Source organism: Buteo buteo, chromosome 13 (genome assembly GCF_964188355.1).
Source record: "Buteo buteo chromosome 13, bButBut1.hap1.1, whole genome shotgun sequence".
Taxonomy (NCBI): domain Eukaryota; kingdom Metazoa; phylum Chordata; class Aves; order Accipitriformes; family Accipitridae; genus Buteo; species Buteo buteo.
Genome location: NC_134183.1, coordinates 5,200,016 through 5,271,744, shown reverse-complemented (window position 1 = coordinate 5,271,744; position 71,729 = coordinate 5,200,016). Strand labels below are relative to the sequence as shown.

The 71,729-nt window shown below is 45.9% G+C and overlaps 2 long non-coding RNA genes and 1 other non-coding gene across 3 annotated transcripts; 2 read left to right on the top strand and 1 right to left on the bottom strand.

Moving 5' to 3' along the window:
* Positions 1 to 12,019: 12,019 nt before the first annotated feature.
* LOC142038424 (uncharacterized) lies at positions 12,020 to 14,442 on the bottom strand. The gene is made up of 2 exons (XR_012652575.1): positions 13,431 to 14,442; positions 12,020 to 13,066 (listed from the first exon to the last, which is right to left on the bottom strand). It is a non-coding gene; the product is annotated as an uncharacterized LOC142038424 (long non-coding RNA).
* On the top strand, positions 13,634 to 13,705 carry TRNAT-CGU (transfer RNA threonine (anticodon CGU)). Its single transcript has one exon. It is a non-coding gene; the product is annotated as a tRNA-Thr (tRNA).
* Positions 14,443 to 24,755: 10,313 nt separating the features above from the next.
* On the top strand, positions 24,756 to 45,469 carry LOC142038701 (uncharacterized). Its single transcript, XR_012652678.1, has 2 exons — positions 24,756 to 25,071; positions 43,238 to 45,469. It is a non-coding gene; the product is annotated as an uncharacterized LOC142038701 (long non-coding RNA).
* The last annotated feature ends 26,260 nt before the right edge of the window (positions 45,470 to 71,729 follow it).

Sequence of the window (71,729 nt, the reverse complement as noted above, 5' to 3'; positions counted from 1 at the left end):
TTGCTGTCTGAATGCAGCAATGCTCCATTTACTTTGGTAGAACTGCATTAGTCTCCAGAGAGGATCTTGGCCTACAGTATTTAGGCTCCCTAAGCTGGTTAGTAGTTGAGGGCTTGGAAGCTAATATATAAACATACGTTGTGGCCTGCTACATCAGTCACTGTTCAGCAGTCTCTGCATCATAGTGCTGGTGACACATGATGAATCTAAGAACTAGAATTTACAAATAAACGAATACTTTTTTTCCTTCTTTAATGGCAGTGAACATACAGTGGTTTTCTCTTAAAACAAATACTGTACGGTGTGGTCTGAGGGATTTTTTCCAAGGAAGGAAGGAAGTAGCAGCTGATCAAACACTTGCTGAATCAGTGGCTTGGCTTACATTGATTTAAGTGAAAACTTGACTCAAAACTTTAACTGAGCAGTTCCTGGATTGGTTCTGGTGTTAGTAGCAACACTTGTATTCTTGTTATGTCATTTGCTACTCAAGAAACATTGTCAAGAAGGCATGACAAGTGATGTAACACAGCTGATTTTAAAGGACATAGCTCCACAGTTGCTGGCGCTTTGTTCCTTTGCAGCATCCTCGGGGTTTTCTCAGTATTTTTCAATTCAAGACATTGATCCAAGGAGCAGTTTGGTGTTGAAGCATGTGGAATGTGTGGGTTTCTTATTTAATGAAACTCTGCATGTACCTTTAGCGTTTGATAAGGATTGCAGTAGGTGTTTGGTCTTAATGGTGTAATCCTGCATAATGCACTGGGAGTTGCTCTGATGTGCAAGAGAGTCGTTTCTTTGTGGGATTCTTCCCCAGTATATGTTCTGTTGACATTTACACTCTTGGTCTTGTCCCCTGCTGCTGTGCCCACTGTCAGAGTGTCTGCGTGCCTTGGGGCAGCCACTTTGAGCAGATGGGAGGGACAAACACAATATTCTTGGCTTCAGTACGGCTTTAGCTACTGAGATGAGAATTTTAGCCCTGTCTTTATACCAGGCCAGTCCTGTCCACATCTTTTGTGTGGTCCTGAAAACAAGTTGTGTCCCATCTACATGACAAAATGTTATGGCTGATTCTCATGATATGCGAGCAAGTAGGGTGAATAAGCCTGATGTCCATCCAGGTAAGGGATCATTGGGACGTCCCCATTAAGTTTTGCCTTGATTCTGTATAGCTGTCCAATTGCATATGCTGCACTTACTCTGTTTGCAAGGCATGACACAGCCCTACTAGCTTAGCCTAGCAAGCATACCTTATACATAATGACAGCAGCCCATTAAGTTAGAAAATCTGCAACTAGGGTCCCTGTACCATAGTTTGCCACAGTGTGGAGCCAGCTGACAGCGCTACATTGTGTTCCATAAATATTTTTTTTTTTTTTTTTTAGCTTACTGGCCTAAGTCTCAAAGTTTTGTTTGACTGGGAGTAGTACATATTCAAACATACAATTAGAGAGAGATTGCGTTTTACTTAAGCTTTACACCTAATGAAAACATATATTAACAAACATGGACTTCTATTTAACAAACATATATATAATTTACACGTTTCTTTCCCAAATTAAGTAAAGGTGGCCCGTTCACCTATGTGAAAACCAGTAGTTATTTTCCACTTTAGCAAAATAGATGACAATTCTGATTAAAATATTTGATGTCCAATTAAAGATAAGTGACGCATCATGACTACCAGTTCCTCTTATCCGTCCCTACCTTTATCATTTACCAAGGATGATCCTTCTAATTACCCCAGGGGCTAACCCTAATCCTAGTCGTCGTAAGACAGTTTAGTTGTACCCTTGATGATGTAAGAAAAAGGATAGAAACAGACTTTATTGGGAAAGATAAACAGTACAACTACAATTACTACTATCTACTACAGTAAAATTATGACAATCATATATTAAGTTCTTACAATGGTTCTTGATTGACTCGTAAATATATGCATAATATCTACCAAGGTAAATAATGCTTTGTTTAATAAATAACAAGCAACCTTTTCTTGCTGGGAATTGGAGAGTCCCAATGTTTTTAACACTTTGTAATTGCCTTGATACCATTTTCCACATGCTCCCACGGGAAATCCCTTGAATTTAATATCCTTCGCATTTGTCAGTTCCTGAATTTGATCTTTGAGGTGTTGGTATTTCCTTACTTTCTATGCCGCCATGTCTGCCAGTGATGTTGATTTACTTTCATTTAGAATTGTGATGTCCACAACTAGCGTTTGATCCCCCTTAATGAATATGAGATCAGGTTTATGTAGCTAATTTTGTTTATCTTTTAGTATAGGCTCTTGGAATGTTATCCAAACTTTCTTTTTGGCTTCCCTTATTAGTATTTCACATAGTTGGTTATGTCTTTTTATTCTGGCATTTTGTACCATGGGACAGTATCCGATGGTATGTGCTGCACATGTTTCATTCTCAGCTTGGCAATGTCAAAAAGCCTTAACTTGTGACTCTTGTCTTCCCCTTGCTAGGAATTCCCTTGTGGGATACACGTTTGCTCTTAATTGTAGTGCAGTGATGAGTTTTCTGTGGGGAATGCCTCTATAATGTTCAGTCCAGCTGTTACTGATTTTATCCTCTTCAGAGTTGGTAATTCCATGGCCCTGGGACAGCAGCTTGGTCCAATTAATAAACTTTTGTTTTCTCCAGTTACACAGTTTAGGAAAGATAGGTTTTGGAGCTGGTAACTCCCATTCTGAAGATGGTTCATCATCGCCCAGTTCCTCTGATATTAACATAACCACCCTTGGGTCCCAAACAGATGGAATTTTATTCTTGTCTCCTCCAGCTATAACCCATAATTTTTCAAATTCTTTTTTGAGCCCCACTTGTTTTACAATTGTTCTTGTTGTTTCATCCAAAGACTCTGCAATTCTATGCAGTCTTCAGGCTTGTATACCAGGGATCAGACCAGAGAGTCTGGTAATACCTGAACCTCCATCACACGTGCTGGAATATAGGATGGCATCACAGGTACTTGCTGGTAGATGTAGCCATTTCTTGACCGCTGTTCAAATTGCAAGGTCAAGTGTTTCTAGGTACATTACATTGCTAAGTAGATCAATCGTGGGATAGTATATCCCTTCAAGATGTCTACCTTCTGAAGTGGTTTCAAAGAAGCTTCTCCTATCTGTTGTAACCAATCCTTTACCTTCTCCGGTAGTTCTGGTTTTGATATTCCAGTCCATGGGTAGTACATAGTCCCAAGTACTTTTCAGAAATACCAGGTTCAATCATATTAAGGAGGGTGCCATTAATTAGCCACAGAGGACAGTCATTGATTGTATATGAGTCCTGTGTAGGCTGAATATAAAAAACATGGCATTTCTCCCCCTGTGTCTTGAGGCCTGTCAAGTCACAGAAGACCTCTAAGATTTTAAAATTCTTCTGCATTCCGTCCCATGATCCACTCAACAGTACTAAGTCATCTGCAAAAGCCATGGTTGTTACATGTTTCGAGCAGTGTTGGAATCCATTTCCCTCTTCCTCTAACTTGCAGAGTAGGGGATCCGCAGATAAGTTAAATAACAATGGAGACATTGGGTCACCTTGTTTCACACCAATTTGAATCCCAGTAGGACCCAACTGCTCATTCCTCATATTAATACGAGTATTGATGTTTCGATACAGATTCATAATCAGGGTGATAATATGATTGTCCACACCCTTTTGTCTCAGAGCCGTAATGATGTGAGAATGGCTCATGGTGTTGAAGGCTTTGGCTAGGTCAATGAAGACTGCTCCTGGGGTTGATGTTCTTTCTTGGCATTCTTAATCAAAAGTTGTAATAGTTTTGAATTTTCTGCACACCCTGTTGATCTAATAAATCCTCTTTGTCGTGGATTAATGGGGCACGCCTTAGTCACTCTTACTGTCAGGATCCTTGAGAATAATCTCAAGATAATTGATCCGATGGTAATTGGTTGCCAAGTATTGATGTCCTTCTGGCACTCTGGCAAGGATGATTTTGATATTAACACAGTCTGACATTCTTTTACCACGGCTGGTACAGTGCCAGATACCAATCATAGACTGAATAGCTCCACCAGTTGGGTAAAGTGAGGGTCTACCTTGGTGATATCCCTCAAGCTTAGTCCATCTGGTCCTGGCGCTGTGTTCTTGTTCATTTCTGTGATAGTTTTAGAGATTCCTTTCACCGCGATCATGGCTTTGAATGCCAAGTTGTCCACCTGACCAATGGTTCTGAAAGCACCCAGGCCCTTGAATGTTACCGGCAATTCCCACCTCGACTTGAACACCTCTTGTACCTCATCTTGTGGGATACTGCACCTCATGGATTCCACATCATCCAGGATGATACCAGCAAGTTTCCCTCTATCCTGGTAAAACAGCTGCTGGAATTGTAGGAATTGCCCCTGCTTTACAGCTCTCTTCTTCATCCACTCCTTTGGTGGTTCCAAAGTACGAGCTTTCCGGGCCATTTGATGCTGTTGACCTTGGCTTGCTTTCAACTCGGTGGACTTCATGAACAGGCATAAATAGCAATCCTCAATCGCCTCATCAACTAGTGTTGAAGGAGCATCTTTCCCTTCAATCACCTCAAAGATTCCCTGAAGAATGGGCAGTTTTTCAGATGTTAACCATTCAGAGATTACCCTCCAATAATGAGACTTCAGTCCTCCATCCACCTGCGGTCCAGTGTTTGCAAGATGTTCCCCCTCTTTTCTAGCTGTTTCTTCCAATCTTGATCTTTTTCCCTTTTCACCAGGCTCTTATGAAGACCCCTTCTTTTATCACTTATCTGTTCGGTTGTTTTTGACGGAATATATTCTGCAATCAACTTAATGATGTTTTTACTTCCCTCATGCTGTTTATCCAACTTCCTCAATAACTCCACCTCGTCTTCCATCCCTCACTGCTGATGTACCCCTCTGGCAGTACCCACTTTAGGGCAAATGGCAGCAATCCACTCAACATTTCTCATAACTGGATGGGCCAAGCGCTTATGTTGCCCCAGGCCAATTTTTCATCTCAAATGTCCTCTTGCATTCCTCACATTTCCAACCCTTCACAGGGGCAGCTTCCACAACCCCCTTGCACTTCAGAAAATGGCAGGCAATACTAGGGTGTTTCACATTAGTTCTCCCATGCTGAGCACATTGGAACAAGATCTTTTTCTTCCCATGTGCTCTCTTTAGAAGTTCAATCAAACCCGATGTTTTTCCTATCCTGTTTCCACAGCATGGACAACATGGATTTTTGTCAGGGATCTTTACCACCGGTATACCCCCAATTGGCAAGTCACCATTGGGGCCCAGGCTAGGGTTCGATAGCAATAGTAGAAGTCCTAGCCATGGCTCCAGGAGGTAGGAGATCCCCCTCCTTTTCACTCTCTTTCTCCTGTAGAGATGGACCGATAACATTGCCCTTTAGGCTCAAGGAGACAGGTACCTCATATACCTCTGGTAACATGGCCAGATTGTCAGTCAAAGCAGAAGAAAGCTGGCACTCTAAACCAGTCATCTCTGAGTTGACAAACTCCAATCCCCTCAAATCAAACCTCGCCTCCAGCAGCTTCTCATGGTCTTTGATGGTACGAATGACCACATTGTCTCGCAAGTCCAAAGGACTTGTTTGTGTGGCCACTGATACGAATGCAATTTGCATTGGCCGACCCATTTTCCCAATTCAAGATTGAGGGTAAGTATAAGCCGGACAGCACCACCCTCAAGAGCCCTCAGACTGGGCCCAGCTACACCCCTGGGCACAGGTGTTGGGCAACAATAGAGAATCAGTGCCAGAAATCTGTTTCACCTTAGGAAAAGTACTATCCAGTGGTTGGTGGAGACAGTCAATAGGGAGGAAGGAGCCATAATTCCCACTCTGGGCAGAGATCATCTTGGTTACCCTGAAGTGCATCCAGTGGGACCACATGCAGGTGGACCTCTGCAGCTCTGCCCAGTTAGTAACTATGATCCCATCTTAAGACAGTCATAGTTACTCCCATAGTTTAGACACCTACCCCAAGAATCTGTATTTCTTTTTTATGTAGATGTTGTAAGTAGTGCAGCTGTGACATCTGAGCTGTCAGCTTTCACATCACCATTCTCAGCAGAGTGACATTCATCCTGGCAACCTTCCATAAAGCCTTTTGTGCCCTGGCAAAGGGCATGGAGGTGATTATTCTGGCAGACACACGTTCAATATGCAGATGGTAAGGGGTGCAGGAGGGCTGCACTTACTCTTCCACCCAGACAGTTGAAACAGTGATCTTCTTACACTACCCAACATCAGCCCCATTTTATTTAATACCTTACCCATAGCTAAATTATTCTGGCTTTGGAGAAAGGAAGTCAGAAGGGGAACCAAGAATTTTATATCATGTGAACACTTTAGTATGCTACAGGGCAGTAAATGTTGCACTGACTGTATGTTTAAATACTGAGATATTTTGAGAATTACTGTAAAATTGTTGTGGGAGCCATTTGGTTTGCTTTGTTGCACAGACTGTACTTATATTTTTTGCATGGTTACATATTTTAGTACTTGTGCCTTTTACTTCTCTGTTGATACATTTTATTTTCACATTTTATCTCCTATTCTGGGCACTTTTGATACACACTTTTTTCATTTGATCTTCATCTCTGGTTTTCATGTGATGTACATGTGTATATATAAAATAGATCAGATTTGTATTCATGTGCCTCTGAGATGTAAAAAATACTCATTTTGTACAGGTTTTTTTAGAAGCACTAGGTCATGGTCTAAATTATGTAGCAAAGGAAATCTAACATAATTAGCAGTTCTTCGTCTTCTTTTAGAAATGTTGTGTCAGATGGCTGGTCTCTTTTATAAGGCAATGTCACACACACACTCCCCAGATTTATTGTTCTAGTATCGTTATGAGACCAATTCTATCCACTTGTTGGTTTCGGTTAATTCAAAATAATAAAACACCTAACTAAATGTAACGGTCCTGACTTGACAAGTACAGTTTTTATTCACACTAAAGCCAATTTGCTTCTTTTTATACTTGAAATGGACACCAGACCAAAATCTCATTTGAACACGTTGCCCATTTCACGTTAACTTCAGTTCTGGGATTATTTTTGTGAGAGTGGGCAAGTGATTTACTTTGCCCATTGAAATGGAAAGAGAAATAGCATTACCAATCCATAGACTCTCCCTCTTAGAGAGGGTAAAATGTTTTAGATTACTTCTGTTCCCTCCCTGACTTCTGTGGCAGCTTTTCCTAAGGACAGACCCTGGACCTGCATGACTGGAGATTGTCCTCTTGCAGATGTGAGAAATTGGGTGTCTCGCTTTCCACATTTTGGCAACTATGGAATAAACTCCCTCCCTTGGTGTTTGTAGCACAGCACTCTCCTGCAGCATTTGGGAAGCTAAATAGATGTTGTGAGACTGGGCCATCTGTAATTCTGGCAGCCGGGGCCCGGTCCTAGAAGTGTTCTTCCCTCCCACCAACCTCTACTTGAGTTGGTGCTTTCATTTCTTGAGTGTTGACCCCCTCATCTGGTGAGATGCATGAATTGTTCCCTCTCTCACACCTTGTGGTTTATCAATACCCAATCACCAGGCCCTGGACACAGTGAGATAATAAATTGTAGTAAGTCACAAGAAAGAAATCATCAATATCCCCTAAATCGCCCAAAACACAAAGTTTTGATCTGTAAAATAATATGTTCCATTCTCATGGAGCAGAATTTTTTTAAACTGAATTTGGTACCCACTTGACAGATTATAAAGCTGCCTTAGAAGCAAGGAGGTGGTTTTATTTTTTACTTCAAAGGCTGCTTGGTATGAAAATGAGCAAAGTCCACTCGCTCCATTGTTACTAAAAAAAACTGAAAAAAAGCAGCCGACAAAAGTGGCATATGACTATTTTTAACCTCGTTCTGTAACTTACAACACAAAAGTGAAGTGATGTCAGTACTGTTGCAATGTGCCATTACGCTATTTTCTCTGTATTTTCTTGGAATACTTTCTGGGGACAATAAAGCTGTTCTTGCTAATGTGGATCCTTTCAGGTAGCTGTAATGTACAATCAGATATGTAAATAAATTATTTGCTTTCCCTGCATGACTAAAACGTTGTCTGTAGTGGGTGACTGATTCTGTGTCCCTCCTTACCCTGCATCCCCAGCACACGCAGTGTATACCCAAGTCTACTTCTGTACTTCATTTAAAGAAGGATCGTACAGTTCTGCTCTCGCCTGCCCACATGCCAACTTCATTAGCTTTGGCCGAGTTACACGGATGTCACTAGGGACTGAGTTTGTCTCAGTACGTGCCTTATCTGACAGCCACAACTATGTTAAATTTCCAAGAGCTTTGTGGAGCACATAATGCCAAAGCTTCAAGGGACCGACCCATTAATCTCTCCACCCATAGCGCTCCCCTTCTCAATTGATGGGAACTCCAGCTGAGAGCTGTTTGCAGGATTTGGAGCCAGTTTTTTAGTCTGACTTAAATATAATTATTTACTGACCCTTGTGGCTAACGAGCATGTGCTTCGACTACTTACCTGTGGAGCAGCGAGCTGCTGTGGGGAGGGCACAGCCTGAAACCGTGTCCTTAAGAGAGTCTGGTGCCGGTGCACAGTCTGACCACAGGGCACTGCAGAGAGGAGGTTCACAGTTAAAGGCGACGGTTTTCCCCCTGCTCACCCATGCCAGGGAGAGGCCTGAGGGAAAGCTCTGCCATGGGGTGACCTGGCACCAGCCTGCCCATTGCCAAGCCCCCAGGAGCAGCTGCGGCTCCCAGCTGGGCTTGGACAAGCCCTCCCGGGATGGGACAGCAAAGTTTGTCCGTGAGGGGTCAGGGCAGCGGCGGGAAACCTCAGGCAGCGGCTGGGAGCTGGGACCCATCACCAGTGCAGCGTGTGGAGGCAGTGGGGACAAAAGGAGACCCTCGGTCCTGTGTGGGTGCAGACCGTGACCCGCCATCCCCAGAGAAACAGGCCCTGTGTGAGGTGGGAAGGCAGAGGACACACCGGTGCCTGTGGGGCCCCCTCGACCAATGCTCTGAGGTAATTTTTTTTTTATCTCCTCCTCTTTGAGCTGCCAGACCTGCTGGCTTCTTCTCTGGTCTTCATTTTAACTGCTAGAGCAAAAAAATAACCTAGTAAGTGACTAGCTGCTTAGGTTTAAGGCTACTTTTTGCAAGAGTCTGTGTGGGGTGAGGGGAGGGTGCTGTGGGCACGGTCACCTCAGGGACAGCCGGCCCCGGGGCTGCTGTCTGTGGGCTCCATTACCAAAAAGATGGGTTCATTAGTTTGGGACAACGCTGCTGATAGCAGGGCAGCTACAGTCAGCCTGCAGAGGTGCTGGGTGCTTCTCACTGGGAAAAAATGGGGCCTTTCTGTGGTGTGTTGGGGAGACTCCCGGGGTGAAGCATCTCCTCAAGCAGCCCTGTGCAGCCCTCTGCCCCATCCTACCTGCCCGGCAGCCTGTCAGAGGGACACCATCAGAGTTAGCCTGGAAATGCCAGCAAAACCCACGCTGACATGGCTGCAGGGTGCAGATGGCTCACAGCTGTGCTTCCATGGCAGCGGGGGGTTAGTAGGTTTAAAGTTTACCTCCTGCAAAGCTACTGCTCCCACCCCCAGCCTGCTGCTTCATCAGGTGTCACTTGTGCCCTTGATGTAAAAAAAAAGTGACCGTTTTGCACCTGTGTGAATGACGGTGAAGGGTGTAAAGCCAGAGAACTGGCCCTGTGGTGTAGTATGTAAAATCTGAAGTGGAGTCTAACGTGGTAAGTTCTCTGCCTCCAGCTGGGCTCAAAGCGAGGGGGAAAGGGAGTTTTGAAAAGACTTCACTGATCAGTTCAAGCCTTGCAGGGGAAACATTTTCCTTTAAAAAGCATTTTGATGATCTTCAAGTGATCGTAGTGTGCAAACTGCTTTGTTTGGCTGACAGCAGTCTCTAAACCTGGTATGTGTCTTTTACAGTATCATCCCATATGGTTGCTGGGCAGCTTTTCTCCCAGTGGGTACAGATATTTGGGGAATCAGAGCAAAGACAGTGTATGAATAACCCATGGAGCAACTTACCTGCATGTTATCTTCTCAGGCTTCTCCATTCCCAGATTCCTCACAGCAAGGAGTTGTTGGATATTCAGATTTATAACAGCAGGCTCAAAGAAAACTCCCTGCTGTGTATGCTAAACCACTTCACCAGAGAGACATGGAGCAGTTTTGTTCCCAAATCTCAGCAGCTCAGGCTAACATGCTGTACTACTGACCTACTTCCAGATCAATTACTCACTGGTACGCAAGAAAGACACACTGGGAAAGTAAATCAGCTGTTACTGTGGGGATAGGAATACATCAACACTATGTATCACAAAGTCTGTAATAGTTTCTAACAAATGATGCTGTTCTTACTGGGCTGGGGAGGGCTAAGACCCTTGGGTCCTTTTGCAACCAGGAATTAAAGCTCAGAACTCCCTGGGAAGTGATTGTTATCTTGCTCTTATCTTTTGGGGGGAAGGGAGGAGGGAAAGAGGGTTTGAAGCCAGAGGTTAAATGAGGCAGTAGCAGAGTAGGAAATAGATTGCAGGAGTTCTGACTCCTGAAAACTTGGACGGTGGCAAGGAGAGCCGTTAGAAAGAGGAAATAAATCTCGTGAGCACTGAGTGAGTACACTGGCCAACTCCTGTAGTCAGGCAGCAGGCTCTGATCTTCTCATGTTGTCTTGGCAGACACATTTTGTTCAGCATAGCAGTCTCGAAGCTGTGACTTTGATGCTTTCCCTTGCTCTGTTTGCTGTTCTTGATGGCCCACGTTACAACGTTTTCCTGCATCTCTGATGGCAGACAGGGGTCTGGGATATGTCACCCCACTCTAAATATCTTTTGACCCATGTAATGCAGCAGGGACTCTCCTAGCTTGCATAACTTGGGGCAAGTTTTGTCCTTGGAGCCAGCTGCTTTTTGGACACAAAAAAGGGGTTAGAGCATATGACTAGTAAATTGCAGATTGTCCCAGATGTATAACCATAATTATTTGGGTTAATGGTGATTTTAAAACAACTTTGCAGTATAATGTGTAAGCATGTTTTCTGGCACAGCACTTAAACCCTTATTCCCTCACAACGAGATCTTTGTGCCTTAGCTTGCTAACAGACAAGCTAGTTAATGTTTTGATGCAATAGCACATAACATAAGGCTTACAAGTCACACTACAGACTGTTTCTGAAAAGAAAGACAGAAGACCTGGGCTGTGGCACCAAATGAGGTAGATGGCACTTAGCTGCTGAAAGGCTGTGCTCACTCTTTCCCTTTTCTACTGTAACACAAGCAAATTGCAGGTTGCGTTTTATGAAACACTGTCTCTCTTGGCCACTGTGTGGCTTTTCTTAATGTGCTCAGGCTCTTATTTAAAACCTGAAGGGTCACTGGGCAGGGTTGCTCTCAGCCCTTCAGTAATCCTCTGGTCTGCCTGAGCACTTGTCCTGTGTGACAGAGAAATAACCCTCAACCAAGCCTGTCCTTTAGCCTCTTGGATTGAAGCACGGACTAAGGAGCCGAGCTCTGCCCGTGCAAAGCAATGATTTGGGGGAGTTGCCATGAAGAAAAGCAGCAGCAGCAGAGGAGTTTGCTTTCATTTGTGGAAATACTGCGTAAGCAGCAGGGCTGGGTGGTAGGTGCAGTGGAGGTCCCCCCCCAGCAGAGAACGGACGGGCTCTTCGCTGCCAGAGCAGAGGAGGGAGGAGGTGCACTGCCAGGGCTGCCATATGCAGAGGGATGTGGTTAAACACCGGCCGCCTGAAATGCAAAGTCCAGGGCTGCGGAGTGTGCAGGACGTGGCTGAAAAACAGCCGTGAGTTCTGCAACCCCAACAGCTCCTGCCATCCTGCTGTTTTTGGCTAAGTTACTCCTGGCGTTGCTGGGGTGCTGGCTTCCCAAGCAGTTGTAGCATCAAAAACATTAGCCTTAGCATCAGAGACCTGCTTGGAAATATTTGGCACAGAATTTGTATTGAGATCGAAAAACAGGACTTACCCTTAGGAAAGCAACTGTTCCTCTTTGGAATGAGCTGTTCAGACCTCACATGTTTTATTTATTTGTGCAAGGAGCACATTGCAAATGCAGTATGCGTTCTTGTAACAAAGGTTGTGTAACTCGGATCTGATTAAACAGGCAGAGGTGCCTGGTTACAAATTCATAGGTATAAAGTAAAGGGAGGGATTATATTATGTCAGACTGGTAGTAGGTTCTAACTGTGCCTGGATTTTTTAATTTTCCTTTTGTTTGTTTGGTTTGGTTTGTGTTTTTCAGGAGGAATACGTAAGCCAAAAATTACCAGATTACTTTCAGCTACCCAGCAATGGTTGAAAACTAGAAACCAGAATGAAAAATTTCAATGCAAAGCTAAATAATGGTTCAAAACTACATGCTTCAAATTCTTCCCTCCTGACCTACAGCTAGCGGTGATAAAAATGAGAGCTGATTCATTTCTTGGGTTTTAACCAAGCATTAGCCATAGGACTAAATATTTGGTAGCTGGAAGCCCAAAAGAGGAAATATTAATAATGTAGTATTGTATTTATGATTTATGCTCTTATGATTTTACTATGTAAACAGAAGTTAATGGGATTGAAGTAAAATGTGAAAATTGAGTTTGAATATCAGGAAACACTTCCTGACACAAACCCATGTTAGATCGCCTGATATTGTCCCAAGGGAAGGGGTGGAAACAGTGTTCTTGCTTGGCACACAGAGAACGATGGGAGGCAGCCTACTGCGGCAATGGCAGGGCCGTGCCCGGAGAGCCCCAGCCAGGTCCTTGTGTCTCGCGTGGGGAGGTTGTGTCCCACGGCAGGACGGTCCTGCGAGCAGGGCTTGCTCCCACTGCTCTTGCTTTGGGGGGGGAAGCCTCCCTCCCCCCGAAACTGGGAGACGGGGCCAGCAGCGTCTCTCGTTATCAGGTGCCAGACACTGGAGAGCATCAGGGCTGCGTGCGTAAGCTGAGCGGTAGGGTTTTGTTCGTACGAAATAGCTCCCGTTTGTCTCTTGAGGCAACTCCCGGTGTTTCCGTAGCGATGCGCAGCTTCGCTCCGCCACGAGAAACATCAGGCGCTGCGAACGAGGAGAAAGAAAAACGAACGTTCACCAGCGATTTCACGATCTTCTCCGAGCGAGAGCGCTGCTGCCCTGGCCGGGGACGCCGGCGGGACCCGAGGGAAGGGTCAGCCGCGGGGAGCGCTGCCCGGGTGGCCGGAGCACGAACGGGACCCTGAGGCGTCTCGCTCCGGGGAGACGGGGCCAGGGGGACCGCCGAGCTCTGCAGGCCGGGAAGGGGCCCGGCCACCGCTCCCCGGGGGACGCGCTGCCCTCCACGACCCCCCCGAGCTCCGGTCCCACCGTCCCGGGCGGTTCCGCGGGGCCGTCGCCGCCCGCCCGCCCTCCCGCTCCCGGTGCCCCGCCCCGCGCCCGCACGTGCCTGCAGGAACGGCCGCCGACCGGGCGGGCCGGCCCTGCGCCCTCCCGCCGGGCTCCCGCCTACCGCCCCGCACGGCGAGGGGGCTCGGTCCCCGGTCCCGCCGGCGGCAGCTCCCCGGGCTGGGTCGGGCCGGGCCGGGCCTGGCGGAGGGCGGGCGCTTCGCTGGCTTCCACTGGCGGCGCGGGGGTGCTGCTAGCCCGTCAGGCGCGGTGGCCAAGTGGTAAGGCGTCGGTCTCGTAAACCGAAGATCGCGGGTTCGAACCCCGTCCGTGCCTGCCGAGGCAGCGCGGTTGCGCTGGCAGCCCCGCCGCGGGGGAGGCCGCGGACGCCGCCTCGTTTGCGGCTCATTTTATTTTATTTTTTTTTTTTTTTTTAATTATTCGCTTTCGGGTGTGGGAGATCCCGCTCCGGCGGCCTCGCTTGTCCTCCCAGGGAGCCCAGCGCGGCGGGGAGGCTGCGGATCCCGGGGAGCGGGGCAAGCAGCCACCAGCGGGTGGCCGCGATCTCCCGTGGATTCCCACCGCGCTCCCCGGTGGGGCGGCCGCGGCCGTGGCGGTGAGCCCACGGGGTGGCATCGGTGCGGTCCAGCGGGTTGGCAGGCTGCAAGACGGGGTCTGCAGCCCGGCGGTGGGGACGAAGGGTCCGGCGGGGGCAGAGCCCCGCGCCCCGGGGACCCCCCCGGCAGCCTCCGGCCCCGGCGGGGACGGGCTTCTCCCGTGGATCGCAGCGGTGCAAAGGGAGCACGGAAAACACTTGCTTGCATGGAGGGATTTCTCTGTGTTTGGCTTCAGGACGGCTTGTCTCGAACGCAATGAACCGTAGTTAAAATAAATGTGATTTGTTCGCCCTGCATCGCTGTGGGGGAAGTGTTGGGTGAGCTTGGAAGTGATGAATCCCTCTTGCTGTTACTTCCTCTAGAGGTGCTGGTTTTGATGTAATTCTCACGTATAGAGTCCTTCAATGGTAGAGGGAGGCTGAATCCTGGAATAAACAAATACAGCTATGAAAAGCTCAGCGCGGTTGTACCGTTTACGCCAGAACTGACCTTGGTTGCTTGGTTCTTAATACATAAAGCTGTGCAAAGCTTTACACGCGTGCACAGGCATTTCTTCTGGCTCTGTATAACACCACTTTGATTTTTGCTGCTTTCAGACAGCTTAAAATATGTAAAGAATAGAGTCATTTCATTGCAAAATCACAGTAGCCAGATACCTGGGAAGAGCTGAGGAGACCCTTGCAAAGAACTAGCTGCTTCCTTTGATGCTCAGAAAAAGCTGGATTTTGCTGTTTACTGTGCCACACTTAGCCTGGGACTGGCTGGGTAGGAGGCTGTTTGTCTTTCTCAACAGGTACTGAAAGTATGTGTGTGTGTGCATGTAAGGTGTTTGGGGAGGTTTGTACAAAGCAGTTGTACAGTACATTATTAACAAGCCACAAAAAAAGCCATAGTACATTTTGATATAAAAAGAGGAAATGCAGTTTAGAACTTATTTAGAAAAATGTAGACATGATTTTACTTGGAAAATGCAGTGCTGTCAAAATCCTGTCAGTTTTGTTGGAGGCTTTTGAGGATGAAAGTTCCAGCTTTGAAAGACCCTATTTTGACTTTTTTTTTTTTTTTTAAGTCTACAGTGTCTCACATTAGAATGTCAAACCAAAATGTTTCTAATGATTCAAAAGCCTTCTCGCAGCTTTTGAGAGAATTTCAGAATAGTGTGGGTTTTTTTCTGGTTGAAACCAATTGTGAAACCGAGGTCCTCCCTGAAACAGGCTTGCCATCCCATAAACCCAAGCAGCTGAGTCTTGCCCAAACGTGTGCCATGAACCCAGGACTAGGAACCAGGTATTTCAATAAAGCTCTGTCATTGCTCTTCTCTATGGCCATAAACACATCCAGGCAGCTTACCAGTTGCTTAACTTCAGTCTCTGCAGAACTGGAATATTCGCTTCTAACTCATGGATGTCTTGTGTGAAAGGTCCTTTGCAGGCTCTTTGCCCAGCTCCTCGAGGAGGGCCCCACAGGAAAGCTCTGTACCAGGACCACTGTTGTGCATCTTCACTCTTGGAACAAGCTCATCTGCCTGGATCCTTTCTGTTCAGTAACATGCAGTTCTGTGTGTGCCATCCTGCCCACATTGTTGTCTTCAAGGCTCCCCAGCTCTTCACAGACACACTGATCCCAGGGCACAGGTGTTTTTTTCTAGTCTTCAGGACCGTCTTTTTAGGGCTGTTGGTTTTGCTCAGCACAGCACAGTCCTGGTGTGCGATATAGGCCCCTGCTCACCCCCTAAGTATGACTGAAAAATGGTGTGTTGGTTGTAGTAGTCAAGAAAGTCCAGAGGAAGCCCAGGAGGTGTTCCTGTACTGCAAAGAATGGGTGGAGGCTTTGCTATAAATACCACATTTCAACAGGTAAAGCTTTTGGAGCAGTTTGTTGCCTCTGAGAAGTTCTGGTTGGCTTATTAGAGCGAATGGAGCTGCACCTCCGGGCTTACATGTAAAGTTTGCACCAGGGCAAGATACTGTGCTGAGCCTCTTGGAGACAAACTACTAACAGCCCTGGCTCAGGCAAGAGACAGTCTGCGAGTTACTTGAGATAACTGAGGGAATTCTTGCAGCAGGAGCTCAGGATGTGAAAGTCTGGCCCCATGTGTGTCTCTGTCACCTGGCGTGTACGCTGTGCTTGGCCTTTCTTGGGACTGCACAGTTTGTTAACAAAGCTGGAAGCCAACAGCTAGACCCCAACTGATGTAAATTAGCAGAGAGCCGCTCAAGCTAACAAGACTGTGTCAACTGACTCTGTGTGTGAGCAAAGTCCAGCCTAAAAATAAAATCCATATAAAATGTCTTGCTCATCACATCTAAGCAGGGTGGGTCCTGCTGCTCCCTCCCCTCCTGACTCACTGGTGGGGGCACCGCTGGGGCTTTTGGTTCTCCTCACTGCCCTCTCTTTGGTGTCTCTGCGTCTTCACTTCTTGTGGAAGCTCCCGGCACGGCAGGGTTGTGTTGAGGCAGGTCACGTGTCCTCTCGCCTCCCAAATTCCTGGCCCCCTCTTCTTACTCACTCAGGCAATACATTTGATTTTGGCTTTAATTTAATAGCTGAAGTCCTGAAGTGCCAATGAACTTTAATCAAGATGCTTATGATCTGATCATAGTTGTGCTGGAGATGGTTTTGGGTTGGGTTTTTTTTTTGCTGGGTGAGGGAGAGTTGTTTATTTTGGACACAAGTCCTGACCAAAACCATAAAAATTTTTAGATGTCCCATTTGAGTTGCTTTAAGATCTTTGATTTTATTCCAGAAAATACTGAGCAGCCTCCCTCTGAATATAAAGCCTCTATTAAATGAGGAGTTATTAAATGAGGATTAAAATCAGGCCCCTTTTAATTACCTAATAAAAACACATTACAATTAATGTACGTAAAAGATGTGTTACTGCTGAAAATCTTGGCCATATTTAGATACAGAATTTCCTGACATTTCTGGTTTGACAAACGAGTTATTCAGTATCCAGATATCTTCATGACCCCTTTAAAATAAGTGTAAAAATTAATCAATTATAACAGCAGTATTTCTGAATTGTGTACTATACGTATTTTTGAGAAGCTGACAGAAAATGCTTGCTTTTGAAAGGTAAGATGTGAATGGGGACTAAAAGCATAATGTTCTTTGTTCGGATTATAATAACATCTTCAGTGCTTTGTGACTCTCCGGAGTGTCTATCGCATCCTCCCTAGGGTCAAACTTCAGCAACTGAAAACCAGTGTGTTAGGAACACAGGAGGAGCTGTGTGTTTGGTTCAGAAATAGTAGTGAGATCATTCAAAAGCCTTGCTCAGACCTTGCTGTGCAGGGGGTTGTCCCAAAGGCTATTCAGATCCGCTTGTTCTGTTAATAATGTGCTGGATTGTCTTCCCACCTCTCTTGCTTTTTGCGTATCTCTCCATGGGATGGCTGATACTTTTTTTTTAAATAAAAAAGGAGAAAAAAAGCTCCCACAACCCAAGCCCTGAAACCTTGAACTTCGAAAGAAAAGACATGTGCTGAGTTGTGCAAATAGAGCGTGGCGTGCCAGGTGTGACCAGCCAGGCCATGGGCTGGCGAGAGCCCTCGCTTTCAGCGGCAGGGCTGGTGTCCCAGTGGCCAGGCCCTGCCTTTGTACGTGGTGAACGACAGGGCCAAGCTGGGAGATGCTCAGCGACTGCAATACAAAACTGCGATAACATCTCCTGCAGATTAGACAACTAAATGTACAAAGTACTTTATAAAGCTGCGACTGCTGGTGAGACCACCAACAAACAATTGGGGAGGAGGCAGTGATCTTAGATGAGGCAGGAGAACAGTATTTTCAGTATTGTCTGAATCCCAAATATATGGCTGTGTAAATTAACCCATGAGTAAATAAACCCCGAACGGTGGAAATCTTCACATGGCTACAGCAATGTGATTCCCATTTCCATTATGCCTGGAATTTAATGGACTGCTGAAGTTTGACCAAAAGGCATTTCTTGTGTCAAAATGAAAAATTACAGATCAAAAGGGTGACTTTGCAGACAAACATATCGATCTAAAGCCTGGGTGACACAGACTTCCTGGAAGAGAGCCCAGAAGCATGTCTGTGTTTAAAGTCAAATGGCTGTAGCCTTTTACCACTGATGAATAAAAAATGTTTTTGTCTGCATGCAGAAGGCTGAAACAGAAACAGAATTTACTCGATTTCTTCTGCCGGAGGAGCAGGTACGTGTTTGCAAATAGTAATCCATTGAATGCTGCAGTATTCAGTAATTTAAAAAATGACAGTGAGGTAAGAAATAAGAATTTTTTTCCTCCCTTGAAAACTCTGTGTATGGCAACTGTAGGAAAGGCAAAGTGAGTCTCTTCATTCTATGTTCAAGGGCAGTTGTGAAGTTCCTCCCTGAGGATCCCAGTTGTATTGTTGCTTTGGTACAGGAGTAGCCACTCTTACAGAGGTCCAGTCCTGAGGATGGTACTGTCATATATAATTAGATACTAATGAAAAGGTCCAGGTGTGCCTCCCTGGCCAGGATGAATGATGGGGTTGGCACAGCATGCTGCTGCTCTTCCTCTGAGATCAAGGTGTAACGTCATGAGCAACGGTAGCAGGACTTTGTGAATGAGGTCTGTGGGCACCCAGGAGAGGCAGTAGGAGTCCTTACTGCCATGCTGGCATAGTGCAGAGTGGTGCTTGGTGCCTTGGTGTCCCAAGGGAATGCGTGAAAAGAGAATTTAAATGAAAAAAGTGGTGCTGAATGGCAGTGACTGCTTCTGTGAAGCCCAGAAGATGCCAGCTGACACTCCAGGCAGTATGTCTGGAATGAACTTCAATTACGCAGGGAAGGGGGATGGATGGGAGATTTCTAATCTCATCTCCTCCACAGTCTGTTTAACCTCAGCAGCACGGGGGCTGCTGGTCACAGAAGCCCTGCTCCTCTCCCTCGTTGTCTCTCAGGTGCTTATTCATGTTCCTGACTGTAAACGGCATGAAAGAAACAGAGGTTCAGAGCCCAGGCCTGGGAGGTTTGTGCATGGGGGTTCTCCTCATGCATGTGAGTACCCTCTTGCATTTACCACTGAGTGAAGTTTACTGCAGTAAGCAAGCTGTTGCAGGATGAAGGCCAGTAACATGAGTATAGCTTTTATTATGACTTCAGTGTAAATTGGAAAAAAATTATATTAGTCCTCATATGAATGTCCTATTATGGAGAATTATTTCCTTTGTGTTCAGCACAATACAGCTCCACTGGCCCAGTGATTATGGTGACAAAGTCAGGCTTCAGAGTCCAGCCGGAGACATCATGTCAGCAGTGCAAAAAACATCAACAACAAACAGGACAAGAGCGAAAGGGCACAAACTGAAAGACAGGAGGTTCCGTCTGAACATCAGGAAAACACTTTTTCAAGTGAGGTGACCGAGCGCTGGAACAGGTTGCCCGCAGAGCTTGTGGTGTCTCCATCCTTGGAGATATTCAAAAGCCATCCGGACACAGTCCTCGGCAGCCTTCTTTAGGTGACCCTGCTTGAGCAGGGGGTGGACCAGATACCTCCAGAGGTCCATTCCAACCTCAACCATTCTATGAGTCTGTGAAACTCCTTTGCCTTTGAAGTTTGTACTGTTTGCTGCTGCCTGAAAGACATGGGGCCAAACCTACCCCTGTACTACCAGCAGTGGCTTCTTCAGCGTAATGCTCGCTGTGACTGTGGCTTGCCATCTCATTTGTGGCAGCAGTAATTCAAACTGTAGTGCTGAGTTGGTATAGTCATCTACGTTAAAGAATTTAAACTGCATATGAATTCAAGGCAATGACAGCCTAATATAGAATTTAATGTTTACTGTCTTCGAAGAAGCTATAATAAACTTAGACAGGAAGCTCAAACAAGAGATGGAGCAATCAGCTAGCATTGCAAATATGTTAGAGGGTTCTTGGGAGCCCAGCCTGAAACGTTTGTATGTTATTGCTGGGCACTGTGTCCATCAGTTGAACCCAGATGGTCATAAGAGTTTGATGGCGTTGTGCAGTTTGCACTGTCACAGCCTTATTGGGACTGTGAGAATTGTGCATCTGAATCAATGGAATCCTTGTCACTAATTTCACAGGAATTGTACCCAAGCTCAAACATGTATTTCATCATAGCAAGAGGAAAGCAGAAGGCACATGAGGTTTCACTGGCATGGCTGGGTTTAAAGCCTCATTTCTTGCTCCCAGTGTGTAGATGGGAGGAATAATACTGTGGTAGCATCTTTAATTTTAAGAAAGCATCTTGTATAGCCCTGTGAACACTGTCCCCTCTCAGCAGTCACTGCAAAGCCTTGGTGCCTGTGTAAGACCTGTGCAGTGAGAAATGAGCTCCCACTCTGAGCCCGAGCCCGCTCCCTGTGAGCCTCTGCTTGAGCTGAACTCCTGACTCCTGTCCTTTCATCACTCCGGGCCCAACTACAAGAGTACTTGTGAGCTACCAAATATAGAATGCGCGCAGCCTATTTCACAACTGGAACTTGCAAATGCTGGAGTGGATTTCATGGACTGAAGCCCCCCAGGGAAGGAGCATTACAGTAAATAATGTTAGTGCATTTGTTTAATCCCTGGGGATTGTGGAACGTAGGATTAAAGTGGGCTAAGGGGATTTCCCCATTGACAGCTGCTCCTCTGTGCACAAACACACACACACACACAATTTTTTTATACATAACTTGTTCAGCCCCAAGGAATTTAAACTGCTTATGGCACTGTGCATAACATGACCGTTGTTTCCACATCTGGTTACACATATCTGTCTCCTCCAGTAATTGTCTTTAATAGACACAATTGGGGATGAGGTAGTTGTGCTAAGAAGAGACATAGCTCTGTGTTTGAACAGGAAACCATTATTTCTGAGCTTAATCATAGCTCGTTAGTCCTGTGATTTTCTTCTCTCCCCCGTATACACACAAGCACACACGCTTTAAATATGAAGGCCCCATTTATGGTTGGGCATTCATCTTGTATTGACAATTTGCCAGAGGTTCTTTGGACGGGCAGAGCCTTGGCCAGTAAGCGGAGAACCTGACCGTGTCTGAGCAGTGACCGGAGGCTGGAGCTCACTGGCAATACGTGGGTGCTCAAAGCTGAACTGCCAGCTCACAGTAAAGATCTCAGAAGGACTGCAGTTTCTGTAAATCCTTAATGGGCTTGGCTGCTCAGTGTTCCTGCAGAGGTACATGGGGTCAGGCGAGCTCCTCGCAGCATGTCGTATTTGCACATTTCAGAACTTTTAATCATAAACTTGCTATGCCCATTGTTCTGATAAAAAAAAATATCTGACTCTGGGTCTCCGGCACGGATTCATATTTTCAGGTGAAGACAAGCGAATTTCATCCTCTGCCAGCAGTGGAGTTTCATTTATTTCTCTCACTACATTGTCTTCAAGTTTAACTTCTTTGACAATCCAGTCTCTTTGTCAACAAGGTCTGATGCTGAAATACCAAGCTGTTGGCTACAAGCCACGCTTGTTTACGTGCTGCTTTGTACTACATGCTGGGAAGTTAACAAATCAATGGATCTACTTGCAGAGAAAGGTATTGCATAAGCATAGGCAGGATCGAGAAAGCAAAAGTCAGATTAATGCGTGCATTCAACTAGACCAAACCGCATCCACAGGGTCTAAGTGTGTCCCAGTCCACTCTCTCACCCACAGAAGCTCCCACCTGACTTCAGAGGTATCACACCAGTCTTCCACTTTGTGAAGCCTTAGTGGAGATCTATAAAGAAGCTACTACATCTGGTTTGTGGCTCTTGGAAAAATGTTTTATTTTTTCCAAACAGGGCTATTTTCAGAAGTGATAGAATCTATTGTTCCGTAGTTATTGTTCTGGGCTATTGTTGGTCTAATGTTATTAATATATTAGCCCTTTGGCTGCCAAACGGCTTGAAACAAACTGCTTATGTTTATTTTTAGAATTGTGAAAGTTGTGATGCTTTACAACTTGATATGCTTGTGATTACATCTGAACTGAATGCAGAGCTAATCCTCTTCCCAACTCCCATCCAGACAGGGGCTGTGGTCATGCATTCCCAGCACACAGGTTCTGCACACCACGGAGAGCAGCCAGCAGGTATTTGTGAGAGGAGATGAAGTCCAAAGACCTGACCTTCTCAGGTATGGAAGTACCTCCTGCCAAGGGCGGACTTGCCTGCAATGTGCCTTATCCAGTTACCACCAAAGGACTGCCAGCAGCTGAGCACATCTCGTGGGACTGGGCTCCCTGCATAAGAGCTCCCGCTGGGCAAAAATGTTGTGTGAAAGTCTTGCCCTGCTCTCATGGAAATTAAGAGGCGCTTCACATCAGTACCAGTGGGGGCAAGATGAAGACAAGAGGCAACATGTATGAAGCTGCTGAAAATAGCAAATTAAACGGTTGGTCAGGACATCAGCTAAGCAGTATGCCAGCAGCTTAATTAGGAAGAAACTCCTCCATTCCCTGGCTCGTGCTCTTCCTTCCATACATGTAGGTACATTATTTGCTATGAATTTGTTGTGCTCAGCATTGGCCTGTGGTGTTACAAGCAGCTCTCTGATACAGCCAAAGAGCAAGAACAGTATTTAAAAAAAAAAAAAAGGAGATTAAGAGGTTGGTAGATGTAACTTGCAGTCTCTGTAAGAGTAACAGTCCCTTAATTTCTAGAAGCTGTTGAGGCCTTTTCTTGTTCAACTCAAGTGATTTCTACAGCATCCATGCCCTCCACCAGAGAAAAGGTCAGTGTCTTTTACACAGTTTTTGGAAGTCTTCATTTCTACCAGTAGTCACTGGGCCTCATCACTGCAGAACAAATTATTGGGTGTCTCCATTCCAGATGGTCAAGAAATTCTTCATTTCTGTTCCTTCTGCCAGTACGTCTTATTTCCAAAATGCTCATACAACTTCTTCCCTCTTTCAAATCTTTTTGCCCATGGTCCATGATTCACTTTGCATTCTACTATCAGTTTTAAACAACATGTTCCTTGGCTCTAAATATTCATCAGGCTTCCAGCCAAGGAACACGTTCTTCTGTGTACAGGATGGCTTCGCAGCATTGATCGGGAGCAGTTACATGACAGATCAGTTCAAGTTCTCTCTGACGTGTTCTATCCACGCAAGCTAGGTAGAGTCACTTGCCATATCCATAGTGATGCTGGTACCATAAAGCTCTGAGCACGCAAAGGCTTCTAGTGCAACCTGCATACACGTGGCTGTCTCATGTGGCTTCTGTATAGACACATGAAAAAAAAAAAACAGCGTAGACAGCAGGGATGTGCATTTGTGTCCTGCTGAACCCAAATGTTTAAAAGATGAGTCCTCTGGATGCTAGCTTTGATTTTTGTTAGCTTTAGCTCTTGAAGCCCAGTTTGGAGGTTCTTGCTTAGCTGAGGTTTTCCTACCAGATACAGAAGATAGGATGGAGACATTCCCATGCATTAGTAATCCCATCCCATCCCGTAAGCTCATTCTAGTCTGCACCTCTTGTGGGTCTGCTGCTCAACTCGATGGAGCTGTGTCCTGCTGTGATCTTCAGTGAACATGACCTTGATTGCTGATGTCTCTCAGGAACAGTAAGTGATCTCTTCTCTCTTTGTAGGATGGACAAAACCTTGCAAGCCATTCCTCATGTTTCTGGTGGCTTCAGCGTGCTGCTGGACTGGTCACTACTTTGCCGTCAGGCTGGAGTAAGCTATCCAGGGGTATGGTCATACAAAGAACTGAAGCTCTCCGTGGTATGTGTGCATTTTGTCCCCTTTTCCACCGTTTGGCCTTCAGAGGATCTGTAGCAAAGATTAGAGGAAGGTGCAGTAACTGTCCAAGCCCCTGTGACCTGTGGACAGGGCCCGCAGACGCTGGGTTGGCATCCAAAGCATATAAAAGTTTCACTCCAAAAAGGCCAGACAGCTGAAAAACATGAGGCAGGTGTGGATGTGCAGAGGAATAACGCGGGACCGAAAAGCAGGAAGAAAGAAAATTCCCTTTTCCGTGGCATTTCAGCTGTCTCTTCTGACTTGACCTCGCATTACTGAGGGCCTCGTGTATTTTCTTCAAACACTCTTTCAGCTGAGTGTGTGTGTGTGTGTGTGTGTGTGTGCAAATGAGCGGGTCTTTACAAACCCTGTATAGATTGCATATGTTGTATAGCTGTACTTCACGCCGAGGTTTTCTCGGTCGCAGGGACGCGTTCCCCCAGCCTCGCCGAGTCCAGACGCGCAGGAGGGCAGAGCGTGTCCCTGGCATCCCTGCCATCTACCCGGCTACTGCGAGCCATGCGGGAGAAGGCTGGGCATACAGGCGCACGTCCAGGGAGATGAGCGGACACGGTACTTTGCGGGCCCTGCGCGGAGGAGGCGGGGGGGGGATCCCGGGGGGATCCCCACGGCTTGCAGCTCGGCCGAGGCTCTGCCACAGCCCCTGTCCCGGCGCAGGGGAAGGGGGAGGCTCCGGCCTCCTCGGCGTGGCCTGCGCGGCCGCCCAGCCCTGCCGGGCCCACACCCCCCCCGCTCCCCGCCGCCGCCGCCGCCGCCGCCTCCCCCGGCCCCGCTCCGCCGCGCATCCCCCGCCCCGCGTCAGCCGGCGCCAGAGCGGCCGCCAGGGGGCGCCGTCAGCCCTCGGTGGGCCGCGGGGCGCGCAGGTCGGCGCGGCGGGGCTGCCCCGGCGGAGGCGCCGGCGGGAGGAGCGCGGCCGAGGGCGGGAGGCGCCGGGGCTGAGCGGCGGCGGCGGCGGCGGGGAGGGAGAGAGGGCGGCGGGCACCGGGGGGGGCCGCGGACGCCCATTTCCTGCCTTGTGCGGGGCCGGATGGGCCAGCGGAGCGGCGGGGAGGGCAGGGGGTGGGGAGGGCAGCCTCGGGAGAGCCTCCCGATCTGCCGCGCCGGGTCGCAGCGGGGAGCTGCCCGGGCGCAGGGGTGGGGACTGAGCCGCTTCCTTAAACGGCGCGGGAGCGGCGGGGGCGAGCGGCGGAGCGGGCCCGCACCGCCCCGGTGAGCCGGGCCGCGCCGACCCTCCCGGGACGCGGCCGCAACACGTGGAGCAAACTTTCGAGGGATGTGCGTCTGCCGCCGGACAGAAACTCCGCCGCATCGGGATTGCGCCTTAATGTTGCCCGGAGCAGCTCGCCTCTGTCTGGTTTGATGGTTTTTGGCTTTTTTTTTTTCTAATTTTTTTTTTTTGATTGCTGCTTTTGGGTGCTTTGGTTTTGGTTTTTTTCTCTTTCCCCTACTTCTCCTCTGCTGCTGGTTGGGTCGGGACTTCTTAAGCTCGCCGGGGCAAACGCAGCGTTTGAAAAGCCGAGAGAAATGTTGCAATGTCCCTTGTGGCAACGAATTCTTCTTTTTTCTTTTTTTTTTTTTTTTTGCTTTTTTGCTTTTTGCGAGGGCAAAGAGGAAGGGTGAAAAAAAATCCCAACGTGATCAATACCAGTTTAAATACCCATCTGCGAGCAACTGGGCTGCGGGAGGCAGGCGAGGGGGGACCGCGGCCGCCCGCTGCTTCTCCCCACTTGGTTGTAGTTCAGCCCGAGCCCTTCCTGTGCGTAATCCCGAGGACCTGCGGGGCTGGGGAGGGGAGGCGGCCGCAGGGACCGTCCCCCCCCCCCCCCGACCCCCTTTCCTGTGCTCCCTCCTCACTCGGAGCAGGTAACGGAGGGCCTGGGGCTTTTTTTGGCCGTTTGTACCGTACGGGGTGTTTTCGCATCCCCCCCACCCCCTGCCTCTCCCCGCGTACGAAGTTCCCGCAGGAGCGGGGATCGGGCTCGGCGGTGCCGAGTCACGATGCGCGTCGGGGCCCGGCCCCGGGGGCTGCGGGCCCGGCCCGAGGTGCGGAGCTGGCTCCGGGGCGTCCGAGGCTCCGGGACCCGGAGCCGGCCGCTTCGGCCCCTCGCAAGTTCGGGGAGGGGGCGGCGCGGATCGCTGCCTTCCCCGGCCGGGGGGGGGGGTCCCCGGTGGCCCCGGAGCGGTGGCCGGGGCGGGAGGGGGGGGGGGGGGGCGGCTCTACGCTGGCGATGGGCACCGGCCAGCGAGAGGAGCCGAATTTAACAAACAGTAATAAGAAATCGCAGCCTGCGCCTGATGGGCGAGTTGAGGGTTGGGTCTTTGCGGGCGAGATGAGAGGTTTGTGTCTTCAACTGGCCTACAAAGTCCCAGTTCTCGGCTCCCAGGACCTGCCGGGCACTCGCAGCGGGCGAAGACGGAGCGCGGCGGCCGCCGCTGCCCGGGGCCGCTCCCGCCGGGAGGCGGGGGCCCGGCCCGGCCCGGCGGGGCATCGGCGGGCGTTGCTGGGGTTCCCGGGACCGCCGGTTTTCCCAGCGCTGGGGCCGGCGGGTGCGCCCCCCCCCCCTCCGGTTCGCCGCGGGCGGGCCGTGGGGAGAGGACGGAGCCGGTTCTCCGCGAACCGTAAGTGCATTTTGTTTTCTTCCACCTCGGAAAGGGCCTTGGAACGGGCGCGTCTTGCCGGTGCTGGCGGCCGGCCCCGCGGCCCCCGACGTGCCCGGCTGCGGCCGCTGCGGGCTGGCGGGACGCGGTGCCCGGGCCTGCCTTAGGGAGCGAGCGCCCGGCTTCGGCTTCGGCTCCGGCAGGGCCATGTGCATCCCTTTCACCGCTTTCACTTTCAGAAAACACAGCTGTTTTCTTTTTTCTTTCCCTCCTTTTTTTTTTTTTTTAAATAAATCTAGTCACATACATGCCAAGTGGCCTGGCTCCCGGCGGTTCTCTTATAATTCACGCAAGTGTTTTTATACCCCCCACCCTTCCGACGTTCCTTATTATTTGTCTTTGATTTCGATTGGGCACACTGCACTTCTGGAGACACCGGATTGTGCTCCTTCTTTGGGCACGGTATAGATACAACTCTGTGCGTGTATATTACTCTTTGCTTATATAGCATCGTATTTGTAACTTCTGCGCCCTTCTGTGTTACATTTTCAGTTCTTGGATTAGAATTATTTGGAGGGTCCTCGTAATTTTTTTGATTTATGTAGAGATGTTTTTACTCCTCTCTCATAAACTCAGTGGTGTTGACCTAGAATAAGGAAAAAGGCCAAGTGGCAACAGTATTCTCATGGCTAAGGTCTATAAAAGCAAACGGAAAATTAAAATCTTCCTGTGTCATTTTTGAGCCACTTAGAATTTAATTCTCTCCCTGATGTAGCATTGCAGGGGTCTACATTCTGCATGTGTGTACTCAGACGTTTAAACACTCTACACAACTTTTATGCTCTCATCCCATGAGATTTTTGCAAACAAACCCTGTTGTCAGTGCTATATTCTGTAGCATTTGCCCATAAAAATAACAATATTTACTTAGTGTTCTGCGATTAGGAAAAATTTGCAAATGGTATTACAGACCTCTGCATACTTTTTTCTTCTTCATCCCTCTATATCCAAACGCTTGTGCGCAGCATAATAAAGTGCATATTAGTAGCTATTCCGCTGACATGCGTTGGTGCATACAGACCTCGATATATCAGAATTATTTCCCGTGTGCGGTCCCTCAGTTGCCTGTTTGTGTTCGGGGACAGCAGGCGCAGTCAGGTCTGCCTTGGGCCCGTTCTCTTTATAAACCTATTCATAAGTACTGGTTGGGAGCTTTCTTTGAAAGCAAAATTTAAAGGAAATTTTTTTGCACGTTTCTTTTCCCCATATGCCCGTTTTTCCAAAGAACTCTGTCTAGTGGCCACAAAAAGGAAAAGTATGTGAAAGTAAGGAGTAAAGGCAAAACCACTGTTACCCTTTTAGGAGAGAACGCTGTTAGAGACTGTTCTGCTGGCTTGTTTGCAGCCCTCTTCTCCCTGCAGATCTGTAGCTCTTAACGAAATTAATCTGCAGTGAAATCACAGAAATCTGATTCTAATCATCTGCCCTGGAACAAGACGGAGCTACAAGACGAGGAGCGTAGTGTAAAAACACTTTAAGCACGCGGAGCCGTATCATTAACATTAAAACCTGATGGTGTGAAAGGGGGGAATGGGGAGCAGATTTCTGTGCCTCTTTAGCATGCTCCTTCCAACTCCTTGTACAACTTCTTAGGTATCACTGGCAAGCAGCGATTTTTGTTGAGGTTGTTTGTGTTGCTGTTCAGGCTCTTGGACTAGCTGGTAGGCTAAACTGAAGTTTTCCCTTTCATAGGAGATTTTCTTAATTGTGGTTTGCTTTGTAAAGCTGGGTAAACTGCTGGGTTTAGCTTTTGTCAGGTTTAACATAATCTGGAAATTTTTTTTCCAGCAGTAATTGGTTTCTTCCTGCCTTTAAGTAATTCTGGCAAGTTTTGTCCCCCCAAAACCTATTTTGGAGCGCCGTATAACATAATTTGAGTTACTATCTTTTGGGTTGAGTGCATCATTCAAGATTTAGTTGAAGCCTGGCTTCTGTAGGGAGTGAGTGCTCAGCATTTTATGGTCATCAGGACTTGTTAAATGTGTGTACATTTGAGCTTCCAACTCCCTAGTCACTTTTAGAAATCTTTTTTTTTTTCTTAATGGCATTTGCCAAGGTGAAAGGACACATTTTTTCAAGCAACGTTCATCTGTTTGAACTAGTGTGGATGTAGTTGTTTATAGCTGCTAGAACTCTGTTGACAGACTTGCTGATACTAGGAATGTATTTTTTTTCTCCATTCCTCTGTATTATTAGCGATTATTTAGATCGTACCCGCACACGTTGCATTGACAGGCACTTTCCAACTTCTGTTTGTGCCCCAAAGAACATACAGTGCAATGCAGATGGATTTCTCAGCATCTGTTTTACACTGTTGAGTTTAAACATTCTCTCTGAATTAAAGTTCAGGCTGGAAGGGAACATTCCCTCATGCCCCAAATGACTTTTTGTGGGTCAAATTACAAAGTAAAAATATTTTATTTTTAAATAATGTTGCTCTGAAGGCTGGGTTGGGGGTAGGCCACGGTTTAGCACTTCCCAAATGCTAAAGAAGATGGTTCAAGCTTCTGCTGCAAGTTGTGGACAAGCTCTTAAATTACCATTTTAGCTCTGAAGCTTTCATAATGTCTTTTGCTCTCTGGGATGCAGACTCAATTATTCTCCCCCTCCCTGGCTAATAATGGGGCTTTGTTTTATTTTCACTTCTAAACTTTATGCCTCTCTTGCTAATCTTTCTGTGTGTACAAATATGCTTTCTTCGTCAGTCAGACTTGGCAATACTTAGGCCACACTAAACTAGTTCTGGGCAGTACAGCAAGGCTCTCTATTTATCAGGGGAAGTTTATTACACTGTAGGAGTGACATTTTCAGCCTTCTGAAAGAGTTGGTAAATATTTGGCAGGTTCTACTCCTTCAACAAAAAAAGGACCATATTTTATCTGTGATAAGGCCTGAAAGAAAACCATCTAGGCATTAAGGGCTTGAGTTGTTGGGCAGAAGGGTGGGGTTTGTGCAGGATATTCTTTGAATTGCACTGAGTGAAGTCAAATGTTTGCCTGCAATTTAGGAACCACTGTTCCTCTATGTTTGCAAATAGAGACCTTCAAGCCAGGGTTGTATTTTAAGTTGCAGGAGGGCACAGAGCATAGCAAGTATGTGGTGTCTGGGTTACAAATATATGTAATCAGGGGCAGGTTAGATTCAGACCGTGCCTGGTCTCGGCTCTGTTGTTTAGTACAGACCTCTCCCAGAAGCCTGGACATGCTTATATTAGAGCCTTGCACCCTTAGTGAGGACTAAATTTCGTAAGAGTGAAGCATCCAGCATGCACCCGGCTTGCAGACACTTTCCCCTCTGCTCTTGGCCCCATCCGCAGATGGCAAACCCCGAGCTCGGGGCACGCTCTGTGCCAGCTCCCACTGCAGGCCAGCTCTTAAGCACACAGAGGCAAATCAGACATGGAAGAGAATGTGCTTTTCCCTTCCCACTGTTGGCCTGCTTGAGCAAATCCTTCCAGCTCCTGCTGATTTCATCACTTCCCCTCCTGGGGACCCAAAAGTGACAGATCCCAAAGGGGAGAGGAGGAGGGCAGGAGAGCCCAGAAGAGGCTGCAGGGTGGCTCGTGTTGTCCTCCCCACCTTGCGGGTGGGGACACCCCTCCAAGGCTTCAGCCCCTTGCTGCAGTCGATATCCCTGTAAAACGAGATCGGTGGCATCCGCGTGGCTTTCACAAGGCACAGTGCTGTCTCCCTTTGCCGGGTGTGATCTTTGCTTGGTAGAGGGGTTTCTGCTTTCTGCTTGGGTTCGATTGCTTTGGGGGAGTGAGTGAGAAGAGGGGTGTGTGTATGTGGTGGTAATAGCAGGAGGATTACAACTGCTGGGATCCCAAGGAGGGGAGTGTCTGATGCCGGGGTAGGGAAACCCTTGCTTGCTGAGGGCAGAATAGGTCTTTCAAACCCCATTGCCAGTCTGCACATTCGCATGAACCTTGGTGTGAGCCAGCAACAGTGTGGAAAAGAAATCATGTGGCTACAGACTGAAGGAAATGAGCCAGGGGTGATGCTGGTCCGGAGATGGCTTCCTCTTCCCTGCCTAACTGATGGACTGTGGATTCTCGGCATATTTCTTTAGCACTGAATAAGCAAAATATTTCCAAGACATTGCTTGGTAGATTTGGGTTTGTATAGACTTCTTGGATTTTATTTGGATCTTAGTGGCCTATCGGTTTAGGAGGGTTAGGCTGTTTGGTTTTCCCTTTCTGTGGCAGCAGGCAGCGGGCCTTTGTTCTTCCTCTCCTTTGGCAGAAGATCCTTCACGGTGTCCTGAACGTCCACGTGGGTGGATGATGTGCCCACATTCCATGGCATCGTGTGGGATTTCAGTATTTTCCCAATACAGATTTGTTAGAGACGCCATTTATAGGTCCAGGACTGGAATCTTGACTCCCAGATCGTGCCTGCTAGTGTTGTCATTCATTATTATTATTTTAATTACAAAGCATCCCATCTGACCAAGGCTTTGGAGTCTTGCTCAGCCAGTCACAGTACAGTACTCGGTTGCAGTGCACATGACAGATCATGGAGGAATGCACGCTGCTTCAGGTGTTATTTTGAGGAGCAAACGTTGCCTTGAATCGTCCAGATCTGGTGAAAGGGTCAGTCCTGTACAGCTGGAGGTAGGGCAGGGACTCTTCCTCTCCTTTTCCTGGTGAAATCTTCATTAAATGAAATGGTGGCATACCAGTTCTTGCAGCTGTTTTGAATCTCTATAAATGCGCTTTACTTTTTTTTTTTTTTTTTTCAGTTCTAAGTATGGAATTTCCTCAAACTATAAAATTCGAAAGCAGATTTCATTCAGCAAGATCTCTTTGCATGATAGGTTTTAAAATATGGTGAGGAACACAATTTAAAGCACTTACATTTAATTCAATCGGCAGCCTGTAGGAACTAATCTACAAGTGACCCAAAGGCCTGCTAAAATTAGTCATGGTTTTAAGTTTTTAGAAAAAAACAGGGCTTTTGAACACAATACTGTCACTAGGGTTAAATTCAAATATGCAAGTGCAGTAGTTTAAGGAATAAATTCCAGGAGCTGTTTAACACTCAGCTTCGTTACAGAGCGACTATCAGGTTGGGTTAGGCAGAATTGCCGTATGCTGAAACATCTGGAATAATATCACATTTCCCCAAAATGGAATTTTCTTTAAGAGCTGCAGCAATTGCTGATATTTGAGAGGGTGGAGCTAGCAGCAACCTACAAATGCTGGAAAATGAATTAAGAATTTATAGAGTGAAATATTGAGACTTTGTCAGGAATCGTGATTTTGATTATGATCTCTTGTTTAAAACATCAGCTAATTCTGAGAACTGGGACTTTCCAGGCTGCAGTGATTGGTAGGACAGTTTATGCTGGGGCCAGGAGCTCGGCTCCTTGGCACTTGGCTTCTTAGTCTTTTGATGAATTCCAGTGAAACAAGTTGTGGCAAACTGATTTGGAGCTTTGGAGCCAGAATATGCATGAAAAATCTTGTATGAAAAGAGAGATTGTTTCATAAAGAAGAATTTGAATGTAGTTCAGTTAAAATATGCTCAATTTAAAACTGTAAATGCTATTTTGGTATTTTATGCAAGATAAAAGTTTCCTCAATTCTAGCATTATGGGTGTATTTTACACCTGAAGGATACTATAAAAGTAGACTTGAACTCCCAGTTGCATTTAAAATGTTTTTTATTACAAAATCTGCTTTGACTACAAAGATATTTTGTATAATTGTGACTTCATCAGTTAATTTTGAAGGAAGTATTTCTGGAGGTGGAAAACATTCCCATGCAAATCTAACAGTTGTACAGAACAAGAATAAGAAAGGTGCTTAATCACAAACAAGCTTGCCCATTTTAATTTACCTTGGACCATAAAATCAAACAAATAATGTAATTTGTGAAAAAACTTAATCAGCTATTTACGGTATCCATTTTTATCAGTGTTGTGGATTATTCAGCAGTATAGTTAATGGTGTTCTACCTATAGCTTTCAGTATATTAAGAGTGTCTGTTTCACGTGAACGATCGTATGCACCCAAAACCCAGCTTTAATCTACATTTAAAAACCCCCGATATTAAATTTTTTTTAAACAATTGCACTGAACAATGAAATTCAGCTGAGTAACTTAAGCTGAGTTTCTTAAATCGCAGTTAGTAAAGAGCTTCCAAAACTTCGTCCAAAATAGATTGTAACAAAGGAGCAGAACTTCACTGAATCATTTCACAATGTTTGTTAGCTGCGGCTCAAAGTGCTACACTGAGATTAGAATTACGTTACTCCAAGTCCCAGCCTAAATTTAGCTCCAAGATTCACATACTGCATTTGCTTCATTGGAAGAGTTTGGTTCGCTTGTAGCATATTTGAGCTAGTTTTGCATCTCCTTGGGGAATAAATTATAGCCTGAATGAGAACATTCACACACATTTATGACATTAATGCTATATGCAGTTGGAGGTTCTGCATGCATTTAGCCTTTAAAACTAGTACTATCTCTAGCTTCCTTCCAGGAATTTATTTAATTTCTGTATCAATAGCCATTAAGGGCAGTGAGACACAATGAAACAACGTTTTTTTCTGACAGTGTTTCTTTGCAGACATCTTTGCAAACATAGTAATAAGCTTCTCACTTTAGAATTTCCACTGGAGTGAACTCTTTCCCCCCCGCCCCCCCCAGCCCAGCCCCATGTGAGTAACTCACTTGTATAGCGAGTTGTTTCACATGCCCCAAATGTAATAAATCCAGAGTAAGGAAAATGCTTATGAGCCAGTTTTTAAGGTGTTATGTAATACTGGTTACATAAAGTTTTGGATGTCTTTATACTTTTAAAATATTATTGCCTTCAAAAAGAACACAAACTGTAGTTTAATTTCAGAACATCTGATAGGAGTTTCATTTTGAAATATAAATTGGGCTAGTAGATTGTCTAGATCGCAGAATGAATTTACAGCTCTCCAAAGAAACAGCAGGTGTGCCCGTTGCTAAATAAAACATCTCCTGTAAGCCAGTGGAGATATCCTGATCGGCACCAGCTCAGGATTTGTCCCATACTCTAATTTTGGTGACTGGTAATGTTTTTGGATGAACAGTCATGAGCACTTCTATCATTTTAGAGCAGTATGTTCGTAAATGTTTGGAAATTCTGTAACTTTCAAACCTTTTCTAACTTTGAAGTCCATTTTCCAAATGGAAATACTTTATAACTTAGCTAGCTATCAGTGTTACATTAATGCTGAATTATGGTCAGTTGCTTGCCGGCAGCAAGCACAGGCTTAAAAGTGCTTAAAAATACATATAATGAGGCTGTTGCAAAGCACAGTAAGTTGTGCTGTAAGTTGGTGTAAATGGGCATGAATGTTAACTGCAGTGGACTTGCACTGATTTATTCCTCCTGAAGCCCTGACCTGATGGGCTACAAACATAAGCAGTGTTTCTTTAGAGACCCAGCTCATGCAGCCAGGATCTCACCGAGGAGGGAGGATTTGCACGAGTGCTACCTGTGTCTCTCTTGTATGTGGCCTGTGCAGTGTGCAGGAGATGAACAGGATTGACATGGTGACCGAGCTCTTCCTCTCGTCTCTCCTTTCCCCCCTGAGTAAATCCACACCCAGAAGGAAACAGTTTAGTCCAGGTGAAGGAAATGTAGTACATCCCAATACAGCTTCCAGAAATAATCACCCAAGAGAATGATTTCCACAGCAACTAAAGATATGGCCAAATACTTTTTTTTCTTTTTCAAATGAAATTTGCTACAACTTCACTATTCCAGGCATGGTCTTGAATGTAAGCAGCACTGCTGAGCCATTACCTGACAGCCAGGAAGAAAAAGGGCTAAAAATAAAAGCGAAACTGAGTACATTGATTATGGTCGCTGACCTGAAGGCAAATGAGAAAGAGCACCAGGCAGCAGGGACCGGGCAAAAAAGGCACCAGGTTTCCACACATGGCATATTCTTGCCAGCCATTCCTGGTGCCTGCTGCTTGCAGTCTGTCATGTCCGTAGTCTGTTAGGGCCAAAGGAAAAATACCTGCATATGATGTCCACAGAAAGTACTCTGAGTCCAGCTCTGATGAACCGAAATCTTCCTAACCACAGCAGGGGTAGGAGCAAGGTCTCTTGTTCATTAATAGTATTTTTAAAGGGATAGAATTTCCCCCTTTCCCAAGAATTTCTTGTGCACCCCATGCAGTATTGAATGGCAATCATAAACCTGGACACTGGTAGAGCTTTAACTGACAACACCTCATTCTCATTAAAGTATCTCATTAAAAGTATCTGGCAAAATGATTCCTCCACTGAAGATGGAGTTCAGTTAACTTTATTGGTCTAAAAAGTGGGTCCTTGGTCTGGACTCCCTCTCAAGGCAGAGGGAAGGGGCAGATGGCTCCAGGGTCAGTGTGTCTCACTGGGCTGGTTGGAGACTTGAGGGTGAGAGGTAGCACCGTCTGAAGTAGCGCTTTTGTCCCGCTAATCAGAGGAAATTTGTACAATCAACTTTTAGTCACAGATGCTACGACTTGCAGCTCCCCACGCAACTTATGCAGATGGCAAGGCTTTTAACCGCGTATTTCACTTAACCCTCAGATGTGCTTGATGGCTTTGGTATCAGAGGTCTAAAACTTGCATGTATGAAGCGGCTCCTGTAACAAGTTACTGGTGGTCAGGCACTGAACACCAGCAGGCACCAGTGCGTGCCTACACAATGCAGCTTTTCTGAACATTGCTGTGACTTACTTCTTACTTTCAATCTATATGGCAAGTGAATTGGGTTTTTCTAACCTATTCTTATGGCTCTAAACTATCAGCAATTTTAAGGACACTAGCTTAACTTTGTGTTGCCAAATCCTGTCTAGTTTAATTAATGACATTCAGCAAATGAGGGGGGCTGTCCCGTGACTTTTATTGCTGTAAGGAGCTTCTGGATAGATAGAGTTGGACCCCAAACCAGTGGGCATTCCCAGTGGTTACTGAACCTGTATCTGGCAAAATGGTCCCTTTAGAAAAACATTTCAGAGTTACCACTGTGAAGTAACATTGAAATGAGAGGAAAAGTCATGTAAATTCTCCCAAACCTACATCATTATGGCTAGGTTCCCTAGTAACATACATAGACTTCATTTTTCTGTGGAAGATTTTCCTGCATTTTGTACAAAAAAAGCTGTAAACTTACAAGAAAAGATCAACATCTTAAGCAGAGAGCAACACGGTTTAAAAGCTCAGGTCACCATATTAGTGCTGTGAGAGGAGTGAGGGTACCCGGGCTCGGACAGCCATCTCTCTGGGGACCGTGGTTTTTTCCTCTTCTCTGTTGTGCCCTGGTATCCAAAATAGGTGCTTTTCATGAATGTACTGGCAATAAACAGCATGTGATGGGATTAGTTAGGAGAAGCAGCCAAAACGTTTATCAATTATTGTATCTATTTTCTTCCTCAAAGAAGGCTTCTTTCAGAGACACGTGCCTCCTCTCTTGTAATCAAATCCAGTGTGCTCTCAGTTGGTGGTTGAAAATTGATTTGCACATGCTTTGTTCTAATTGAAGTCTCTTGGCTTGTCAATATTAAATGATTTTACTGGGTGAACTTGGGCATGGGTGTTTGCTGACTTTGCGATGCTCCAGCTGGCAGTGCACACGGGTCACACGCCTGCCTCGAGAAGCGGCTCTTGTCCGGTCCATCCAACCTCCCCGAGGAGGGACTTCCTTAGTCATAAAAGAGGCAGTTGTGTCTTAAAAAAAATGGAGCTTTTGGGTCCCAGTCTCCTCTGCTTGCTCCTCCCTGGGGAACGGATACAATTTGACCTTCCTGAAATTATTATGAACTAGGAATAAGCCTTTGCTGGAAAGGTGGAAAAGCGCAGTGAGAAAAATCCCCAGGATCATGTACGCTGTGGCTAATGAAATGTGAATTTACGTGACCACCCATAGCTGATGCACATTTTATGCTTGAGTTCTTCCATGTGATGAGTCCACTGCTAGCAGGGGCAATAGTTTTAATGATACACTTCATATTTTTTTTTAGGACTTTGTACACTGCTCAGACATAAGGGAACTAATCCCCGAAGTGTGCAAATGAAATGAATGTAAGTAAGTTCTTACCTGAAGCCCTATTCAGGCAAAGTAAAAACTAAGCCCAGAGCTTTTTAAAAGCTTGTGAATAATAATAATTAGCTCACGTTTTAATGCTAATGCATTCTGATAATATGCATACTATTGTAATACCCATAATCAGTATTGGTGGGAATATGCAGAGAATAGGTACAAAAGTTGCAGTTTAAAAAAAAGAAGTCAGAAACCAGACTTTGGGTGAATTCTTTGGAGTGTATGATCACAGGAATATTCTTATATTCTTTCCACTTACTGAGCCTCAAAGAACTGGAAAATGGGGAGCACCAGAATACCTGATAGATCCACTTAAAGCTCCAGGTCAGTAGCATGCTTAAGCACATGCTTAACTTTAAGCAGATGATTAATCACATCCCTGGTCCATGGAGTAATTAAACATGTGCTTATGTACTTTGTACAGTGCAGTACCAGCCTGCAGGCGTTCTCTAAATACTGGTGTGCCTGAGAAAGTGGTGAATCAGAAAGTGATTTTTGGCTGGAGTTTGGAAATGAGCTTAAAAGAGTTAGTTAGGCACCCAGGACTCATTATATTTGAATAGCTGTGGAAAAGCAGGTCTTGTTAGCAGAACCACGTAAGTAGCAAGGTGTGGCCATTTACTTTATGGTAATGCTTTAGTTTTGTTTAAAGTGAAATGATTTTAAAACCCCTTCTGCTTGGCAATTTCCTGCTGCTCTCCTATAACTCTTTGCTTCCCTTAATGCTGGCCAGACCAGATTATGTTCCAGCAAAGCCCAAGCCAGGCAGCCTCTGGCTGGCAGCTTCTCTCTTAACTCACTGGTCAAAGTCTAGGTAGATTCAGAATTGGAGGCAGCACTGGCAGGTGGATGCCAGCAGCACGGCTGCTTTTCCTGCCGGCAATCAGTCCAGGCGCAGCTCTGCGGTAACGCGCTCCTCTGGGACCCGGCAGCCATCTCCACGCTGCTGCTTGCTATCCATACACCTACCAACCTGCTCGGGTTTCTCCAGCACTGCTGTGCCTGGGGCCATACCCTTGGGTTACAGCTGCACTAGTAAACCCAACAGCTGATGGCTGTGTCCTGAGCGTGGTCCTGGGCAGAACTTTGGCCTGGGACTCTTCCAACCAGTCCCTGGATATAGTCTGAAATATAGTCTGAAAGTCAGCATGAGTGAGGGTCCATTATCAATAGGCTGTTTGGATGTGCCCCCCCCCCCCCCCCCCCGTCTTTTGGTGGCCCAAAGACTTTAATAGGACAGCTGTGGCCAGACTGGGCTGGTTGGCCGTGCCCTGGTTAATTTACTAGCAGTCATGTAGCCTCTTCTAGCCAGAGCTCCTCCTCCCCTGGTGTTCTTCTCCTAGCGTTCTCCCTTCATGTCCCCTTCCTTGTGCCAGCCAGTTTCATACGTTAGTTGTTACACCAGCAAGCTCCCTTCTGAGTCGGTCTGGGTGTGTTTTGCCAACATGCTTGTTTGGCCGTGCGATTTGACCAGGCAGCGCTGCCATCCTCTTCTTTGCCAGCCTGAGCCAGATAATGGTCTCTTGCCAGTCAAGATGGGTGTAATGTGGCAGCCTCTAGAAGACTTTTTGATGACTAATTGTTTTATTTGATATACTTAAAGTCAGTTAGCTGCTTTAATTTCCTTGTTCTCCAAGGCCTCTGCATATAAATGCTAGTGAGGTCATCACAGTGAGGCAAGTCAGTGCAGCATCAAACGTTACTATTCAAACTATTTGCTCCTACGTATCTGGATGGTGGGAGGCTCATTTCCGAAGCGGCCTCCATGGAAAGTCTGTGTAATGTGTTTGATTATCCAACCTTGTCATTTTCAAAGGGACCCAGTCAAGATTAACAGGGCCTAAATGTACCATCTCCTGAAAATAACTCTGGCTTTCCAGCTCCTCTGCTGATGTTGGGGGTGGGAGGGAGAAGAAGCAACGCTCCAAACTGAGGATTGCAAAGAAAGTGGAAATGTAAAATGCACGTGGCCAAACCCACCCCTTGTCAGCCCCGCAGGATGGGCGCTCTTCCATTAGTGTTCAAGTGTTCCTTCACTTTTGGGTCCTGGTGCAGTGGGTCTTCCAGAGGACTCTGCTGGAGCCGTGAGGACAGGGAGCTCAGCACTCCGCACAGAGGCTGGGCAGCTCTTGCTGCTGGAGACGGCAGCTGCTGGGGATGTCATCTCTTCCTTGGCAAAGTGAGAGACTTCCTGAATTTTTCTTATGTGTGTATTTTTATTTTCTTGTTTTCTTGTGGGTGAGGGAGTCTAATGAACCCAGCTAACATGGGCACTTTCTGGAGCATGCTTGGGCCTGCACAAAGGACAGCTCGATGAGAGTCATAGTTTGTGCTGGCAGGACCCAAAGCCGGTAACTGCTGCTCTTAGTAACTTCTTCACAGCTGATGGCATTTCCCAAATGCCAGGTGCAATTGTGCTGTGCCACAGTCTCTCTTGGGGGCAGGAGTGGCTGGGATGGATCATAGTCATACATTCGTTCTCCTGCACTGCACAGTTAATATTTTCTTGAGGACCTCTCATGTAATTTTCAAGATGGTGATCAGCCCAATCTTGGTTTTGAGAGAAAAATCTGAGACAAGCCTCTTTTCAGAAAGTAAACCCCACATGTAAGCGGTTTCTGGAAGCCTGCTTTGCCAGCATTTCTCCATGGCAGCTCATTAATTTCAGGGCCACGTTGGTATCAGTTATTTGCTTGCTGCCGGGTCCACTGGCTTATGCACCTGGAGTCACTGTGCATTTTGGGAATTGTACAATGCACAGAGTCCTTGGAGCCCTGGTGCATTTTCAGCTGCTCTGAAGACAGCCCTTCATCTTTTTAAAGCTACCTAGAGCCAACACTGCTGCCATCTAAAACCAGAGGCTGAAGCTCTTGTCTGGGCAGAACAGGATCGGCAGCTGTTGTTAAAAGGGCCGGAGTCTCTCCTGTGAGTGGGTGTTACTCATTTGGTAGTACCAGTCCATTCCAGCTGAGGATCTGTCCCTTTGTTTTGTGTATAGGACAATTTGTTTTCAATTTTTGTTTCTGAAAGGAAACTGTCAAGACAAAATTCACACTTAAAAAAATTAAGGGAAACAGCCCTTTGTCCGTTTCTAACAATCCCCTTTGATGACTAAAGCTAGAAGAATTCTAGAAACTGCAATCATTGTCTACCTTCGGTTTGGTTTTGTGCTGTTCTTGCATTTTCTGAGTTTCAAATCCAACGCACCAAAAAGACTTCAGTCCCAAATCACCCCGATAACATCAGTGTAACCTAGAGATCTGTGCTCTGATGATTAAAATCTGATTGTGCTTTATCTAGAAGTGGAACTGCGGCAGCAGGGAGCTGAGAGCAGCTTGGGCAGTATTCCCCTCTTCTAGAGCACACAGCCTCGTGCTGGCTTTGCACTCCAAGAAGGAACATGTAAAGCCTCCGCAAAGGGAGTTCCCTGGAGCAGCACATATCCAGCCTCACTGGAATCTGCCAATGACTTGATGCGAGTAAAATAAAATCAGGGGGTGAGATAGCCTACCCAGGCTGAAATCTGCAATGACTCCGATATTACCTGCTTTTCTGTACCCTGGGTGTGCTCTGTCTGCTTGTGGGGGGGGTCCTGGCTGCTTCGGAGGTTGTGGTCTCCCTGGGGCAGAGGCTCATCAGATTTTCTTCCATGTCGGTATGCAAGTGCTGCAGGGACCTGGTCCTTGCCTGGGGCTTCTTCCAACTACAAAGAGTTGTTTATTGTCAATCCAAGAAAAAAGGAAAAAAAAAAAAAAGAACTTTTAAAAATAATAACAGCATGCATCTCATTTTAATTTTAGTCCTAAAAACTACTTGATGCTCTTTACAAAGGAATTGATTCCTTAAATGAATGAAGCAGCCATGAGTGCTACTTTCAGTGTGGGACTGCTGACGCTCTGACTCATGCTTTGCTTCTTGCAGGCTCTGGCTTTTATGCTTCATTTAGGACACCAACGTCATTAGCATTCAGAGGGCTGCTGCTTTTTTTTTTTATTATTATTATTACACTGCTGTTGAAATTTTTTCAAAGATGCAAATAATATTCGGATCAGAATCATGGCTCGTTTATTACCAAATCAGGGCATAGGGTTTGCTTTCATTTGACTTGCAAGCCTTAGAAGAAATTCTAAATGAAAATAAGGTGTGGCTTTGTACAATAATGAGAGGGTCTCAGGGGGTTCAGGGATGCCAGGTTGCCTGCTGCTGCGGAGTGTCATTCCCTGTTAGGATGGGTGAGGATATTTGTCTTGTGTTGCACATGGCTGGGATCTTTGTGACTGCCACAAGCCTCGGCATTTCCATCGCACGCAGAGTGGCCACGCCAGCCGGCGGTGCGTGTCCCTGGAGATGGCATGTTTGAACTGCAGCAACTCCAAACAAGATGCTGCTCTGTGCGGCTGAATGTGGCAACTCAGCCTCTTTGTTCTGGAGCTGAATGTTAACACACCAGTTGAGGCCAGCAAGTGCTTGGGCCCCGGGAATGGAGAGGGGGAGCTGCGCTCGAGGAGATCGCTGTGCTGCCGCTCACGTCTCGCCTTGCAGGTTTTCAGAGATGCTCGACCACTCGTGTTCTTCCTAAACTGTAACTGGGAATGGGGGAAAGGGTCCTTTGCTGAGGGACACGATGTCTTTAATGCAAGGAAAAAAAAAAAAAAAAAGAGAAAAAAAAGAGAAAAGCCCTGAGAGTCCTCGGGGGTTCCCTGCTCTGCCACAACCACCCTGGAAGCCCTTGAGCATGTCACAGAGTCCCTCTCAAGCACGACAGCTGGCAGGGACACTTGCAATCCCACCACGGGGATGGGGCCCGTCCCTGCACCCTACAGACAGAGAGTTCATGGGGAAGCAACAGAGCAGAATTGTGGGAATCTGCCTATGGTTTCTGTTGAGTCCACCTCCATCAGAATTCAAATCACTGATGAATTAAAAGGAAAGTGTCGCTCCTTGCCCTAAGGACATGCTGGGGTGGGCCGGGATTTCCTGGAGGACTTGTGAATGAAGGTTGAAAATTCCCAGCTAACTACTTGGCACCTTTTTAGTAGGGAACCTATAGATCTTTTTCAGATACTACTTAAGATGAAAGTTGTTGAAAAATCAGTAGTAATTCCCTAATTAAAAATCGCAGCTTTATTAATAAATTAAAAGCAACTGCTTCTGCAGTTGGGCAAATGGGTGTCACCTGCTCCTGCTGGGAGCTGCGGCTGGGCAGCTCTAAGCACCCTGGGGATCGCCGGTTCCCATGCACAAGTACAAGAGCGCAGCGCTGCCTGTGCAACAAGCTGGTCGGCCCTGGGGTCTCCGCTTCTCCTGGACGAAGCGCCAGTGCTCACGTCATTGCCGATATGCGTGCATTTGCAGGAGAAGGTGTTATTGCCTTTTGCCCTAATGGTTTGGGGTATTTCAGGGCTGCTTGCAGCTAGCTGCGCCAGGCTTTGTTTGATGGCATTTCTGCCGAGTGACAGACGAGCCATCTGGCGTTACGCTGAAACGCAGCGCGGCGTTTGCTTAGGAGGGAGCCTGCAGGGATGACAAAGCAGTTCCACACCTTCCGCTGGCTGTGTCACGGCTGGGCACCAGGGCTGGGGCGGTTACTGGGCGCAGTGGCAAAGCCGTGTGTGCCAGCATGAGATGGCACAGCCGTGCCGGAGAGAAAGGACCCTGTCAGACCTCTGCCCTCCTAGGGACGGACTGAGCGGCAGCAAGAAAAATGAGGGACTTTCAGGGGCAGCTGTGTTTTACTAACCCAGTCATAATGCCCCTAAAAATCCTTATTGTTCTTGCAATGGTCAACTGTGACCTCCGGCACGGGGAGGCCTGGAAGGAAAGCACTAGCACTTGAGACAGGGCAAGCGTGGAAGGGCAGGGCTGCCCTCAGGAAGGCTTGTTTGCAAGTCGGAGCAGTGTTTCAGGCTGGGAAAGCGTTTCTGTTGGCGTGGAGCTGAGCAGACGTGTTACTGTGAATTGTGGTATGGAGCATGTACTCTGTATGAAGCTCAGGGCGTGAGAACAGGAGCACAAAGTGGGGGGAATGAAACACACCAAGCGCTTTCCCTCCCTGTTGTGCCTGTCTTGCATTTCCCCACACCAGAGTGAAATGCAACTGGAGAGAGACACACAACCCAACCCCAGAGAAAGAGCTCTTAACCAAACCATTCCTTCTCCCCTCCCCATTCCCTGTTTTACTCCTCTTTTAGCTAAACTGCTCTAAGTCAGTCATTGCAGGTCTCTGCTCATCCGAAGCACCTTTCCCTGAGCTTTATTTTTACTCTCATTTTTCAGATCAGACCAGGATGCAGTAATTGCATGCAAAGAAGCAATTTGTTAAACAGAACCATAATAGTCACTTATTTGCCATCTTTATGCATTCTAACGCTTCATTTGCATTTCTGAGAACTTCTATATGTTGAGTAAAAGTTTTTATTTTCATTGAACTCTGCAACAATGTTCAAAGCTTTTATCCTTTAATAACTCTACCCAGGGGTATGGATAGTCAAATTAATCTGGCCCCACAACAGCAGTAGTCCCTTTTGCACTGTCTAGTTGGATTACTCATTATCTTTTTGAAAAGGCTTTGTTTAAGGCTTTTATAATGTTTATCAATTAATTGATATGTTTATCAATTAATTCTGCTTTATATGCCTATGTAAATAGATAAGAAATGCATGGTTTTTTTGTTTGGTTTTTTTTTTTACAGTGACTACATAGACTTGCTTTACACATCACTTATTTTTAATTGGGTTATATGGCTCTGGAGCAAGATTTACTCATTTGTTATTTGTTATTCTCAGGAGCATTTCAACTGCTTTTCTTAAAGCTGAATTCTGTGTAAACGAGAAGTGACTAGAAACCCTGAACTGAGTCCCAGGTCTCGCGTAACTATGTAAGGCACACTGACATACTGACGCTGCTCCCGTTAAGGTATGGTATGAATCAGGAACTGTACCAGCTGCCATGGAACGAGTGCGTTCACATGAAGTCATCCTGCCGTAGCTATTGCAGAATCATCAACTTCGCTGTGTGAGCAAGCCCTAAAAGACAATCCTTGTCCCAATGACTGTGTGACTAGATAAGATGAGACAATGGGCACAAGAAAGGCACCTTACTATCAGTTAAGGATACTGTTCAACCAGCTGGGAACAAAGAAATTTGGGCTGCTCAAGGCCCCACAGGACTGTCCGGGAGTGACCTTCCCTGCGGGCTGATTCCAGGAACTTGCCATTTTTGGAACTGTTTGTTTCAGGACTTACTGCTTTGACACCTTTGATTTCTGAGACTGCCCCATCATAGGAAGCCCCAGACACTCTGCTCCTCTCCACGAGGATTTCTTCATCTAGCAGCTCTCATGTCTTCATCTGATACTGAAACGAGATCGAAGGGCTTGAGTGTTTCCTTGGCAAGATGTGTGGATGGTATTAGTTTAATCTGGTCTGCTTCTGATACCTACCAAGCCAACTGGACCAGCCCCAATCACCTCAACTGCTAACAGGCTGCAGAGCAACGACCTACTACAGTGGAATATTTTTTGTGCTGCAAACAGGAAGATCAGGAATGAGGGTTTGTAACTTTTTTGGATGTGTTTCTATGTTACAATTTTATCTTTAGTATCACCACCTTATTCAAAATAAGAATATTTAGATGTTAAAATAAACACATTTTTGCTCTGAAATACTGGGATATGCCTCCCCAGCTTCTTCCTATCTTGGCTTTGCCACTATGAAGAGAACCCACTCCTGGATTTTAAAGTCGGAAGGACGAGTCTGAACCTCTAACAGAGGATGAGTGCATAGAGCAACTTCTGCAATTCATCCTGAAGCCAGGGCCCTGATGAGTGGATCTTTTTCTTAAGTGCTACGGGAATTCTGCCTATATAAATGTCTGACCAGCTGTTTCAGTGCTTTATAGCCTTGTGTCTTGTATCTTGCAGCAAGCTGCAAGTACCCACTTAGGCATCTTGTATAGCCTCTGTGGATAAAGCCCTTCATGTATGTGACTGCATGTGGTGAATAGGAGAGCATGGTGGTTGTTGCTATTTTTATCCTATCTGTTCCCAAAACAGCTCTCCCAGTCACGTAGGTCACACACATCCCCTCCAGTTGCCATACTGCCTGTCAGAGTGGAGGGTAGGTGCAGCAGAGATCTATAGGGACACCTGGTACCTGACCAGGGGCTTATATGCAGGATCCCTTGTGCATATCCTGCAGGTGGGATCCAGCCCTGCCCGTCCTTCTTTAACACTTCAGGACATTCTCGGCAGACCCGTGAGTCTGTTTCTCAGTGCCCAGGGTAAGCCACTAAGATTCCAAGAACAAATTTGGCTGGTTTGGGGTTGGGTTTTTTTTGGAAGTGCAGTGTCATTTAGCACCTCCGATTTGGCTTGGAAAAATGCAGCAATACCTAAAATAAAAGTGTTCTGAAAAGTACATGCAGGTAATCATGGCTTTTTTCAGACTCAGTCTTAGGTGATGCCATCAGCTTCTACTGCAGTTAAGCACTGCCCCAGACTTCCTTGAAATTGCCATCCCTAGTCTATGCTAAGTAGTATGAACATTAAAATAGATCCTGCTGAAATAAAACACCCTGGTACTTGCATGCACACAGTTCTTTCCCTGAAAAATTGATAACAGCAGATGAACTACACTTGAGCCACCATTCATGCTACTTTGCACATCCTTGGAAGGTGCACAGCATCTAGACTGACAACAGTGTTACAACAGCCCACAAAGAATAGACCCAAAGCAGCAGAGAGCAAAGGGTGCAGGCTGAGATCCTAACAGGGAAAAGAAAAAAAAAATCAAATTTCTCTTCAAGTACAAGCAATCCTATTAATGGCTTTCAAGCACCAGTGTTCCGGGCTGCAAGGAGTCTCTCACTGCAGGGGACACTTTCTGAACTGCTCTGTAATATTGTCAGCTGCTTTCAGTGTACAACTCCTGTCTAGAATAGTTTAATGTGGTACATTCAATCAAACAGAAATTGTATGTCAGCCACATAAATGGAATAAAAGCAGTGCAGGAAATACACTTTGCAGGCAAATTTGTTGCTTTCTTTTACTGAAGCCCTTTGGTACTTTGCTGTAGTTCCTGGTAAATAGCTGCTTCACGGAGGAAATATGGTTATTTAAGCAAATGTTTGTCATAACCTTAACATTGAATTTTCAGCAAAACTGAAGAAATCCAAGCTCTCAAAGAACTTTTAGCTTTAGCATGTCATTGTTGGGCTTTTGTCTTTTTAATAGGACCAGAATTGGCCATGGTTAACTAAGAGAAAATTTGCAGGAGTTGGTGGGAAAGAAATGGCAACTTCTCCAGTGGGATGGCTGGGCCAGCCTTCACAAGGCCTGACCTTGTTCTGGTGTCCAGTTTGTATTGCCTGGGATTCAAAAGTTGATATTTGGTACTTTTTAAAGAGGAAAACCAAAACAAACCCCCAGTAAAGTGAACGGACTTCCCTGAGTCTCAAGTTAAGACCACAAACATCAGCTGATTTAGGATAGTGTGACTTGTGTGCGTGCCTTTCTCTGCCACATCAAGTTTGAAAACTTTGTTATGTCATTGAAGCAGGATTTGTCTTCCTAACCTGAAAGCCTGGCAGACAGAAAGTCCTCTCGTTACTGAGGCTGATGCTGCTTTATATGGAGCTTTAAGAAAAAGAAGAAAAAAAAAAAAGTAAATGCTCTTTCCTGACTACTAAGGATACAAGAAAAAAAAGACTGTGGTATTCCGGGTAAATAATGCTGTCAGATGTAATGAGTTAAATCCCTCATAACAAAATCCCTCATGTCAGTAGTCCTCTTGACTATTTGTCATGGTGCCCATGACCTGACATAGTGTGACAAACACTGAAGGGATCCTTGATGACTAGTGTACCTGTAAAACTTTCCCTATGTTTTTTTTAATTCATATGCCTGTAAACTTCACTTATTCTCTCTGTATGTAAACTCAGGGTGGTTCTTCAAGCTCAATAGCAGCATGTTCATAGACAAAGAATGCAAACAGAGAAATTCAGAGTTGTAGCAATCCAGTTTGTAAATTAGGGTACCAGTAAGCCCATGGAGATGGGCATGATGCATTTATTTATTAGTCTGCAATTAAGGGAAGGCAATGAAGTTTCCTCTGCACACCCCCAGACTCCGCAGGCTGCTCATCTGCCTCATGAGAGAAGCTGAGAAGTACAAGGCTTCACTGCGCTCCTGAATCTGTGGATGAGCAATTTGTTTTCTCCTTAAACTTCCTGTGACTTTTGTTCAGCATTTTTAAAGGAAAAATTAAAGAAAGACTTACTGGTTTCTACAGCCTACAGTTTACAAATATACTCCTAGTTCATCCACTTCTGATGATTCATTCACTTCTCCCACAGCAGACTGACATCCCCTAATTAGTGCCAGCATATACTAGAGGAATTTTTAATCATTACATAATAAAGTGGAACAGAAAAGGACTAATGATACAGTAGGGTCCAATGACATTTCCAGTGCTGCATTACGTAGGACAGGTTTTGGCCACCAGCCTATAGGCATAACAGCCGTTACACATTCATACCACGCTACCAGTTACAATATATTCTGATATTTATGTCTGGTGGCATGGATCTTTCTTATGCTACATGTAGTACCAAGTTTTTTGCTCCATGACAGATGAGAAGCAAATCTACGGATTCTAGTGCGTGGACTTCCAAGTAGTTACAGCTTGCTCTTAATTGGAGAAAGGAAGCCAAAGGAAATCATGTGCATTGAAGTCAAATACCATTTTTAGGAGTGGGAACTGCATGTGTATTTCAACAGTGATTAAAATAGCCAGGGACCAAGGCACACTAATGATTAATAGTCTCTTTCTGTGAGCTGAGGACATGTCCTACAGAATCTGGCCCTCCTGAGAGACACTCATGAAGTACAGTTTGGCCGAGCACGTTTAAAGGCACGAGCAGGAATTGGTTGTTTAGGCTCTATTTTCCTTTATGTTGTGGATCAACTATGTCATGTGGCTTGAATTACTAGCTCCTGTTTCTGAAGTTTGTGATGTATATAAGTAGCTCTAAGCCAACCTGAACCAGAGAGCAGTGGTGTATCCCCACAGCCAGCCTACCCGCAGGGCAGGCAGCCCGAAGACGTCACAGTGAGCTCTCGCACTTGCATGCTAAGCCTGGTGCTGCAGTTGGAACAAGACCAGCCAAACGATTATTTTAAAGCCGCTCAGTTTTTCTGACTCTGTTCTTCTTCACACTTTGTGACTGTGCTGTTTCCTAAGCCCCTGCCTGTCCCTCTGGCCAGTGGCTAGCTTGTACCACTGCGTAGTGACTTTCCTCAGCAGGAGCAGGCAATCTCCTAACGGAGAATCCTGCAGGACGCATGTAGGTGAGCTCGGAGGCCCTGACTCTACCCTGTCCCTGTTACAGCACACAGCCGGGCACCTCAGGACTGGTTCAGCTGGGCCCTGGAGAAATAACCCACATTAGCGATGCCCCTCTGGCCAGCCTCAGCCGGGTAAGGCAGGCCACCGGCGCACTGCAGCAAGGCTGGCACTCTCTGGCTACCTGATTATTTTTGATGCCAAAGAAGCTCCAAGGGCCCTCAAAGCACCAGCAGCAGCTGTGAGCGGGGAGAGCTCACCATGGCAGAGCCACGCTGAAGTTGCTGGGGGAGGCTGAAACCCAGGCAGGAGGTGAGCTGAGGGCTGCTTCATGTTCCACCCTCGCTCGCTGTGTGGCAAAAAGTACAGGCTTAAGCTCTGCGTGCCTCCCACCCTGGCTGAACCAGAGATAGGAACCTCTGTCTGTCTCAGTGGGTTTCTGCAGTACTTAATTGATTTGTGCTGCTAAACAGCCTCGCAATAAATGAGTACAAGGTGGTAAAGTAGGATGGGTTAGTGGGAAAGATCCAGCTGAAACAAAGCTTAGATAGAAAACATGTGCGTGCTGAGAGAGAGTGCATCCTCTCCCCGTTCCCACTCCCTGGCCCTGCATAGGGTGATTAATGCTTTACAGAAATACTGGCTTGTTTTCAGGCCTCTGACTTGTCCTTGAGCATCTCTACGGCCTGACCAGCCAGTGGGGTTTTCTGCTGCAGGAAGGAGACCAATCAAGAAGCTGAGTGGCACCAATTAATGCAGCCACCCTATTCCAGCATCATGCTGACACCACTGATTTGCACATTAAGGATGTCTTTTCCTGCACAGAGACAACAGTACAAGGCATTACTATAAGAAAACTTGAAAAGGACACAAGTGAGGAACTTCTGGGAATTCCTAAGGTTTTTCCAGCTGCAGAGAAGGGTGAAAACTGTCAGCTATAAAAATATTATAGTTTATGCTGTTAAACAAATCATCATTTGTCAACAGGTAGCTGAATTATATCCAATTCCACTGGCAGAGCCAGAACTGATTTTTTCCCAATACTGTTGTATAGTTAACAGCTGGCAGAAAACTGGCAACCAAAGCTGTGCTGGGCTGATAAATAACCCAATGAGCAGAAGACACAGTATCTCATGGAGCGACTGCAGCTCATGCTGGAATGTGTTGAACAAACGCTTGTTAACAATCTATGCACAGGCAGAGAATTGCTTGATGAAAAGGTACTAGAAAAATGTTATTTAAATAAGACACAGATTTCTTAGGGTTATCAAAAGAACAAACCAGGTTTTAGGTCTAAGAGTACTAAACCACAGCAGCAAACCAGCAAATGGTAGCATTTCTCACTCATTGAAACTGAGAGTCTGGTAATAATGAGTGAAATGTCCCAACCAGTTCTAAGATATGAAAGGCAAGCCAGAAAACCAACAGAGAGAAATATTTTTATATTTGTTTCACAGCTCCCAAATTCTGCTGGAGAATTTTCCACTCTTCCAGATGTTTTCTGAGGGGGGAGAGAGAGAGAGAGACATACTCTAATTTCAAATGCTGTGTTGCTTCTAAGCTGATCAGGCCACACTGTACCACCTGGGAGAAGGCAAGGTAACAAGTGAAAATGCCCCATCAGGAGATACGCTTCAGGCTGGAGCTCAACGCCTTGTACAGCAGCATATTACTGCCCTGTGTTCTGTACTTAACACTGCTCTGGTTTTGTCTCTGCTTTGCAGGCATTTTATTTTTATCATGGGTAAGAGCAGGAATGTGTGTGTTGCTGTGAGAGAATGAGCATGGGGCTGCAAGCTTCATCTCAATGCAAATAATATTTTGGCAGGAAACCTGCAGGAGATTAAATTAGGGGCCTAATGACTGAATATTAAAACATTTCAAACTTTGAGTGCCTTTAAATAAGCAGCTACAAAACAAGGAAGCAGTCTGACAAAATTAGCAGGTCCAAAGTGCTAAAGGAATCCACTAAGGGTCAATTGTTTATTGATGCAGATTTAAAAGGACCTTTTTTTATTATTTTTATTAGTAGCTGTATATGTCAACATGCTATTTCCTCCATGCAGTTTGAGTCCAGATTAGCTGAAGTTTTAGGTGTTGGCAGACTTGCTACAATAGAAGGGAAATGCCAATGGAATAACTTTAAACATGATCCAATCCCTGATGATTCATTGGATGTGTTAAAATTTCCTTTGAGACCATGTAAGTAATGCAGGGACTGGAGTGCAGAGTGCCTGTGACTCAGCTCTCTGCAAGGCAACCGGAGGATGTCAGAATTACTCACTGGGACAGGAGGAATCTCATTTATCTATTTATAGGCAAGGCTGAGATGAGCTTGTACCATTAAAGAGCTGAGTTTTCCAGTTCCCATAAGGGGAAGAGGGAAGGACCTCACTTTAGCTGTTTGAAATAAAAGCTTCAGTATCAGCTTCCTTTTTTTCCCCCCATTTCCAAACCTGATGACTGGCCAGTTACATTTTCTCGCGTTCCCACCAGCAGCACAGGGCTCCTAGCCCCGGGCTCTTGGCCTGTGCCAAGAGCAGAGCAGTGCTGTGAGCCCCTGGCCCTGGCCAGGGGCACTGGCTTTTGCTCCCAGCATTCCTGAAGGACCCATGGGATCACCCAGTTCAGTACCCCAAGGTCTAGGGAACTCCTGCCACCACAGGAGCATTACTGTGTCATGTATCTGCCTACAATTTTCATTAAAGAAGTGCTTGTTAGAGGCCAGTGCCCACTTTGCCAAAATTCTGTCTGCTGCACGTTTTATCTGCAAGCATTATCCCTTGGCCAGGCATTTTGACTGATGAGACATCAGAAGAGGGAAGGGTTGGGAGCTGAGCGCATTGCCTGCTTCCAGCTCCCAGGTGAAAGCCAGGGAGGTTGCATGGAGGCAAGGCAGCAACAGTTCCTGAAGACGTAGTTTCAACCACGTAGACTCAGGCTTGGGAGGAGAAAGATGGTGACATTTGGGAGTAAAAAGCAAGAGCTCGAACCCACAGTAAAATGTTTTAGTGGCACTGTTTCTATAATACAACTCGCACTTCACAGCACACGATTTTTGTAGCTGTCTTAGTAAGAAAGAGATCAGTATTTGGCAGGGGCAATGTGAGTCTCAGTCATTTACTGCACTGTTTCATCACTGGGAACATATTTGTGGTCTTAGTCTAGGCCATTCTTTTCAATTCTCTGCATATAACCATCACCATGGCTGATTCCCTACCCGTAAAGAAGTTATCTAGGAACACAAGGCTCTGGATTACTGATCCAGTCTCCTACTATTACAGTCAATTACATCATATTGCACTTTTTGGCAGGCTATTCCAGCACTTCATTTTAAACTTCCAGCCTTAATATCATTTGTTCCTGTGCCAGCATCGTGATTTAGTTTAAACAATTCTCTTTTTTCTCTGATCTTTACCTATCAGATGTATTTACTGAAAACAATCCTATCTCCTCTAGTCTTTGTTTTGAGAAACTAAACAAATGAAGCTCTTCTAGTCTCCTCTTGTTCTAAACCCTCTGATCATCCTGTGCCCTTCTCTGTACCTGCTAATCTTCCTTGAACATGAGTGAACCTGTAACTTCTAGGATTGTGTTTGCCTTTCCATATCAGATCGGTGGCTCACAGTTATCCCTCGGAGCAAGTAATTCTCTATGTTTTTTCCACCAACCTGCTTTTGTCATTCTCAAGTGAGTAATGCAATATTCTAGTTATTAATTTCTAACTGCATGTCTTTATACTTTGTCTATTCTATCTTGGACAAATTCCGTCATTCAGTTATTGCTGATTGATGTTCTGATCCTCCTCTGTATTAACAAAGCCTGTGTCCTCAGCAAATTTCTTTACTACATTCCTGCTGCTGTGCCAGAGTCATTAACGAAACAAGTAAGACTGGCTCAGGACTGACCCTTGAGGAGTTAACTGCCTCTGTCCGGCATTTCTCCTTTCCACAGAGCTCCTTGTCATTTGCTTTAGCAGTTCTGCATTTGCCATCCACGCTAACCCCCACTCAACTTCAACTAGTAATTTCCCATGTGGTATAATATCAGATTCTTGACTCAAGTCTGGATAGAGTAAATCACCTGTATTGCATTTGTCTAGGAAAAAAAAAAAATCAGTCATCAAAGAGAAATATGAGGTTAAGCTGAGCTCCTTTAATGTCCCAGTTCTTTCCAAATCCTGGGATGGAAATCTGCCAGTGCACCTTGATCTGAGCACACTGAATTCTTTAAGCTTTTCCTTCCGTCTTACATGTGATAATTTTCATTCCCTTATGTATGTTCCTACTAGAAATCCTGTCTTTGCCCCGCTGTTCATTATGATCATCTCTACTGAAAATGTAGGCAAAGTGTTTTTAATTCCTTTTTAGACCATATGTAGACTGGTCTAATCTCAACCCCGTTCTCACTACATAATGACCACATTTCTTCTCTTTTTCTCTTTTGTATTTATCTAGCTGAAACTTTCTGCCATCTGTTTAATTTCCTTTTCAAAGTCTAATTCACAACTTTACTTTTGACATTTCTCATTCTACCCCTACATTTCCTGACCTCAGCAAATTAAAATCAGATGACTGAGGCAAATACTGCCTCCAGTCTTCTGCCCCACAACTCTTCTCTGATGCCACCCTTGTGGCAAAGATGACAGAATAGCTCATAAAGCAGGTCCAGAACTGCTGGACTGAACACGTCACTGGCACGACGGCTGTTCAGGACCTGCTGTGTAAGCTGCTTTGTCAGCCCTGTGGCAGCAGTGATGGGCTCCAGCAAAGAGCAAAGCAGGTGGTCATTCCCTGCAGCGGCTCCCCTCCAGCCATCTGATTTCAATCCATGGCTGCATGTGAACTGAACACCCTCTTGCTGATCAGACCTTCTGCCCATTCCTTGCCTGCTCTCAGTTAACTCCCCCCATGTGTTTGGGGCTGGTTATTTATCCCACTGGTTTTGGAGTGTTTCCCTTCAGGGTTCGTCCTCCTGCATGTTCCAGCTAGTTTTGGAATCCAGTTGCCATCCCATTCAACTCCTCAGCTCATCAGTGCAGTTGATTCTACTAATTAGTTCCCTTAATTTCTCAACATTTGCCCTTTTTGAGATGAATATGTTTGGTGTGTGACTACAGACAGTGCTGGAGATTGAGCCCTAATGAGGTACATATAAAAGCTCCTGTTTCTTAAGCAGAGTCTTCAGAGGCTCTGGATGACTCACAGCTTGGTGCTGTAGAGATAGTAAAAGAATTGCACTTGCCTTTCTGTGTGTGTGAGACTCTGTATCACCATAACGCTTCTCAGTATTAATTAGCATTTTCATTTTACGGACAACTGGAAACATAAAGAGCCTAAAGATCACATTTCAGAAGATACTGCATTGTACAAGGAATTAGTTAAGCACCTAAGGTGAAGTACAAAGCTTCCTTAACTCCACTGAGATCACTGTGGCAGTCTAACCTTGCTCACTTGAAAACTAGGTGACTATGCCAAGCTATTTGCTCTGAATTCTGTCTAGTTCTTGGAGAAAGCAAAGCACATCCAGACTGCAGATCAACCTATCCCAGACACGCAGCCGAGACAGGCAGCAAAGGTCCAGCTGAGACTGGCTGTACAAGGCCAACATGAGAAAAGAGGAGGCCTGCCCTCAAAACACTTTGCAAAAATGTACTAGTCACCTAAGCCCCTTTCAAAATCCAGGCCTTTCTGTCACTTAGGGCATCTGTATTGAAAGTGGGATTTGAACCTCAGCAGTGGGCTACCTACCCACTCACTGATTTTCCCCAATCCCTTGAGAATCGCTCTGGGATTCTGCCCAGGACATGCGTCCTTGCTTTACCTGCTTCCTCAGCTGCAGAACGTCAGCAGCACGGCCCTCGCTTCCCAAAACAGCGTGACAGTGACACCACCACAGCACTGAGGCCATGTTGCCATCCTAGATAGATGGAAGGTATCTTCCACTGGCAAACTGATGCACGTTCAAACCCTGTAGAAAGACATGAAATGGCAGAGCAAAGCAAATTTCTCTCTTTTCCTCTCCTCTCCATTAATATACTTGAAAATACTTGGGAGTGGGAGAAAAATGTGCCCCTCTCCCAAAGCGTGTCTGCCGTGAATGCCCACTGCTCTGCTGGGCACCTAATGACCTTGGCAGTGTCACAGGACTCATGTGTTTTTCTAAAAGAGTAACCTCCTTGTGAACAGGCTCTTTGCTTTGGGAAACACAAAGCAGTCTTGTCTTCCAAGTGTCCGAGCCTTCTTTTCACGTCTGTTTATTCCTTCACTAGCATTTATTTTTGGCCTTGAAAGAAAAACACAACTCCACATTAAAGGGATGGTGTCTAGTTAAAACCCACAGGCTGCACCACCCCTTTGCTCCCCCTCTGCAGGGGAAGGCAGTGGAGGAGACCAACAAAAAAAAAAAAAGAGAAAAATCTATAGCCTGTTGGGCACAAAACTGCTTTTGCTTTCTAGAGAAAAGGCAGCAGAGCATTCTCAGAAGCACATAGCAACTCGTCAAATAGGCCAGAGCCTCGATGCCTGAGGCTTTTTTGTAATCATAGTAAGTCAAGAGGCCATGTTTCCATTTGTCCTGGAAAGCCTTTCCAGCTGGGATTGCTCAGGGGAGTGAGACACCGACGTTCCACAATGTCATACTCAGTTTGTGGTCGGTCTAACTCTTTGGCGATCCCAGACTTTACAACATTGCCTATCAGTGGTACCAAATCAGAAAGACACCCTTTCGTGCCTCTTCTGCACTGACTCCACAGCCCTTTTGGCTACTGGAGAGCCAGAACTTCAGGACCAGGTTTCTTATGCTGTGTGAAAGAGCTTAGGAGGGGCTGCAGGTATCCCGGCCTCCTGAGACCAGTGCCAGGTGTACGCACATTTCTTCCCTGCTCAAGGCTAGTGCTAAGCCAAACAAAAGCACTTAGGCTACCAGTGGATTACGCTCACCTGTTTGACTTTGCAGAGAAGTATTCACAGATCCAGTGCCAGCTCTGTGCCTGTCACCTCCCAGCAGAGACTCGTGACTGTGTGTGGCCTGATGCGGCTGCAGAAGGGTCATCTAAGGGCTCACAAACTGAAGTCCGAGGCACCAAGTTCAAGGCAGAGATCCTGTATCGACAGTGTGTGTGGTCAAGACCTGCATTCCTTGTGGGAGAGGCAGAGGAGGAGAGCAGGACTGCATCAGGAGCTCTTTGGACTGGATCTGCAAGAGAAAATAAGCTCACTTTGGCAACAGTTATGTTTTGGGCCACCCATTAGCATTCAGCACCCCACATTAGGTAGCTGTGCTCCCTTCCTATAGCACAGTGACTGAGTTGGGCACCTGAGAACAAATTTATTAAAGCACCCTGCTCTCAAGACCTATGTGACAGTGACTGCAGCCCTGTTCACTGAAATCAATGGGACTCTGGCCACAAGCCTGGTTCACCTCCCTCCTACATCAATACCTTACGTTTAGGTCCATTGACTTCTGTGAAATTAGAGCTGTCAGGTCCTGGATGTCCATGAGGGCATGGCTGGGCCAAAAGAAATGGGGGTAGAACGCTTGGACATGATAGAAATTGAAACCTCAGGGAAGACTGTGTCTGCCTTGCATGCTTAGCAAGTTAGCAGAATATTAATGATGCATCACTCATAATAGAGTAAGTGCTTCTGGATGCTTGGCTGACTTTGGCAAGGGGCACTTTGAGAAGGATAAAACTGCATTTTCATTGCTGAGAATCTTCCTCCAGTAATAAGATGTGCCCCATGGGATGCTGGTAACATATTGGTATTGTCTGCAGAGTAGCTAGGGGCTAGGGTCTTACATTGCTAAACGGTATAAACAAAACGCTTACCCCTGAATATCACATTAGTCCAGACCGAGTATTTACAAACACATAGACAGCCACAGGTAGGCTGTCCTCCAATTAGCCCATGAATCTAGAAAAAAAAAAAATTAAGTAATTTTGTACTCTTTCCTTTGCATATAAACCATCATTAAAATAATTAGAAAAACAGATGCATTGTATCAGTAACTGACAAATTAAGAATTCAGTCATGGCTGTTCAGGAACCCACAGCTTCCTTGCAATACCAATAATTATTATTTATAGCCTAGTATGCAAGGAAAGTAGTCCAGAAAAACTGAATTATTATAATGTAATACAGTCATCCCAAGGGAGAAGTCTAGTGCAAGGTGCAAGCAGCCAAGATGTCACACCATTTTCTTGTCTTGAATTATAAACTTTATTGTAAGTACCATTTGTGTATTTTGTACAGAATGTCTTGGTTCCTCTATAACAAACACCATTTTATTCCTGCTGAATTTCATTAAAGTTACCCCTGATTTATACTTAAGATCAGAGGCAGATCCATATTACTGCTTTATATATAAATCTCTTAGCTGCCTATTCACAAGGATGTGCAGCGTGGCAGAAGAATAAGTTGAGAGAATGAACTGGGTGGCAGACTAGCTATTAGTCTTGATGGTATTACCATAGCATCTGGAGAAGTTACATGCAGTACTAACACAAGGTATGAGAAATTCTCTGCACTTGAAAGGAGCTAACAAAGAAAATACACAGAGGGTGGGAGGTAAGAAGAGCCACAGAAAAGAGAAGTAGCTGTACAACGTCACACAGCAGGCAACCGAGAGAGGCAGGAGCAGATCCCTTATCTTTCAGCCCTCTCCAGCATCACACTGCCTTTTGGTCCTTTCTGTTTCTGCATGTGGATGTGATGCATCTTTAACTAGAAGCTCAATCTAGAAAAAGAAACTTTTTTTTTTTTTTAATTTGTCAAGAGAACTAGCTTTCTGCTAGTTGTGCAAACAAATTCTTTCCCGTGATTAATACCTGTCTCCTGTGCTAAAGACGTCACTCTCTGCATGGATCAAATCCTAATAAAGCAAAGCTCTCTTCTTAGAAAAGCGCATGTTTTCCATTTTTTCTGCTAACATTCCTCCTCACAATTGCCCTTGTTTAGCTCTATGATAATTTTATGATGCAGTCCCAACATAACTCACAGTACTTCCCATTATTATGTGCCACAAGTGTTTACAGAGCCATTTTTGTGGTAGATACCAGCCTTTAGACATTCTACATTTCCTGTTTCACTGGAGCCAATCACACACTTCAGTTCAGGACTGAAATGCAAGTCCCTAATTAATTTATACACAACGAAGTACTTCAGTCATTGCAATGATAACATAATGGAGAACAGCCCATTAGCAAAAACTGACTATCTAGCATGGACAAATTTTTTTCTTTTCATGTTTCCATCAATATTAAGATCCATTAATCATCTTAAAAAAAAACCAAAACCCTATCCCAATCCCAGACTGCATTTACACTTTTCCACTAGCTCTATATGGGATACTTGGGCCAGTCTTGTTTTCTCTCACAGCAAGGAAACCTCTCTGATATGCTGAGAAGAACTGGGTGTTCACCACCACAGGGGACTTCACAACTGGTCCAACTCCACTAATATTCTCTTTATAAAATCAGAATATAATAGCCCAGTTTTAACAAAAGGAAATCAAGATTAAATTCAATATATTCTGAAGGAGTGAAAATTCCTAGCAACAGCTGAAAGGGAAGTGGAATGCATAAATGCCTCTTTCATCTTTATCAAATTACTATTCGCTGCAGTTACATTTATTAATAACAACATCCCTAAAACCACATTGTGAAAATCCATTAGCAAGAAACGCTTTAAAATGTTCAACAGGCTGTAACAGATGATTTATCAAAAGCTAAAACAATTAAATACTATAAGCAGAGTGGGCATTTTTATGGGCTATGGAGCTTGCCAGAGGGCCGTTATGATATATTCAGAAATGGACTGTTTGCATGGCGTAACTCAACTTTTTTTAATTCAATCATCTACATTAGCAAGGGGTAATGCAAGCTGATAGTATTCTTCGAGTTTTTCTTCATCTCACTTCCATATGTACATATGTCCCCTAAAAATGCCGCTGGTCATTTCAAAGTCATCACCTGTGGTGTTTGCTACAAGCCGAGGTGCCAGACGGCTGCTCTGAATCAAGTCCGGAGAGAGGGAACTTGTGAGAGCGGATCGTTGCTCGCAAAGGAAACACGCTCTGAGTTCACTGCAACAAACCCGAACAAGAAGAGCCCTTTAAGAAGTTGTTTAACTATCCCCATGAGGGTCAGACTTACCAAGACTGACCTAGGGGCACTCACCGCATTGTTTTCTCTTTCAGCACACCCTGCTTTTGCCCTGGAAGTTCACATATTCCCCTCTTTCATTTCTTTACTTGTTTTTTTTTAAAACACAGTTTAAGTGCCAATCACTGTCAAGTAATCACTATGAAAGTACTAGATATTGAGACGAAATTCAGATGAGGGATTTTGTCGTTATCGTCACACAACAAATTGCCAGTCTCGACTATTGTGCATACCCTGCAACACCAAAGGTTCGTTCAGGTCCCGGGGGGGCCGTTACAGAAGGACCGACTGCGTCGTCCTTCTCTCAGTTGCTTCCAGTTTGCAGTGGAGAACAATGATGGCACAGACAGCTCGGCACTGCTCTGCGCTCATTCCCCAGCCGTGACTGTATCTATCGCAGCCTCCCGCTGCATCAGCGTAAGGAGGTTTTTGATGACATTTTCTTTGTTGCTGAGGAAGGCAAAGCCTGAGTCAAGGATTACAGGGAGAGGTGAGGGGGAAGGGGTAGGAGATGCAATCACAGCCGAGGAGTGAGCGAAGCAGCAGCTCTGGCGTCTTGGTCCAGTGCCTGGGCTGCACCAAGGGTGGCTGTGGGCTGTATTTGGGTTTTGCTTACTTGCTGACAGATCAGCCCGTGCAGGTTCTCCTTCCAGATTTGATCATTCCCTAAATCTGTAAAAAGATGCCCAAGGCAGCGGTCAGATAGCTTCTGAGGCAGATGCACACAGTGCAGCCCAAATGCAGCCCAATTCCCTCTAGAGTGAAAAGCTCTTCGCACCTTTAAGCTATATGTTTAATTCGCCTCAGGCGAATAGACAGTTCTGTAATGCAGACAAGCCACACTCAGTGTTCATTTGTTCCCCCAGGGTGTTCCACTTAGGAGGGCGAAACGGTGGCAGAACACATTAGTGGCAGAATGCGTCTTCTGTAATCACACACGAGCCAACTTGTTAGATTATTTTCTGTCCCAGCTAAGATTGTAGCTCCGTGATTACTTTTGAGTGAACATAACTAGAAAACACATAATTACATGGGCCAAAGCACAGAGATCTGCAGCTACAGATGCCTGGTGCTTAGCTGGTAAAGTGCAGCACATGGGGGGAAAAAAGGAAGTTAGAAATGAAGTGCACATTCCCACCCCGCTGCAGAGCTTATGGCTTTCAGGCTTGGGCAGAGCGAAAGGCTAAAATTTCTCGGGTGTAATGACAGATTGTGTGGCATGAAACATCGAAAACTGTATGTCAGTGCTTGAGCTGGTGGGTGCAATTCACCCAGCCAGATGAAAGCAGTCCAGACTAATGCTGGTGAGACAATACTTGGCATCTCACAGGCACAGTCATTCTTGGCGGTAACATCCCCCTCCTGGTTCATTTTCTGTTTTCTCTGTTGTTGACCTCCAGTGATGGAGGAAAGGGGCTGGACGTGGAGAGGAAAAAGAGAAGGCAGTGCATGGTGCTGTGAGCAGGAGAGGGGCCTGTAGGAACGGGAAAGAGAAGGAACAGCTGTGGGGCTGGGAGGGAAACGGAGACAGGGGAATGAAACAGATACGCTTCCCCTTTGGGAGGATGGGCTGAGCCAGTCTGAACAAAAAAGGGCTAAAATGAAAGGGAGGAAACCAGAGAAGAGAAGAAAGATGGAACAAGGGAGATCACAGAGAACAACAGGAAACAGTGCTAAGAGGACAGCGATGAAGGCTGGGGCTTGTTGGGGAAAAGCAAACAGAGAAAAAATCTTCAGGAATATTGTGCAAAAGACAGAGAGAATTAAAAAAAAGCCCTATAAAAGTGCCAGCTACCCAGCTGCTGTAAGTGAAACTCCAGTACACTTACGTCAACACCACACCACTGATCAGCACCAGGGGAGGAGGTTTGGGGTTGTTTTTTAATTGCATGGAAAGGCTTTCAGCAATGCAGAACATGAACTCCAGCTTCCACTGAAGTCAAAGGGGTTTAGAGGTGCTTACAGCTGCACAAAAACAAGACCCAGCTTGATAAAGCCCATGAGACAAGATGCCACATTACAACCTTAAGAACAACCAGCTTTTCACCTTGTCTGACTTCCACCTCGAGACCCAGGGTGGTAAGACCAGCACGTGCGGGGAGGGGGCACACGGCAGCCTCTGCACCCACACCAGGGAACTGCCCCAGCTCTGCCCTACCTGCACCACAGCAGCCATTTGCTTCGTTTTCCCCAATGAGCAGTAAGGTCCTTGATTTACATATCTAAGCTTGAATAGGGGTAAGAGGCATCCGTTTTGCTGGTTGAAGTGAAATGTTTGGCTTATTGGCATGGCTTGTTTAATTTGGCTCTTAGTGCTCAGTCGGTGTTATTAGAGAAAGCAATAAAAACGCATTAAATACTAGGAACTACATTAAAACAACATGGAGCATGCAATGCAAACCAAAAAAAGCAAGGGGGCTGAGTATGGAGACTGCCATTCCCTCCTTCAATCATCCTCTTCTGCATGAATACGGAGAGTGTTACAGTGCTGTGTGGAGGGGCGGAGGGCCCGGTGGTCACCGCGAGTCTGGGAAGTGTCAGATCTGTATTTGAGGTTGGCTCCTTCCCCCAATGCCAGGGTGGCTGCTGAGGTCAGAAGTGGGGGCAGATATTTAACTCTGATGCAAGCTGACAATTCAGAAGTACCGCGCTCCTAAAACTGAAGGCTCTGTCAGAGTTTTGCTTCGGTGCAATCTCCCCAGAGGCAACAAGTGTCCATCTTCAGCTGTATCTCCCTCCAGTCTACATAAACCATCATTAAAGAGAAGTCTGTGCTCCACTGTGCACCTGAAGTGTTCTTCCTTTCCGGGTTTGCGGATCACGGGCCGTCTGCCACCAACCCCACGAATCCCTGCAGCTGCAGAGAAGGATGCTGAGCTATGCACAGGGAGCACACACCAGCAATGGAGGCTCCGCCACTCCAGTGGCAGCGGCTGGGACTTGTGTCAGCCTCCCAGGCTGCAAATATTGTCTGGATTGTCACAGATGTTGAACGTAATCGGTCATCTTCAAATTCTAATTCACCTCAGCAACACATCTTCATATGCTGCTATGGTTCATTAGATGCATATCAGCTCTTCCACTGCTTGCTCAGGGTTTCTTCTGCAAAAGATGGTCCTCCATCTATGCAGTCCTTTGCAAACCTTGAGGCCCATTTCACAGAAGCGCCTTTCCTCAACTTGCAACTAGTCACACCCTAAACAATCGTGTGCCTTAACAGCCCACCCATCAGCTGCGCAGTCTTAAACCATCTGGGTTCATCCCAGGGCTCTAGGAGGTAATGCCCAAGGGCCTTGCTGCCAGATCCGCCGAGGAGCCCTAGGGATGACTCCCCACAGAAGTCAGATAACAGTTAAAGCACAGTTTTGACTGTCTTTGGCCAACCACATGCAGCCTGGCCATGCTTTTAGTGGCGTCTACCAAAGACCACCAGAGCTGGTGAGTTGTTGAATGCAGCAATGTGGAAGATGTCATCCCCTTTCTCCCTCCAACTAGGGGTTCTAGATAGACTTTGAAATGCTGCAATCAACATCTACACATCCCTGCTGAGCTCCTTCCAGACCGAATTCTTACACTTGCCAAGACATCATTTTCTTTTGACCATATAATAAGGGGCAGATCCCCCACCACCAGAGGGAGAGATTGAGAGATATCAGAATTTACACACCTGTCACCTGCCCAGGCCAGTGCTCACTGCTCTACCCCAGCTTTTGCAGCTCAGTCAGATTTCTTGGTGTCTGCTTTGGCCTTGAGATAGGACTCCTGGGGCCCCGGGATCATTAATTTGCCCATTTTGTTAACTGATTTGAGCCACAGCTGTATCCTTGCATTTCTTCTGCACCATGAAAACCACAACTGCAGGCTACGTCTGGGCAAGTGGCAAGGTGATTATTGTAAAGCCTGGATTTCCTAAGGAAACAAAGCTTTACGTGTGATCATAGGGCGGGGGTGGAAAGTAGTTCTTGAACATGTCAGACAATCTCAACAAGACAGAGAAGAGGATTTCTCAAAGCTCTGAAGCTCCCAGAGGTGTACTGGAGATGACAGATGGAGGATACAGACACCATTAGTATCCCCCAAGGAAAAGGCAGCAGTGAGTGCTCCCTCCACATCAGACAGCAGAGACGCCACAAGGGTGAACGCTCTTCATTAGACCCGCTGATCATGAAATTACTCATTAATAATCTCAGTGTGCCTGATCACCTTCTCTTGCCACTCACTTCTCCTGTCTGGAGCCAGACCCTGCACAGTTGTTACGCTGACAGCTTTCTTCACTCACCTGTCCATCAGCCTGAGACCTACATCTCTGGCAATGGGGGTACCTAAGTGGTACCGCAAAACGGGTAACGGAGAAAACAGCGAGAGGATCAAGATGTAAGACAACGGGAGCTGCAGCGGGGTGACAGCTGTCCCTCGGTGCAACCATTGTTCCTGTTCAGAGAAGCAGCTTTAAGAAAGTGGTGTAAATTACAGGAACTGGATCACTGGCTTGAACAATGTCAGCACGTCCCTTCGAGGGCATTCATTCCCCCTACACCATGAAGCGACAAGTTATTATTTAACAACAGACCTCACACAGAGGAGTGTTTTTCTGTATTCATGACCTCTAACAAGTATAGCAATTGTTTACTATACTCTGAGCAATCCGGCAGTAGCTATAATGTAATAATTATAGAGAAACCTTCCTAAAAATATATTTCTGATGCATCAGCAAAAACTCAGCAGGCCCCTCCAGCTGGCATTGAACATATGAGTTAAGCCCAATTTGAGAATCAGATCATGCACTACATTTTGTGCAGCTGTGCAAAGACTCCGGTGAGGAGCTCTGGAGCAGATGCCTTGCAGCGACAGAGGGAAGGACAAGAAGTAGCAGAGAAGCAGACAAGGCAGGAGCCACAGGTTCTTTTCTTGATGGTTAACAACAACGGAAAACATCAGGCCCATTTTCAAGCTAGATAAACTGAGGTTCTGGAAATCAGAACACCAACATTTTCTAATGTGGCTACTGACTTGTTGGTGTGTGGTTTTAGAGGTTCAGTCTGAGTCCAGGCTGTGCCAGCATTTTTCATAGAGTGAGATGATTCATTATTATTATTATTATTATAGTATTTCATCCTTACACACTAGAATAGCACCTGGAGATTCATGCAAGAATCAGCTTTTCTCTGTGCTCAGTGTTAAGCGAAGTCCAGCTCACGTTCTTTGAGGAAGGATCTACAAGGGCTTCAGATGCTGCTACCTTGTAGAAGAACCCCCAAAAAGCCACCCTTCTGCCACTGCCATTCCGAGCCCTGAGGCTGCCCTAATCTCATGGCTGCTATTTTAGCTAATCAGACGGTGAAGGGGAATGCCAGGGCACAGGTGTTTGTTTTCTTCTTCCAGCACTGTTGCAGTGCAGCACTTCCCCGGAGACAAGCTGGATTCTCTCAGATTCTCACAGAGACTCTGTGATACCTTGGTAGCCCCTAAACACTTCTGTGCCTCAATTTCCTCACCTGCAAAAAAGGCCAAGATGAAAAACCCTCAACCTAGGGCTGTGTTCAAGTTTGGAAAACACTTTTAGCACCTTGAAAGAAGGTTTCTGTGGAAGCTCAAACTGTAATTTATTGCTTCAATTAAAAAAGTGTGTGTTTTACAATCCACAGTCTGTTTACACTTCTACTTCTTATAGCTATCTCTCTAAAAAGAACTCAGCTCTGGTAGCTCGTGGATTTGGCACAGCTTGTCAAATAAGCAGGCTCACCAACCTTTCCACGACACACAGTGCTTCTGTGTAACTTTGCAGGCTGTGTTTGACTTGTCTGAACTTGAACAGTCACCACTGATTGATTGGCTTCTAAAAATATCCACCCACCATGGTTCGAAGTCCAGAGAGCTCTTGTTGATTTAGATGGAGACCTTCTTGCTGGTCAGAGGCTAGGACAGACATCTGACACCCGGGTGCTGCTCTGCCTCGGCTCTGCTCTCTGCCTCCTGCCCAGGGAGGGACCGGCGGAGAGACCCTGCGTGCCAGGCAGCACCTGCAAAGCCTCCCTCCGCCACACTTGACAGCTCTTGGTACCGACGAGCGGAGCGAATGGCAGGATAAAAGCAGCCCTACGAGTCCTTTCCCTTCCTGCATCCCCATTTCCAGACTCCCCCTGCAGCTATTTGTAATAAGTGGGATGAACTGCAGCTACCACAAGCCCAGGAGGTGCTCTAAGCGTCCCCTGCCAGCGATGGGAGAGCTCTGAGAGGCAGGTATGCAACTGCTGCAAGAAGAAGGCATGGCAGCATACCCTGGAGAAAGCTGCAGACACATGATTATTGCTACGACAGCCACCAGGAGAAAAGCCAGGCTAAGATCTCTATTGGAGGTGACGGCCACCTTGCTGTTTTGTAACCCTGTCACTACTGCCACGAAGCATGCTGTGTGGCAGCTCCTAGATCCCATCATCAAGCCAGCCTTAAGAGAGAACTTCATCACAGGGTGTAGGGCCAGGGTTCCCCCCTTTGCACCCCCAGCTATGCAGACCCAGATTACTACAGCTGAAGCCTCAAAACGCATTTTAGAAAGGGAAGGGCGTGCAGGGGCGGCGGGAGCCATGGTTCAAGGAGAGGAGCCCAAGCAGCTGAAACCTTCCGCAGAGGGAAACGGCAGAAAGGCAGAGAGCATGGATACACACAGTCAGGAGCAAAGCAGTGTCTGCTCATTCCCGCAGAGATGCATCAATACCAGTGTGCCGGGTGCTGGTAAGGAATGCAGTGGCACCAGGTTTGCAAAAGAAAAAAAAAAAAAACCAAGACAGACTCTCAGCACCACACGCCACCACCGGCAGGTCTCGGGCCACGCTGACAACTTACCTGCTGATGTGGAAGCTAACAAAGCAGAGTGCAGTCCAATATATACACTGGATGTTGCCACATTACTGAATGCATCGTAACACAGCAGCATCTTTTCTAAATGATTTATTATAGCTGAGCTAAAACCTAAATAGTAAAGCCTACTTTTGGCTCTCTGGAAGATCACAGGTAGACAGTTGCCTATGGAATACCAGGCTAATGGAAGAAATTAATGTTATTCTGGGAGCAGACAGGACTGGAGATGATCGATCACTGTAGCCAGACTCCACTTCCACAGGTTCACATGCAATCCCTTTTGTATATGGGTTATGCAATGGGACCCTGGCTCTGCTGTCCCGATGCAAGGTCTTGCAGAACCTGGTTGCTCTGAGGCCCAGAGCCCTCCTCATTCCCATTTTAAGTACATTCCATGATAGTTTATAATCATTCTGTCGACCAAAGATTTCCCTTCATTTGTATAATACTCTTCCTTCTGTTGCATCTACAGAAAGCAGTGTTCTCACTTCAGCTCTGCTACACTGAACGACCTGCACTCCCTTGGTTACGCCTATGTAAGTGTCACCTGTTGTCCCAGTCACCTTCTGAGTTCCACTTTGGATTTATCCCTCCCAAAGATGGATGATGAGAACCGACCGTGGCTTTCCAGATGAAGGTTCAGCCATTCTTTGTACAGTGGCCGGAGCACTTCCTCATCTTTTCTGGAAATATCTTGCCCGATAAACCCTATGATCTCATTTGGCTTTTGTGTTTAGTTTTAAAAGGGGTATAAAGCATGCTCTCCAATATTTCACTTCATTTTATTTTAGTGTTTGTTATCTGGAAAGAAGAGGGTAGTTAAACTGCCTTTTTAATTAAATTCCTTTAAATCTTTGAAAACAATAAAGAAAGAAAGATGGCAAACAAAGTAAGACAGAAGAATTACCATGTGTATGAGCAGAGGTATTTTTTTCCCGTAACACATTTATATATAAATCTCTTTTCCAAAAACTTGCAACATTTCTCAGTTGCTCAGTCTGTCTCCTGGGTAACTTGACACCTCACAAGAGGAGCCTTGTGCCTTGGCTCTTTAGTGGGACATGAGTCTTGGGAACTCTATTGAAATTCTCCTCTAAATAAAGAGTATTCCTAATTTCTTGAAGGTGAGAAGAGCTTGTGGTACTGCATCCTTCTCTCTTTGCTTCTCTCCATCTTCACACAGCTTATGAAAATAAAAGGCTCTGAGCAGCAATAGCTTCATTAAATCAGGGGGTTTGAGCCATGGTCCCTTCGGGCAGACAGACTCTTTCTATAGGTCTGTGAAAAGCTCCTAAGAATTTACATGAGCAAGGAGATAGCAAATGGGCTTAGGTTTGCTGTAAAAGGGTTCAGACCTGCAGTATCAAATGTTTAGAGCTCCATAAATTAAAAATAAGGTTGGAAACCACTGGCTTAGCTAAAATAACCTGACAAAGGTCCTCTGCTGTCAGCACAGCATCTACAGGATGAGATCTCACTGCTTACACTGGATGTGGGAGAAAATGTGTCTGTCTGAAGGCTCAGACCCTGTAATTCAATCAAATCCATGGTGCAATGATTCTGACCATAACGAAGACGTTCGAGCACAGAGCTACATCCTGACTACACCCTATATATCAGAGCAGCGGGAGCATTAGCCCCAAGAGATCAGGGCAGCTGGAAGCACCAGTTTGACCAAGCTTGTCATCTACCACTGCTATGGCTGGTGACAAGTAGCACAGAGTGGATGTAAGACACTGTACGTTATTGGCACTTAAACTCACAGGGCGCTTTAAAAAATCACAATGTTAAGACTGGAATGTTTTGCTATTTTCATTGGAACTGGGGAATTGGGAAGACGTTGGTGTGTAAGTTGCTCTCAGTGACCTGTGCAGCCCCAGGCACTGCATTACTCTGTGATACCGTTTGTATTGTAGCAACACCTCAAAGCTCTCTCCAAAACCAGACCTTTGTGGTAGCTGGTGCTGTCAAGCACAGAGCACTTTTAATGCACATTCAGCCTATTTAAAGTGCAGATTTCAGAAACGTGAGACTGCTGGGTATTGAGGGCCACTTCACTGTCTACCAAATGGCTCTCAAACGTTGCCTGCTGCTTGCCTTTTAGTAATATCTACTTTATTTTCTCTACAACTTGCCTAATTTATTTTTTTAATTGTTGTTACATTCCTTTTTTTTTTTCCAAATAAGAAGACAATGCTTTTCTGTGTCTCCTTCCTCAGCCACCACTGCTCTCCCAGGGACCTCTCAACCACCAAGGCCAGAAACCAAGTCCAGGAATTGTAGGTTGCAGTTAATCTAAAATTGGTGACTTGTCAATTTTAATAGTTTTAATTTCCCAACTGTCTGCTTGGGTTACACACATAAAACTTTTAAATAATATGCCTTCTCTCTCTCCCCACATAGAAAACCACTGTGTTTCCCTGTCCTCCTTACAGTATGTGACCTTTAGCTGCTCACCCTTGCTTATCAAGTCAAGGAATTCATTCAGCTTCTCAGCAGCTCCAACCACTGACTCTCCATTCACATCCCTCTAAAGGCCCCACCAGCTCCTTGTTCGGTTTAGAAAGATTTATACTTGCGTGCCCCTTCATATCCTTCCTCCTTAGGCTTTGATTTACCATCCTGGCTTCCTTATCACTCTATAGCACTTCCTACATGTTTGTCTTTATAGCTTCTCATTTTCCCTCTTTGAAATCACCAATGAGTTGTGTTTCCTTAACGGCAGTGGGAAAAATTCACCCAGCAAAGAGGCCTTTGCAAGGAACTGTGCAAACCTGAGCTCCAGTGGAACGTAAATGGCATTTTGCTTCTGACGCTGGCCCTAAGCACAGGAAGGACTTTCAACCCGTATCAAACTTCCTTACACAGTTCTCAGACCCTCGCCTGCTTCTACATTTCCTGTGCATTCATTAAAGGAAAGCTTTGTGCCCTCCGCAAGGCATGAGGAAATATGACCTTTTTCACCTATTTTCTTAGTGCCTCCCTCCACAAAGAGCTACTCCAACCCAGTGCCACTTTCTCTAGCAGAAAATTTTGCTCTTCATTTTTTCCCTCCTGAGGTTTGTGATCCAATTCGTTACACAGTTTGTGTTACCCCATTAAAGAAACGGGACTAACAGAAAAATGCAAGGTCATGCTGGAGAGGACTGCGGGGTGACCCGCCACCCTAAAGATCCCCATTAGGGTCTCTTGGAGTCACAGATGCACCAACCTGGAGGAAAACGATGGATCAAAGAAAGCCACAGACTCCTCTACGCTCAGCTGCTCGTTGGCCGGACCTGAGGTTCGTGTTCGTGATCTTTTAACTCAGCCTTTGAAGTTACTTTCACATTTATTCTCCTACTCCTAAATATTCCCCTCTGCAGGGATTAAAGCCGGTAGTAAAATATCTCACAAATGTTTACGATCACAATTACACCTGTTCCTAGAAGAATTTCACAGTCAATTGAGTCACATTATTCTTTTCATATTGGTCTTTCCTGCACTGGTATCCAGATTTCCCAACCACATGAACCAAGTGAGAGCCCTGCAGGTTACGATTTCAGAGAATTCTTTAAAGTGTTTTAAACTCAAATCCTCCCCAAATACAGACATGCAAGTCAGGCAGATAAGGAAATGTCTTTAGCTAGCTGAACTGCAAAAAAAGGGGGAAAATGTTTTCTGTAAACATTGCCTCTGTAAAGGACCGGGACTCAGGCCAGCTGCTATAAATGTTGTAGAGTCCCAGATTAGATCAATTTTACCCAAATTAAGGGATTCCTACTTTAGATCGCACAACTTTGATCCCTTAAGGGGGAATTTCAGTTACCAGTGTGAGTTAATACTGATCTGGGTATGACCAGTACTCAAGCATGCAAGCCACTGGGCAGAAAATCAGGGGAAAATTTTAAGCTTTCTTTGGCATTTATTCAGCCTGAATTTCCCAATAGAAAAACAAAAGATCGGCACTTATGGGTGAAATTCCCCCATGACACAATAAGGCTCGCCTATTAAATAGGAGTTAAGGCATGCACAGTCAGGCCATTTGGAAGTAGACTCTACAAAGTCTAGCTAGAAGCAGGAATAGGAAATAGAGCCATACTCCTTTCACAGGAGGCTGTTGAGAGTCCCCTACTCCCATCAAAATCACCTGGAAATCCCAGGTGCTGTAAGGAGAGGAGAGTCTCAATTTGTAAAATATTCCTGGACAGGGTTCAATTTTACGTAAGATCACTGCCTATCAACTTTCAGCCCCTTTTCTCCTGTAACCTACTTCAGCTGTGTCGTGTCTATCCCAGCTGAAACCAGGACAAGCTGTTAGCGCCAAGCAGCAATAAAACTATATCCATGTTCACTCAGAAATGATCTTGAAATGCCTTCATGCAAAGGGAAATAGTTTCACATCCTGCACATCAGATTTCACATGGGAACATCTTTCAGATTTCCAGTGTAGAATAATTTTTCCAATAGGAAAAATCAAGTCCTATAGCAAAGGCTAATCTAATCTAGCATTTATGTTCGCAACGATCACTCCCCACCTTTGAATGCCCATGAACTAAATAAGGCTGATAAAAGATTATAGAGTCTAACTGCATGAAGGAGCTGACAGACAGCAATGGCACTAAAACTCTGCCACAGAGACTGGGATTACCACAGTTACATCCTCTGCCAGTTCCAAGGCTAGGCTAGACACGGCTTACCTCTTCCACTGGGATACAGTAACTTCCAGCAATATGTTCAATAGTTATAGCTCTGTCCTAAAAGTCTAATTGCACAACGCAGTAAAAATAGATGCAACACTAGCACTTACAAAAAATGCACTGCAATGTCTAACAACACTGCCAAAAAATTACAATGGCAGGCCCTTGCAAAGCCAACATCTAGTCACTCTGCTTTTTCACACATTTGGAATAGCTTTTCTAAAATCAGTGAAGCTATCTGTAACAGGCAAGGGCCTTTTGTGGGATCAGAGGACTCCTCTACTTGCTCTACCAGTGGAAAATTAGATCTGCTCAGTCCTATATAACCTCTTCCAAATAATATTGAATTACCTACAAGTTTCTAAAATTAGACTAACAAATAAATTACTTTGTAGCCGAGCTGATAAAATGTGACTGTTTACATATGATTTTATCCTAGAACTAAGATTAAAGCCTACTTCAAACAGAGCCTTTGCCCAGTATGTCATATAAAATTCTGTTTGGTTTCAGCAGAGCTGAGAATGACTTTAACAACCTTGTTAATCACAGATTAAGAATGGAAAAGATCCTATTTGGCACCAGGTGTGCCATTAATAACAACTGAGGATGCAGGGGAGCTGCAGAAATGACCTAGCTCAAATGCCAAGGAGAAGCTCTGAGCGCTGGAGCTGTGCCATGTCCGAAGCGCAGCAGCCCAGACGCGGCAGGACAGAGCAGCGCTTGTGCTTCCGCACGCTGCAAGCGCGTGGGCAGAGCAGCCTGCAGGGACAGGAGCTCTGCGAGATCTGCCTCGCTGTCCCTTCTCAGCTCATTTCTGGCTGGATTCCTGTAAGCCTATGCTGGATCCATTTGAAAAGTCCGCAAATATCCCTGGGAATCCGGAATTTCCTAAGTGTTTTCTAGCCCTAATGAAGTCCCGTCCCTTTTTGATGGTTTGTGTCCTGGATGAAACAAGGCACGAGGCTGACGTTCCTCAGACCACCTTTCCCATGAAATGAAAGACCACCTTTCCCAGCATGAAAGGGCACCACGTGCATTTTTTTAAACACACGTTAAAGTCCTTGTCCATCTCTGGGCTATGCTCAGCACATGAGAGGTGCAGGCGGAGGCTGAGCGTGATGGAGCTTCCCACGCTGGCACAGCCAGTGGAGCTCCCTGCCACCCTCCTGCCCTCAAGCCCACAGACACCTGCCCCTGCGCTCCCCAAGGCCGGGCTCAGGGCCTTCAGGCACTGTCACTGAACCAGATGTGATGTAGAAGTGTGCTGGAGTAGGAAGAAGGTCCAGGCCTGCAGGACCCTGACCCACTGAGTGAAGCCCCGCAAGGTCCTTTCCTCTCATCCAAGGCAGAGTGCCAGGACCACAGGCTCTTCTGGCCTCACCAAACGGCACAGGGCAGAAAAGAATCTGCTCCACGTTAAACACATCTGACAATCACTTTTACGCACAACCATAAAGGCTTTGCCTGAGCAGCGCTCCTCATCTTCACCTCCCATGCAGCCCCAAGGTCCCCCAAAATGGATCCGAGGGACTTTGTACATCAGAACCGTCTGGTTACAACAGCTGCCCCATGGATAAGCACTGGGCAATGACAAGCTTTCCCACCAGCAATCCACTAGAGAAACTTTACAAGCCCATCTTTCAGGTTTTAGTTCTTGCTCTGCAAATCCAAGGTCTACATGGGTGGCACATGGTACATTAGGGTGGTGCCCAAGTATCCGGGTGGCACTGCCAGCCATAGCTCATTTCCATCATGCACACAACATCGAAGCCAGCACAGCTAACCTGACCACTTACGAGTGAATTATCTCCCAGTTGTTGCAGGAAAAGACAGAAAATATAGGGAGGATGGACATTTCTTTCCCTGTGATCTTTTTAAAAGATGTTTGCCATAAATCTCTTAAAGGTAAAAAACAGAAGAAAAGATCTGGAATCCTCCCTTCTGCTATGCAGAAGATAAGCTGTGATTCAGCATGAAAGTCCTTCTGAGTTTTTCCTATTTCCCATTACCACAGTGCCCAAATATCCCATTGTGAAACAAAGTCTCCCCCAGCGAGGTGCAGTGCCAACGCACAAGAAACATCAGGGGGTTTACAAAAGAGAAGAGCAATCCTGGCGCCTGATATTCTGAAAATGCTGTGCAGCCAACCTTTGAAAAGCAATTCCGAAATCCCTCTCATCAAAACAGAGGCTCCTAAAATCACTTCTCATATTTTATAACATTGGTCAGATCTC